General features: G+C 53.0%; 1 protein-coding gene across 1 annotated transcript; it reads left to right on the forward strand.

Annotated features, from left to right (window-relative positions):
- The first annotated feature begins 22,208 nt into the window (after positions 1–22,208).
- Positions 22,209–54,811, forward strand: DISP3 (dispatched RND transporter family member 3). Its single transcript, XM_060079775.1, has 20 exons — positions 22,209–23,304; positions 24,245–24,464; positions 33,079–33,215; positions 34,146–34,280; positions 34,710–34,870; positions 36,341–36,480; positions 38,116–38,264; positions 38,493–38,654; positions 39,567–39,728; positions 41,667–41,780; positions 44,029–44,165; positions 45,275–45,459; positions 47,509–47,639; positions 47,717–47,889; positions 48,880–49,006; positions 49,527–49,672; positions 51,868–52,027; positions 52,829–52,942; positions 53,377–53,543; positions 54,449–54,811. Exons 1-20 carry the CDS (start codon positions 22,209–22,211, stop codon positions 54,809–54,811), a joined length of 4,179 nt encoding a protein of 1,392 aa, XP_059935758.1.
- The last annotated feature ends 15,718 nt before the right edge of the window (positions 54,812–70,529 follow it).

Raw genomic sequence — 70,529 nt, forward strand, 5'->3', positions numbered from 1 at the left:
AGGAGGGGGATTCTTATGACTTTCCACACCGGCGCCAGCTTCCACTGCCACCACCAGTTCCACTTTATGGCAGGCATATTTCAAAGGCCCAGTTCCATTTGCATTTTTAAAACCCTGCTGATGGCCTGAGAAAATTGCATGCTTCCAGTGTTCCTGGGAACCACACTCCCACCTCCTCCTTTACTCCACTGGGCCTCTGCCTCTGAACCTTCTGTTCCCAGAAGATCCCACATCAAGGGCGGGCCAAACCCAGCCCCCACTGGAGATCATCTGGAGGTCCCAGGAGGCCAGGGAGGACTCCAAGGAGGGTGTGGCTGAGGGGGCCACAGCTATGACCAGCTAGACAGCATGAAGCTAGGACCCAGATCCACTAAAAATAGTTCCCAGGGAAGTGAGGGCTGTGTCCCCAGGCATGGGCTGAGGGTGGCACATGGAGCACATCAGTATCGCTCCCTGTGGATTTGTCTGACTGCAAGGAACAGTGAATGAGCCTTGGAGAGCTTTGAGGAGGCTCCTGGAAGCAGCCTTCAAACCAATGGAAAAGTGTAAGCCATTCGCCCGCAGAGAAAACCCTTTGCTTTCAGCTGGACTTGGAAACACACTTTGTGTCTCCCTTATAAACAAACCTTCCCCTGGTTCTCCTTCCTCCCACCCTCTCCCATGGTGCCACATTCTCTGCCCTCCCCCTGGGATGTGGCAAGAGAGACTAGACGTTTTCAAGGCCATGCTGAGTCTGTTCCTCCGTGCGCATGTGTCAGATTTGGCCTCTGATCTGGGGGCAGTCACACACGCACTCTCCACTTCTCGGGAAAGGTCTCCTGTCTCTCTCTCCGCTCACAGCTCAGGGAGGCACCCTTCACACAGGAGCTGTCCTAAACCCTAATGTCTTCGAGGCCAGATGGGACCACTGGGAGTTCCCTGATAGATTTGGCCAGCCTGGCAGTGGTTCCCACGACGATCTTGAGTACATAGGGAGTGAGTGCCAGGGTAGGGACACCGGCTCGGGCCATTCGCTTCAGCATAGATGAGCTCTCAGGGCGTCCAGAATCATAAACATCCATGTGTCCGGTTGGCAGCCAGCCACTGGGAACAGCTCCCAGGGGCTGCAAACCAGAGAGACGGAGCAGGGATGGAAGGTGAGAAACAAACAGAAGCTCCACTCAGCCCTTCCATGTTAGAGGTGCTCCCAACTCAGTTTTCCTCTTTTAAAAAGAAGGACTGGGCTTCCCTGGCGGCGCAGTGGTTGAGAGTCCGCCTGCCGATGCAGGGGACACGGGTACGTGCCCCAGTCCGGGAGGATCCCACATGCTGCGGAGCGGCTGGGCTCGTGAGCCATGGCCGCTGAGCCTGCGTGTCCGGAGCCTGTTCTCCGCAACGGGAGAGGCCACAACAGTAAGAGGCCCGCGTACCGCAAAAAAAAAAAAAAAAAAAAAAAAAGAAGGGCTGCGGCATGGATTGAGCATCCGTGTGTGGGTATGGGGCCTGGTGTTTCATTTTAGAATTCACTCGTGTTTCTATCTGCCCTGTAAGCTGGGAACTTCCTAGAGACAGGGCTTGCATTTCGACCCCCTCTCTATTTCCTCTATCTGCTCTCAGCACACACTGAGGAGGTATCGTGAACTCCTGGCTCACCCCTAACACAACAGTAGCAATGGCCTCCCTTCGTTCTGGCTTCTATATGTAAAACCCCTCCATCCGGCTGCTGGGGGCTGGCAACCGGTCCTCTTTCAAGGCATCCCCCTTGGCTCTCCCTGGGTGACACCAATGCCAATGTCCTCTGAGTCTTTCTCTCCTGATGGAGAGAAATGAGCCAGGCAATAGCCTTGGCTCCCTGGCCCCTTCTCCTTGTGGCCCGCGAACCAGGGATATAGGCAGACCGTGTACTAAGGCTGGAGGGATGCCCGGTCCCAGGAGCTGGCATGGCTCTGGGCTCTGGTGCCAGAGAGATGAATGGAAATGGGAGGAAGGGACGGCGCCAGGAGCCTGGGCTTGGCAGCTCCCTCCGGAGGAGACCTGAGGATGCCCTCCAGTGTCCAGGAGGCTGGTGGCCTGCCAAGGCCGGGCGGACGGGGAGAGGAGAGCGGGCTAGGAGACAGGTGGGAATCTAGGAAAGGGGGGGCGGGGCAGGGGACCCTGTCAGGGCCGTTTGCAGAGGCGGGGACTGACCCACAGGGGTCGCTGCGCCCCTCTCAGTCCCCGCCCGCAGGCTTTGAGAGCCCGGCTATACCACAGCGCGGCTCTCGCAGGGGGTGCGGCGGCCACCGTGGCGCCTGGCGGCGGGCTTTGGAGACAGCAGGGAGCGGCGGAGCGCCAGCCTTCGCCGGCTACTGACTCAAAGCCCGGCGGCGGGGAGGCCGGCGGCACCAGGGTCTGGGGGACGGTGTGGCCCCAGAGCCTGCCCTGCACACCCCCACGCCCCGTGGTAGGAGCCCCGACCCAAACAAAGGCGGGCGACGAATAAAAGGCGGCGGCGGCGCAGCGAGCTCCCGGTGCGCGCTGGGGAGCGAGACACGCAGCCCGGCGAGCACGGTCTGTGCGCTCTGGAGCGGAGCGGGGAAAGCCGGCCTCCTGCAGCTCCGAAGAGCTTCTGCCTGCGACTCCCGCGAGGGGACAAGTCCGCACGGCAGGGTGGCCGCAGCCCTCGGCCCCCTACGGCGCGCCTCCCTCCCGCGCCCGCGGCTCAGCCAGCTCAGCTTGGCCAGCCGAGGTGAGTGCGACGGCCGCTGGGCGCCATCCGGGTCGGGGCATGGGGATGCATTGCTCGGAGGAGGGGGGCAAGCCCTCCGCGCCGCCCCCACCCCGGCCTGCGCGGCTCTGTACGTGAAGTTCTCCCGCTGTCCAGCCAGCCCGGGATGCGGGCCTCGGACCCTCCGGGAAAGCCGGCTGGCGGCGGGCAGAGCCCAGAGCTAGCCCCCCGCGGCCGAGCTCCAGCTCCTTACCAACTCCCCGCGGGGCCCGAGCAGCCTGGGTCTGCACCAGCCTGTTTGATGCCCACAAACGGCGAGGCTTCCGACCTCTCGTCCCCTGCTAGTCCCTGCGGATGGATGACTGATTCCGGAAAAGTTGAGCATCAGTCTGAAGTCGCCCGGCATCAGTCTCTCACCCCAGCTGGAGCTCAGGGAGGGGACTGGAAAAGATTAATGACCTCCTCTCCATCCACTTTCTACCTTAGCGCACTCATGCTCTCGACGGGACCTTCCCGGAGTGCTGGGGCCCAGTTAACCTGGCAACCGGTCCAACCGGGCGCGCGGGAGCTCCGGGGCAGACCGGGTAGGCTCTGGAAGCTGAGCACGAGAGGGTCTTCGGGCCCTGCTGAGAACGCTAGTGAGTGTGGAGATGGGGTGGGCAGCCAGCAGTGGTGGCGCTGAGGGTGTGGGGCAGGTTCTCGGCGCGAGGGGCGCCGACTCCTGGGAGCAACCCCGCCACTGGGAGAACTTTTCCAAACTCCCTGGGGGGCCCGCAGCTGGGCTAGGAAGGCGCCTCCTAGGAGGCGTCCTTTCCTCGGCCCCTCTTTGCTCCACGGTTGGCCCCAGGTTCCTCTTGAGATTGGGCGCAGGTGCCCGCCCGTCCACGCCCGGGGTCAGTTCCGCGGACAGCACCTGGAGGCGGCCTCGGAGACTCACACCCCCCGCGCACGTGCCCACGGGCCCAAGAGCACACAGACCCACAGTCCATGCCCACACTGACACAGGTCTACCCGCAAACAATCCAAAGATCCACACGCACGTGAACAAACACAGATCTTCCCACAAGCACCAGCAAGCCGAGCAGTATCTTCACTCAGGTCCTGGTGTCTCTGGACATCTGACTGAGCCTCAGACTTCAGAGCTCACCTCTGGGTGCCCACAGGGATGCCCAGTGACTCACAGAGCTGCTCAGGCTCCCTCCCTCAGCCTCAGCCCTCCTCCCCGCCCCCCATGCACACACACCCTTTGAGGGAAGCAGCGGGTCACAAAGAAAACCCTCCCCCCACCCCAGTGCAGACTTGGTCAGGAACCAGGATATCTGCCAAATGGAAGGAGTAGCCTGGCCCAGTGGAAGCGGCAAACAGAAACCCAGCCTTACAGGATCTTGGTATTGGGCTCAGAGCCCATTTTTCTCAGCTCACCACCCTCATGCCTGCTCCCCTTTCTTACTTCAGACAAAGCTCCTACAACCAAGGTCCACATCCGTCTCTCTGCATATTCTTTGCTTGCACTTTCTGTCTCTTTGTTTCCCTGCTCGGTTCCCCTCCCCCATGTTTATCTTACACACACACACACACACACACACACACACACACACACACACACACACACACACACCTTTTGTCTTTCCCAATTCCTCTTTCCCAGCTGCCTGCACTCTCTCCCCAACTTTCCTGCAGCCTGGGTCTGGTCCAGTCTGTCTTTGCTCCGATGCGGCCACAGCTGACCCTGAGGGGCAGCTGACTTCATGCTCCCTGCAGAATCCACACCCCCATACCTCTCTCTTTGGAAGTCTGACCTTCCTCCCCATGGGGAGCTTCTGCCCCCTTCCCCGGAAAATCTCCACGGCCAGATGACACAGATCCTTCACAGTCTCCCCGAGGGGCCAGGATTCCTCAGTTCTGGAATCGCAGCAAGCCCCTTAAAATCCAGAAACTGAGCTGAGAGAGGAAGAGTCACAGAGTGGTGTAGTGGAAGGAACACTGGCGTGGAAGTGGGGAGGCAGGTCCTAGATTCAGCGTGGCCACAGGCTCCCAGTGTGTCCGTGGGCAAATTCCCTTCTCTGAGCCTTAGGCTTCCCCATCTGTACAAGGACAGGGCTGGTTGAGGTGACCTTCAAGGGTCCCAGTTTGGCCCTAATAATGTGGGACACTGGCTTTCTCCTGAGTCTCTTGAGTGTGGATGGGATTGAAAATTGTGATTCTAACCCCAGAGTTTATGGTACCTTTCCCCTTCCTCAGAGCACCCACCACCGGTGAAGGCATCCTGTCCCCTGAGCAACGGATGTTCAGATGATTTCCTTTATAGGACCAGAGATGTCAAGTAATTTTCTTGAGGTCACACCACTGAAGTGCCATCTCCACTGGGGCAGGCATTGATTCTACTGTCAGTATATCCTCTGCATGAACCACTGGTTGTGCTGGTGGAAGCTTGGTGAATGAATGAATGAGTGGAAGGGTCAGGACTAAAACCTGGATCCCCTGACCCTCGGAATCTTGGAATTATGGTTTAAGCCCTTTTCTCTGATAGTTTTAGACATGTTTCCCTTGTCTCCTCATTTCCCCTTCCACTCACCTGGTCATTCAAAGGCGGATGGAATTGTCTGAGTTCCTTCCCCCCTTAAGACAGACTCTGGGCTGGTTGCAAATGACCACAGAGAAGGGACTAGCTGAGAGCAGCTTTAGAGGCCGTGCCTGGTGGGTAGAGGCTTGGCAGTCAACTCCAAGTCCCGAAGACTCTACCAAGTAGGCTGTCCACGGGCAGCTGGCCAGGATCTGCAGCCGGGTGGGAAGACAGTCATCGCTACCATTTGGCTAAGCAACCACTTCTCACAGCCCCATGAGCTGGGTACTGCGAAAATCACCTCTACAGATGAGCGAAGGGAGATGCTGAAAGATGAGGTGCTTTCCCTGAGGGTAATCAGTCAGCCCGCTCTCAGTCATAAAAATAGGTGCCCCAGGGCTTCCCTGGTGGCACAGTGGTTGAGAGTCCGCCTGCCGATGCAGGGGACACGGGTTCGTGCCCCAGTCCGGGAAGATCCCACATGCCGCGGAGCGGCTGGGCCCGTGAGCCATGGCCGCTGAGCCTGCGCGTCCGGAGCCTGTGCTCCGCAACGGGAGAGGCCACAACAGTGAGAGGCCCGCGTACCGAAAAAAAAAAAAAAAAAAAGGTGCCCCAAAAGGGTGGTGGTGGCGGTATCAGTGGTTGCTAACGAGATTATTGGTGTTGATAATGATGTGAGCGTTGTGATGCCTGGAAACTCAGTGATTTGCCTCTTTGGTTCCCTTCCCCCTCTTTGAAATTGCTCCCCACCCGAACCTCTTATATTCTTCCCCCACCTATACTTGGAGAAACCGAGAGCTTGGACAATGAGGCAGAGGCGTCTGATCATCTGTCACTCTTAGCCAAGGAAGAGGGCTTGTCATCTGAAAGCTTCCTTCTCTTGCCCACCCTTCCCACACCTGAGCATGTCTCCGGCCAGAGAAGCCTGGAGCAGCGTCAAAGTCTGTCAAAAAACCCTTGCAAGCTGGGTTCCAAATGCAAAGCCCAGGGAAAATAAGTAAAGAGGGCAGTGTTGGCCCGAAATAGAAACATGCACCAACTCACAAATATGCATGTTTTCCAAAAGTTGCATTTCACGGGCAAAACAGCGTAGCTCACGCTCCAGCTGCTCGACTGCGGCCAGAAGCAAGTATGCTGCCAGGACTGGTCCAGGGAAGGTGGAGCCTCCCCCGCGAGCTCACTCCCTGCCTGGCCCTGGGAGACCAGACGGTGCTCCACTCTTCACCAGCTGGAAGGCACACAGGCGGGAGGACTGAGATGATGTGTCTCTGGTAGTCAGAGCTCTTTGGAAATGGGCACCAAACAAGGCCGATGGCCTTGGTTCCTCTGCCTTACAATGGGAGCAGCAGGCTTGTAATGACAATCCTGATAATAATAGCTGCCATTTGTTGAGTACCTACTGTGTGCCAGGTACCAAGCATTTACACGTGTAAATGGAAAGGGTCACTTAACCTCGCAACCATCTCATGGCATATGGATTGTTATTCCCATTTAATATGAGGGGAAACCAAGGTTCGGAGAAGTCAAGAGGTCTGCCCAAGGCCACACAGCTAGAAGGGGCTGAGTTGGGGTCAGATTTTCATCTGAATGAAGCAAGAGCCCCTATTTTGCCCAGTACTCTGCATTGTTTCTGCCATTCATTCATTCATTCATTTATTCAGTACATTTTTTTTTTTTGTCAAGAAACCCACTTATGTGATGGTTTTCAAAAGAATGTAAATTCATCTGTCGCTGGGCCAGGGGGAAAGGGCAGACTTTAGCTCTGGCCATCGCAGGATCAGTACTCCAGGCTTCCGGGCTGGGGCTGGAACTGGGTGTCTTACCTCTGCATCTTGGGCTGTGTCCCCAACCGTGAGAGCCCAGACCTGTCTGCCTGGGGTGGGTGGGCTCAGGCGGGAGTCCCGCTGTGAAGCCTGGACTATGAAAAACAATTTAACTCCATAAGAGGTTAGGGCTGCGAGAGGCCTCTGCAGATGGGGAAGTTACTTCAGAGAGGGCAAGTTAGTTGCCCAGCATCACACAGCATGTTGGTGGCAGAGCCTGAATCTCAGAATCCCAGGCTGGCGTGCCATGTGGCCAGGCTGGCCTCCTGGAGTATGTGGGAAGCGTCCACGTGGCCCCACTGAAGGGGATTGAACGGGTGCAGGCAGTAAACCTAACACTTCCCTTCCAAGCACAGAGGTGAGATGCAGCTGGTTTTCACTGCCAAGCCCTCTCTTCCGCATCCCCCCCGATATCAAGACTGACCCTGCTGACCTGCCCAGGTCACCCCATTCGTCACTGTGAGCAACAGCACTAACAGATACAGAACATTTGCCATGTGCCAGGCACGGTGCTAAAAGCTTGACGTGGGCTAATTGATGTAATCCCCACAACGACCCTGGAAGGTAAGTGTGTACTTATTCCACTTTGCAATTGAAGGACCCAGGCTGGAGAGGTTGACTCACTTGCCCAAGGCCACACAGCTAGGAAAGAGGCATGTGGAGCCCTGCAGAGCCCCTGCTAGCAGGTTTACTCTGGGGGTGAGAGGGAGAAGGTTTGGAACCAAAGCCAAGGGGACGGAGGAGCCCATGGGCAGCAGCAGGCTATTTATATGACACCTCTAGGCCTCGTCACGCTTGCTGGCATTGGTACCAGCAGAGGCTGACCCTCTGCCAAAACCTGGAAGGAAGAAGCCCAGTGCAGGGTCCTGGGACCAGCCCCTGGGGGACATTAGCGAAGCGTAGGGTCTGGGTATGTTTCTCCCTAAACTCAAGGGAAAGAACCCGCTAGGCATGTGGGACTCCCAGTGATGCCCTTAGTCCTGGCATCCTGCTTTCTCTCTTTGCTCCTCCCTCTGAGGGAACTAGACTGGGAATCTGGGCAGTTTGGAAAGGGCCGTTGGGTGGAAGGTTAGGGTCTTGCTGTATCAGTGAACTTGACCACTGGGAATGAGGAAGTAGTGGTGACAGTGGGAAGGACTGGCTTGGATTTAGATACCAGCAGATGCCATCCGGATCTCTTATAGGGGGCACTCCCTGGAACTAGGGAATGCTGTCCTGGGATACAGTGTCCAGAGGCTTAAATCTCCTCTACCAGAAAAAGCCTTCTCCTTAATCCCCCACCCCACGAGTGTCTGCCTGAGCAGCCCCACTGTGTGCCAGGCATGCTGAAGTGGAAAAGCCTCAGCCTCTGTCCTTGTAGAGCTCACCAGAGTCTCCCATCCCTGCCCCAGCACTGCCTACCTGGACCAGAAGTGATGGATGATAAGTAATAGCTCACCCAGGTCCCCCACCTGAAGTAGAAGAGGGACCCAGGTGCCCTCTGGGGCAGGAGAACATGATCCAGGCCAGTGGTCATTTCACAGTGAGAAGGAAATTTCCTGTGGGTGGTGCCTGCAGTACACTTGGGTGCCCTCCCCAGCTTGATGTCTTGGTGGGAGAGGGGGTACAGTAGGGAAGGCTCATCCCCGCCGAGCCATCTGCTTGAGGCATCCAACACACATACCAGCACCTAGACGATGCGTCCTTTGCCAAACCTTGTTAATAGAGGAGACATGACTGCCAGCTGGAAGCCACTCCTGTCATGAAGGAGAATGTGGCGATCTTGTCTCGGAAGAAGGCAGCTTAAATGGGGTCGGAGTTGGAACAGTTGTGGCAAACTGGAGTTCCTGGGGTGTTTGGGGAGAAGTATGTGTTTCACCCCCGCTGTTCCCACTGTATTGGCCTTTGCACTGTCCTGGAGGATTTCTCGTGCTCTTAGGAGGGTTCTGCCGGGTGATCACCCCAATGATAACGATGATTATCATAGTGGCCAACGTATTTTGACTGTTTACTCCCTGCTAGGCACTGGGCTTAGGGCTTTATAGGTATTATCTTATTGCATCTTCATACCTGCTCTATGAGAGAGTTACCATTGTTCCATTTTAAAGATGAGAAATGTGAAACACAGACTGAACAGCTTGCCAGTAAGCCACGGAAACAGGACTCAAACCCAGGCAAGCTGGCCTCAGTGCACGATCGTGACCACCATATGATGATCGTGGCTCGTGCTTGGGCCTTTATATCAACTTGATTTGGGTCCTTACAGATGAGTAGGATTGAAATCGAACGACCTTTTGGATCCTTCAGTAATCTGGGTGATTTGTACATATGGGCTCGGTCTGCGTCCTGGTTGACAGGGTGACGTGGATTGACCATTTGCTCCTTGACTACCAAGCCACCGAACAGATCACTTTTCGGACATCCAGATGTGGGCAACATCTGGCAGACTGGCAGGGCTTTTCTGGCTTTCATCCAGAAGTTTCCCCTTTTCATCCCATGTAGATACAGCTGGGACTTGGCATACCTCTGGACATAATCATATGTGAGAACTTTCTGTTTGAAATATTATTTGCTGGTTTTGTAATATCATCTTGTGACTTCACAGAGGCAGGATGCTGGGTTTGGTTCCTCTCTGCAATCCAGGCCTGGGAGACATTCAGCTAAGCTAGAGAGAAATCAGGCTTTGATCTCTCCGCAGCCAGAAGAAAAATAACCCCCTTCCCTTCTCCAACCAGAGAAGCTGGGAGGAGGCTGGCTGGTGAAGAGCATTGTAGGTTAGTAGCTGCTGCATGTTCCCTGCAAGGGTTCCTGACTTGGTGACCTGGGCTTCCAGAGGCTTTGAGTGGATGATCCCAGAGTAACAGAGCCAGAAATTTGTGATAAACAGGGACGAGTCAGCCAAGAGGCACTCTTGGGCATTAATGCTCATGAGAATAGATCTGGGATGTGAAGGTTCATGGAGCCTTACAGAGGAAAGGAGTTCAAGACACCACAAAGTTAAGATACTGATGATTTAACAGAAAGTCCTTATTTTATATAGCAAGCACCAACAAGTGAAGGAATGAAGACGATGAATGAATGAGTGAATGGACGCATAAACGTAGAATTGGTGAATGGGGCCGAGAGACTTTGACAGCCAGGGCCTGGGTTTGGCCACACCTGACCCCAAGTACTGACAAGGCCAAGGATTCTGTTCTTGTCCGCTGGAACACCCTTCAGCTCAGAGTCAGGGAGACAGAGTCTGAATCCTTGAACCTTGCCCTCTCACTGCATATCCCATCCCCACCCCGTTGTGCAGGACCCTCTGGCCACCGGGCTCCTCTGGCTCCTGGCCGTGGAGGGATTGGAACCCAGGAGACTGCAAAGCTGATGGAGGCTGCAGCCCCGGCACCCTGAAAAATCTGCAAAAAATCTTCACCTTCCCAGCTGCTTCCCTAGCCCCAAGCCACCCCGTCTTCTCTGTTATCACACTTCTGTGTCCTGGCTTTTTGAGGACTCCAAATGACAGAACTAGGACATACCTGAAATCTCATTGAGTCTAGCCCTCCCATTTTACAGAAGGGCAAACTGAGGCCCAGGAAGGAAGAACGACTAGCCCAAGGTCATGAGCAGATAGGAGACTGAGCCCTGTCATTGTGGGAGGATTTGAGGGAAGTTCCTATGAGGCCTTGGATAACACTGCATCACAGAGCAGGGTGGGGGTAGGACAGAAGGGGCCCGACATTCTGGAGCCCAGGTGGCTTCATTGGGTCTTTCCTGGCGTCTGAAGCAGGGCCAGGAGCAACAGTTCTGAGTTCCTGGGGCCTTGAATCTCCCAAGCATTTCATGGGAAAGGCAGCAGGGTTGGGGAGGGGTGCTACTTGGGGTCTGTTCTTCCTCTTGGACCCTCTGCTCTAGCAGCTGAGCTCCAGCCCTCTGTTCTGTCTCTGTAGGCAGCTACACTATCATGGAGGGTGGGCTGAGGGCCAGGGTCAGACTCCCCACCCTGCCAGGGGCCTCTGCTGGCCCCAGCTGTGGAAGGGCTCTGAGTGCACCTCCTGGACTGACCCCACCCTCCCTCCCTCCCCACTATACGCACCTGCACTGCCAATCAGCAGGGTAGCCAGGAAGCACTTCCCCCTGCAGGCGCAGAAGGTGTGTTTCCACCCGGCCAACCAAGATGATGAAGTTGGATGTCACCCCCTGGTGCTTTTTCTCTCCTCCCTTCCCAGGAGCCAGGGTTGTGCCTGTGGCCAGAATGACTCCTGGGGGCAGAGGCTGGGCGGGGGGATGGGGGGCAACATGTGCGCACACCAGTGGGGATTGGGAAGGCAGACTCTAGCACTGTGAGAGTTTTCCAACACGTGAGAGTCAAATAAAACCTAGTATAATGAGACGAGTACTGAGCTTATCAGAAGTCAGGTTCAAATAAATCCCTTTACTTCTTTTAGCCTCAGTTTTCTTGCTTGCAAATTGGAAATACTTCCTAAGACTAGAAAACCTATATGAAAATCACCTACAAGCTGTAAGTTGCTGCAGAGATGAAGCATCATTCAGTCCCTCAGGATGAGAGGCTCAAGGACAGGATCAAGGCTATGGCTTAGGGACATGAGAGCCCCAGCAGTCGCCAACATTTCCTTGCTGTGCTGCTTCCATCTGGGGCTGGCCTCCTTGGCCTTCCACGAGCCCAGGCAGCAGGTGCTGGGGGAGCCCCAGGTTCTCAGAAGGGGAGATTTGTCCTAAGGCTTCTCACTTTCTTTCTGGGCAGTGAGGCTGGGGATACAGCCCCTTTCTACAGCTCTATCCCAAACCAGTCATGGTGGCCCGTCGGTGTGTCTGAGCACTTTGCGTGTCTGCTTTCTATCTTTCAGCTTCCAATTAGCCCTCAAGCTTTGCTTTTGTGGTATGGGGCCAAGAAGAGTCTTGGAACGTCCCCAGACCCACAGATGTGGTCTGGGTATGTGGGGGGAGAGGAGGGGTAGTGAGTGGTCTCCAAAGCTTTACTCAGAGCTAAGGACTGGCAGGTTACCACCTGCTATGTCCCAGCGAAGCCGATGGCACCCAGCCAGCACACTTTATTTGGCTGTTCCTGCTTCTTGGCTTGATGATACATCAGGACCCAGCCTGGGTGTCCCTACCCCCATCCAGTTATATGTTGGCTTCTGAATAGGGATGAAGGGTAACCCCTCCCTTTCCCCTGCCCCCCGCTCTTGGGCAGCAGCTAACAATCAGAGGTGGACAGTTTAGAGGGCATCTCTCCCAACCCACCGTCTGACAGATGGGGAACCACCCATCCAGAGAGGTTAAGTGACTTGTTCTAGGTAACACAGCAGGCTGGTGGCAGGGCAGGTCCCTACTCCCAGCCTCCAGGGCCACTGCTGCTGCCCCAGGACCCCTCCCCTACTGACGCCTCCTTTCTTGCCCCTGAGCTTGAGCTCGCAGGAAGAGCCTGCTGGGGCTGGAGAGGAGACGCAAGGGGAATTGTTTTACATATTTGTTAATTGGGTCTCAGAGAGAGAGAAGGGCTCTGAGCTCATCAGCCAGGAAGGAATCCAATTTGGCTTTTATGGCCATTGTTATTGGTTGTATTTTGTGGGGATCTTTTTATTTTTTATTAATCCAGCGGTCTGGGGGCTGGGGAGCTGACCAGCTGCTGGGCCCCGTGGGCCCTCCTGCTCCCACGAATTCCAGGCTGCAGCCAGGACTTGGGACTGGGGGTGGGGGAGAGGTGGTGGGAAGGGGCGGCCTGGACAGGTTGACCAAGGTATGCAGTGAGGGTTTTCAGGAACCTTCTGATCCTTCGGGTGAGGGGTGTCTGGGGCTGTATTTCACAGGCTCTGTAAGTATCGCTGGGTTTATTAAGCTTTTTTTTTAAAATTAATTAATTTATTTTTGGCTGCATTGGGTCTTCGTTGCTGCGCGTGGGCTTTCTCTAGTTGCAGCGCGCGGGGGCCACTCTTCGTTGCGGTGTGTGGGCTTCTCATTGCGGTGGCTTCTCTTGTTGTGGAGCACGGGCTCTAGGCACGCGGGCTTAGTAGTTGTGGCTTGTGCTCTAGAGCGCAGGCTCAGTAGTTGTGGTGCACGGGCTTAGTTGCTCCGCAGCATGTGGGATCTTCCCGGACCAGGGCTCGAACCCGTGTCCCCTGCATTGGCAGGAGGATTCTTAACCACTGCACCACCAGGGAAGTCCCCTGTTAAGCTTTTATTGGCTTTTTCTCAGAAATGCAAGACTGCTTGGCAGGCAGGCCTGATGGGTCTGGGCTGTGAGGCCTGAGTTGTGCAGGCGGAACAGGGTGGGGAGGGAGGGACAAGAGTGGGTCAGTGAGTGGAATTCCCTTGGGCAGTGAGGCACAGTGGCTAAAAGGATGGGCTCTGATTCAGGCCTGCAGAGGCTCAGATTCCAGCCCCACTCCTGCTGCCTTGTAGAGCTGAGGCCGGATCAGACAAGGCGTAAACAAGTAAAGCACCAGTGACGGCACACAGCACTGCTCGGTGGATGGGAAGCCCCTCGCGTAGGGCCTTCTGTTTTCTTTCGCTGCCTGCCCCACCAGAAAGAGCTGGATGGCAGATCTGGATGGCTTGTGTGTGTCCTTTCTCTGTACATAAAGTACTATTCCTGGCCCAGATGACATCATTTCTCCCCTCCCCATGGCTGAAGGAAGGGGTGCTTGGAGGAGTGAGCCCTGGCCAGAAATCCAGGAGCCTGAGTCCATCCCTAGAGCCGGGGGTAGGACAAGCTTGAGGAGAGGCTAGTGTGAGCCTCAGCAAGGGGAAGGCCAAAGGCAAGGTCACCTGCTGGAGAAAGCCACTGGGAATAGGGGAGGGTGGCCAGGGCATCAGGGTCTTTCACAGAATAGTCCTGGAGTACCTGCAAAAGAATCACCTGGGGAGGTGGTGTAAATACAGATTCCTGGGCCCCATCCCCTGAGCATCTGATTGATGGGATCTAGTGTCTGGCCCAGGAGTTTGCCTTTTAACAAGTGCACCTGGTGACTGATCCATATTAAAGTGTGAGGGGGCTTCCCTGGTGGCGCAGTGGTTAAAAGTCTGCCTGCCGATGAAGGGGACACGGGTTCGTGCCCCAGTCCGGGAAGATCCCACGTGCCACGGAGCGGCTGGGCCCGTGAGCCATGGCCGCTGAGCCTGCGCGTCCGGAGCCTGTGCTCTGCAGCGGGAGAGGCCACAACAGTGAGAGGCCCGCGTACCGCAAAAAAAAAAAAAAAAAAAAAGTGTGAGGGCCGATGTAGCAGAGAATAGAAAAGTCAGCTCCAGCCGACTTGTAGACCTGGCCACGAGCAGGGGCCAGGTTTGGGGCTCTTCCCATCTTTGAAGCTCATCATGACTGTACTAGCTGCTGTGACTCAGCCAGCAGGGTTTCACCACCCCATTTTTCAGATCAGGAAACTGAGACTTGCCCAAGGCACCCAGTTAGTGGCAGAGCCAGGGTTTGAACCCAGGGCTGTCTCTCCCCCTTCCCCCCAAAATCAGGCCCTGGTGCTCTTAACACCTGACACCCCTCTTAGTGTTGGGGGACCAGTTCTGTTCCACTGAGCCCACCAGAGAGAGAACACACAGACTGGGGGAAGCTTAGGCCGTCCTGACCATGAATGTTGGGTTCCTCTGGTGCTGGCTGGGATGTTTCCCCGCGTGATATATTGATGAGATCAAAGCTGGTTTGCCTGATATATATCGAGCTGTTGGGCTTCCGAGTCAGTGCCCACAGTTTCCTCACCGGCTGTCCACCTGTGGAGGCCAACCGTCCTTCATGTGCTCCATCTCCACAGCCTGTCCTTCTCTGAGAAGTGAGGCTCCTGGACGGGCTCACCACAGAGCCCCTCTCCCAGATCCCTTCCCTCTCCCACCCGCCCTGGGCTCCCAATAAATAAGCCCAGACTTTCTTTGGGGGGAGAAGTGGTCATGTACATCCCTCTTCCTGCCCCCTGTTGGCAGACTTAGCCGATAGAATGGTATTTCTTCGGGGGCGGGGGTCTAATGGGGAGTAGGTGCACGACATGTTTGCTTCAGCTGCAGCTGTGAAGCCAGATTTCTTCAGGGCTGGGGCAGGGAGGATGGGGGTGACAGGTTTAGGGTCTTCTTGTTGGGGAAAAGGCTCAGAAAGCCACCCAGCCACACTCCTTCCTCTGTGGATTTGAAGGGCATTCCCTGTCTCTGTTGCCATTTTCATCTGAGATTCTGGATAGGACTTAGGGCTTCTTGAGAGAAGAGTCCAGGAGGATCCTAGGATCCAGCTGCTGGGATGGGGCTCCCTGCTTCACCCCCACTTTCCCTCTGGGGGAATTATATTAGTGGGGGTCCTCCAGAGAAACAGAACCAATAGGATGTTGATTAGGTAGAGAGAGAGATTGAGAAGAGTTGAGGCATCCCGACATCTGCAGTTGGCAAGCTGGGACCCAGGAGAGCTAATGGTGTAGCTCCAGTCTGTGTCCAAAGGCCTGAGATTCAGGAGAGCTGATTATGTAAGTTCCCGTCTGAAAGCCAGCAGACTCGAGACCCAGGACGAGCCAATGTTTCAGTCCGAGTCTGAAGACTGGAAAAGACCAGTGTTCCAGCTCAGGCAGTCAGCAGAAAGCGTTCCCTCTTACTCAGCCTTTTTGTTCCATTCAGGTCTTCAGCTGATTGGATGAGGCTCACCCACACTAGGGGAGGCCATCTGCTTTACTCAGTCTGCACATCCAGAATCATGTTTGGTCAAATGTCTGGCATCCCATGGGCCAGTCAAGCTGACACATACTATTAACCGTCACATCCATGCTTTCCTTGAAGGGAAGGCCAAGCATCCAAGGCTGGTGGAGACTTCCTTTGCATCATGCCCTGAGCTGCCTGTCACCTACGAAAAGCAGAATTGCTGAGACCTGCGTGCTTTCAGGTCTTACGGGGATGCTACAGGCTTGCTAAAGGGCAGTGGGTTTCCTCAGTGAGTATTTACATCTCAGCTCGCAAGGAACTCAAAGGCTGCTTGGAATGGTGAAAAGAACATGGGCTTCGGGATTAGTAGACCTGAGGTTCAAATGCTAGTTCCATGCCTTATTAGCTGTGTGACCACAAGAGAGTCCCTTAACCTCTCTGATGGTTTATTACTCTGTAAGATGGGGATGCTTATAAAGCCTCCCTTGCAGGGCTGATATATGAGAGAAGGTGCTTGCACATGGTAGGTGCACAGCTAATTATTATGTTATGATTCTCTTCCTGGGTGTCAGTTTCTGCATTGAGCTAGTTGGGTTTCCGGCTTCATCCCATCTGTGTGATTTTGACCCGGTTTTATCACCATGTCTCCAATGTATCTGCAGCCTCCTGGCCTGAGATGGAGTACTCAGGTATCCAAGAAGAACTTGGAATTCTGGATAGCAGGCACATAGCTGGGGCATATGGAGGCTGGCAGACTCTTAGAAGATGGGGTATTAGGATTTAGGGCAGTGACGCCTAGTAGGAACCAAGCCCTCGTCTTTCCTTTCCTCTCTTCTCCACTTCTGATGAGCTAAATTCACCAAAGTGGTAGATCCATAACCAGAGAGTAGAGAAGGGCACAATGTCCCCACTGCAGCACATCAGGAGGAAATGGAGCTGTTTGACTCAAAATATCTCATTTTGAATTTCTGCCCAAATCTCTCATCCCAAGAGTAGGAAAATCAAAGACCCCAAGATGTTTCCAAGAACTAGAGCTGAACCAGGGAGGCAAAACACCCCTAGACGGGAAGAAAAAGCTGATTAGCTCCTAATTACCATTAAATTATACATACATATACGTGCTTTAAGCCGAATCTGCAAGGCTAATGTGATTTTTTTATTACATTTTAATAGTCTGGCTGGGATGGGGAAATGAAGAAGGAAGGGTTCTGTTACCCTTCGTCAGAAGGAGGGAAGTTGTAAACAGGGATACAGGCAGCTCAGGCATGGGGCCACATCCCTTGGAGCCTTGCTGGAGAAGAGCAGGGCCCAGTGAGGGGCTGAGGGTGTCTGAGACAATACCGCCTCCCACCAAAGCCCCGTTCTGTCTGGATGGGGAAGTCTGTCTGGCTTGTGACTTGAAGAATGCCTCTTTCCTCGACCTTAAAAATAGCTTCCCTATGTTGGCTCTTTGGGTACCCATGTTATCTCTGTCAAAGAGTTGAAGGCTGTTAACAAAATCCCTTCTACACACATACACACATGTTCTATTTTTAAATAACAGCATTATCCCAACCCTAGGGCTGCCAAAAACTGCCTCCAGAATCTGGTGATGGAGCAGATGGAGCACCTCCTTTGAGCCAAGTGTCCCGGCTCTGCCACTGAAATATGACCTTGGGTAAGACCCTTTGCTGGGCTTAGTTTCTAAGCTGTGAAATGAAGGAGTGGGATCAGGTGTGCTCTGATGTCCCTTCTGAGTCTGATAAGACAGGATCTACTTCCTGGTCATTTTAAAGACTCCTCTGTCCAACTCAGGGGAATAGAAGATTCCACACTCACTCACTCATTGGGCATTTGCCACCTCCGGCTCTCCCCAGGTCCTTCTGCTTTCTAACCAGGATCTCTCTTGCTGCAACTCTCCATGTTGCCTCTCCTTGGAGGACAGAACCCTCCCCCCTCCCATGCCTATTATAGTAACTCCTCAAAGAGTTGAAGGCTGTTAACAAAATCCCTTCTACACACATACACACATGTTCTATTTTAAAATAACGTTTATTTCTGATTCTAAAAGTCCAGCTGTACCCGATCATTGTAGAAAAATTGGAAATAGACAAGTATAAAGAAGAAAATAAAAGTCACCCATAATCCTCCCAGAGAGATAACCACTATTAATGTGTGGTTTTTTTGTTTTTGTTTTTGTTTTTTTTGCGGTATGCGGGCTTCTCACTGTTGTGGCCTCTCCCCTTGCGGAGCACAGGCTCTGGACGCACAGGCGCTGAGTGGCCATAGCTCATGGGCCCAGCCACTCCGTGGCATGTGGGATCTTCCCGGACCGGGGCATGAACCCGTGTCCCCTGCATCGGCAGGCGGACTCTCAACCACTGCGCCACCAGGGAAGCCCCATTAATAGGGTTTTTAAATGCATATAGATGTAGATTTTGTTTTTCTGTTATAAAATCGGGATAATGCTGCAAATGTGGCCGTGGGTTGCCCCAAGCCTGGCCCTTGAAATTGGGGCAGGCTCTTCTGAGGCTCCTCAGGGCCTGCTGTTCCCTTGTAGGCTGTTGTCTCGTTTGCTTTTCTCAAGAGGAGGGAAACCACGGGAAACCACGTTCCGTGAACCTTGGTTCATGGGCACGCGGGAGGCCCAGAGTTTCGACTGTCTCTGAATGTGTGTGTGTGTGTGTGTGTGTGTGTGTGTGTGTCAGAGACAGATGGGGAGGGAGGGAGAGAGCAAACATGTCGGTCACTGAGCAGGGGCGCCCTAGGGGAGATCACAAAGGCAGATGAGAGTCCCCCGTGACCACAGCCCTGCTTTGGGCTCTTTGTCTGAGCCAATGAGAGGTATTGAAGGAACCATCCTTATCTCCTTTCCATGGTGCAGCTGGAGCTCTTCACTAAGCTAATCAGTTCCCATAATTTGAGAAAGGAAAACACATATGCCATTTGCTGCCCATCCTGGGAGGGGCCGCTGAGGACAGGGTTGCCAGCTGAGGCATTGGTGTCAGACCCCAGCTGCCAGCCGGGCCTCCCTTGGTTTGATGGACTCTCTCGGACTGCACCCACCCTCCCCTTGGCCTGCAGACGAGGGCTTCTCAGAGAGTCTGGAGGTGTCACAGCTGGAGGGACCTGGGCTTTTACCATCCCACTGCCAGATGGGAGAGACAGGGTACCAAGAAGGGATGGGACATGCCCAGGGCATGAAACTTTCCAACACAGAAAGTTGGAGGCTGAGCTGGGTCTGGAGCCATGTGTAATTCCCCACCTGGCAACTTTCCTTTTCAGGGGTAGACTGAGAAGGCGGGCATGGTGGTGGAGGCGGGGAGGGCAGTGCTAGACAACTCATCAGGTCCACTTCCACCTCATCCATCTCATCCTCTCCCAGATCCTTCCCACCCCAGGCAGAAGAAACCATACTCTCTGCCCTATGCTTACACTGTTTGGTGTCTGACTGTCCTCTGTCCAGGGGAAAGTTCTACCTAATATCAAACCCAGCTTCTTCAGAGATTCCCTTTCCTTCCTTCATTTAACAAATATCTGCTAGGCACTAACCTCCCTCCCCAGAGTATTTTAGGCCACAGGAACACAGCAGGGAACATGACAGCGAAGTCCCTGCTCCCTTGGAGTTCATGTCCACCGAGCTGTGGGGCTCTCACTGGGAGGCAGAATGGGTCACTTAAATCTAGCAAGTATAGTCTGCAGGGCACAGAGTCATACATATGCAACAGGGCTCCACTGCAATTGTTCAGTTACTGTTGCTATGGGACAAACTATCCCAACACTTAGTGATGTATGACAGCTGATATATTATGTTCATGGATTCTGTGGGTCAGGATAGGGCAGGCACAGGAGAGGGTGGCTTAGCTCGACTCCACAGTACCTGGTCCTCAGCTGGGAAGACTAGAAGGCTGGGGGTAACTTGATGGCAGGGGGCCCAGAATCACTGGAGGCATTTTCATTCATATGTCTGGTGGTTGATGCTGGCTGTCAGCCAGGTTGTCAGCAGGAGCTCCTACACCTGGTCTCTCTGCATGGGCTAATTTGGGCTTCCTCACAGCATGGTGGCGGGGTTCAAGGATGAGTGTCCCAAGACAGCCAGGTGGAAGCTGCATCTCCCTTTTTACCTAGCCTCAGAAGTCACAGAGCATCACTCTGCTGTGGCCACAGCCCACCCAGATTCAAGGCAAGGAATGCAGACATTACTTCTTGATGGGAGAAGTCTTAAAGTCACATCATGAGAAGAACATGTGAGGTGGGAGATATTGTTGTGGCCATCTTTGGCAAATACAATAGGCCCCATGGGTGTTTTAGGAGTTCACAGCCTTTGGGGAGAAGCAGAGTGTAAAAGAATAGTAGCTGTCATTTCCTAAGCACTTATACCTACCAGGCACTGTGGTCAGCCTGCTCTGTATATCATCTAGCAACCTCGATGATGAGTACTGTTAGCCCCTTTTTGCAGATGGAAACCCCGAGGCTCAGAAATGCTACACTGTCTGCCCTAAGTCATGCAGCTGGGATTTGCACCCAAATCTGTCTGCCTCCAAAACCATGGCTCTTAACAATCTGCTACACTGCCTCTCCTTCCCTGTCCCTAAGTAGTTTTTACCCCCAAAGTGTGGTGAGAAGCTTAGACAAGTAGCTTGGGGGTGGGGGGTGCGGGGTGTTCAGATCTGGGAAGGCTTCTTGGCAGAGGTGACACTTGAGCAAGGCCTTGAAAGATGTTTTAAACTTGGACATCTGGGGAAGGGAGTAGCATTCCTGATGGAGTAGCAATGGGATAGAGGGATCACCCAGGGAGTGCTGACATGACTCGGAATCCTGGTCTTAGACCCGCTCACACACCAACACATTGTAAACTGTACCCTGGGCAAGGCAGGCTGAGGCTGGCGGCCAGTGGATGAACTTAGTCCCCAGGAAAAAAATGCAGAATTGGCCCCTGTCCCTTTCTACCATATTACCATCAACTTCCTCCTTCAGCGGCTGGGAATGGGGTGGAGGTTCCCCCATTCCCCCACCTCCACATGCAGACCTGGGTTTGCCCTTTGGAGATGGGGTGAGTCTGAGCTGCCTCTGGTTCACTTCCACAAGTTTCTGCTAAAGCAAATTGGGCCTCAGTGCAGGTAGCATCCCCTTGGCAGGCTTGTGTTAGGGCCTCAGAAATGGGAAGTTAAATGTTTGCATCCATAGGAATCTCGAATATTACAGAAGCAGTTCCTGCCCCTTCCAGGCCTCTCTCCCTTTCAAGTCTTCCTCTCCCACCCACCCTCGGCACCCCCTTCCTCCTCTTCTGTCCCCTAACCCCACTCTCCTGTCCCTCTCCAGTTTTCATCTTTCTCTGTCTCGCATCTCTCCCGTGTCCTGTCTCTCACTCTCTGTTTCCCTCCTTCTCCTTGCCCTCTCTTCTTCACTTTCTTTGGGCTGAGGGCAGCCCCCTCTCTTCCTGGACAGACAGTCTAATTGAAATGGAGCATTCTAGAGAATGTTAATAGGAAAGACAGCATTAATTAGCCAGCGCTGGCATAATTAGCTTCCCCTTCTCACTGCCTGGCCTCTAACTGGATAATGAGTCTCTCTGCGTCCAGAGGGCAGGCAGGACAAGGGGACAGGCCATGCCCGGGGATGCCGGAAGGCATCTTGCCTTTGGACCACCCTGCTGGAGTCCTCAGGCTGCCCTCTCCTGCCAGGCCCTCCTGCTGCTTGGGCCCACGTCTTGGGGAGACAGATGCCCGGCCCCTGTCTGTGCCTAAAGGTTTGACATCCCTGGAGCTGCATATTAAGTGGTCCGAGCCTGACAAACAGTGGCCACAGCTGCAGTGTCCCAAAGAGGGGGTGGGGAGCTATTGAGAGTTCTTGAGCAGAACTATGACAGGCATCTAGCCCTGGCAGAGCCGCATGGGCAATGGCTGAGCACATTACAGTCCCCAGAGAGAAGCAAAGAAATCTGTTCAAGTGACAGATAATATACTACGCCGACTGAAAGTGCTTTCACCCTTGACACTCCCCACAGCCACGTGAGGCAGGAATGGCCACCTCTGTTTTATAGATGAAGACTCTGAGGTTCACGATGCAAACTAGGGTCTGACTCCGAACAGCATGCTCTTTCCCTTCTACCCTGATACTTTTGGATGCCTTTACAGTTGCTCGTTAAATAAAAGTGATTGCAGCAAAGTCACACCTCACACTGGCTTTGAGTTCTAAAATCAGAGGATGCAGCAAAAATTGGGAAATCATACATCGTCAAAATTCCCCTCGAATATCCCTTACACGGGGAGGAATATCTCTTCTGTTTGCAACTGGGCTATGAGTCTTCTTTTTCTGTGACCTTGAAAGCCCTGATCTAGTTGGGAGATGTGATGGGCAAATAATAGGATTTTTCTTTCTGTTTTGTACACATGTGGTTGAATTCAGTTAAGTGCCTGCTTGATGCAATTCCATTGTAGTATTTGTCTTGGTTATGAGTGGGCAGGGTTAACGCAGGGTGGACGACTGCAGCTACAGGGCACCATCCTCTCCTTCTCTGCAGCCTGCTGACCCTCTCCCTCTCCTGTAGGCTATGGACTCGGAGGATGACCCCTTGCTGCAGGATGTGTGGCTAGAGGAGGCGCAGGAAGAGGAGGAGGAAGCAGCGGGCGAGGCCTTTAGGAGGGCCCAGAAGCCAGGGCCCCAAGCTGGGGCAGGGGGGCAGTGTTGCTGGCGGCACTGGACCTTGCCCTCCCGACCCCCAGCGTCAGGCTTCTGGAATACACTGGGCTGGGCCTTCACCAATCCGTGCTGTGCGGGGCTGGTGCTCTTCCTCGGCTGCAGCATCCCCATGGCTCTTTCAGCCTTCATGTTCCTCTACTACCCGCCGCTGGACATTGACATCTCCTACAATGCCTTTGAGATCCGCAACCATGAGGCCTCCCAGCGTTTCGACGCCCTCGCGCTGGCGCTCAAATCCCAGTTTGGGTCCTGGGGGCGCAACCGGCGCGACCTGGCCGACTTCACTTCTGAGACGCTCCAACGCCTCATCACAGAGCAGTTGCAGCAGCTACATCTAGGCAATCGCTCGCGGCCGGCCGCCCGGGTCCCGTACCAAGTCCCTGCCGCGCTAGAGCTTGGCCCAGGACTGTGGGACACCTCCACCGCTCAGAAGCCAGCAGCCAATCGGAGCGGGCGTCTTCGGCGAGAGACTCCACTCCTGGGGAGCCTGGCAGCCAACCAGAGTGAAGCCCAGGTGAACCAGGGGCTGGACAAGAATGGGCAGCGCCAACCCAGCGCCCCTCCCCCCGTGGCGGCTGCGGCCAATCAGAGCCGTGCCCGCCGAGGCACCTCGCGTTGGGACTACTCACACTCCTATGTGAGCGCCAACACCCAGACGCACGCGCACTGGCGCATCGAGCTCATTTTCCTGGCGCGTGGCGATGCAGAGCGCAACATTTTCACGAGTGAGCGGCTGGTCACAATCCACGAGATTGAGCGCAAGATCATGGACCACCCGGGCTTCCGGGAGTTCTGCTGGAAGCCCCATGAAGTGCTGAAAGACCTGCCGCTCGGCTCCTACTCTTACTGCTCTCCGCCCAGCTCGCTCATGACCTACTTCTTCCCCACTGAGAGGGGTGGCAAGATTTACTATGATGGCATGGGCCAGGACCTGGCCGACATCCGGGGTGAGCAGCCCTGGGTGTGGGTGGGGCGGGGCCTGTAGGGACAAGGTCTGAAGGAGGCTGGAGGCGGGGCTTGTAAGGGGTGGAGGCTGAGGGTAGGTGGGGCTTGTAAGGGAAGGGGGTGGTTAATGAGGCTGGGAGCGGGGCTTGGAGGTTAAGGGAAGGCTTGATTCTTGACTCAGTACTTCACAGACTGGTCGGAGGATGGGGTCGGAATTGGCTGTGAGGTGGAGTCAGGCTGGAGCTGAGTGCTGGGCAGGCCTGGGGGCCATTATTGAGGAAGGGCAGGGAGCTGGGGTTGGGTGCAAGATGGGATCTGAGGGAGGCAAGGAAGGAGGTTTGTGTGCACACCTGGATTGAGGGAGACTGGGAGTTGTGCTGTGGCCAGAGTTAGGCTTGGGGTGGGGCTTGGGCGTGAGGTTGGTTAGAGGGAAGGTGGGGTGTGGTTACAGAGAACTGGGCATCTGGAGAGAGGCTGGGCTTGAAGGAAGATCAAGGTGCATTAGTTTGAAGTATGTTTGGGATGGGACTTGAGAAAGGATGGGGAGGGGCCAGAGGCTGACTGTGGAGGCGGGGCTTGGGTTTGCCTTTTAAGGGGCACATGGGCGGGGTTCTAAGCAGATGGAGGCGGGACTGGGATGGGAAGGAGTTACAGGACTGCAGAGACGGAGCCTTGGAATTAGGTGAGGTTCAAACTGAAATGAAGGTGTAAACTTAGTGGGAGCCGCCTGAGCATATCTGGGGGGCTGCTCCCCTCGGACAGCTGTGATTTCTCTAAACTATCCGTTCTGTTAGAGACAGTTGGAGGTAGCCCAAGCTGGGACAGTTTTGCATTTCCTTAGAAAGGGGGTGAGGTGCTGAGGAGGGCAGGATGACCCTGATGGAGGGTTGTTGGGAGCTGACCCACTGAGCTCCTTGGACCCCTTGACCTCTGCCCCTGCAGGCTCCCTAGAGCTGGCCATGACTCACCCGGAGTTCTACTGGTATGTGGACGAGGGCCTCTCTGCAGAAAACCTCAAGAGCTCCCTCCTGCGCAGCGAGATCCTCTTTGGAGCACCCCTGCCCAACTACTACTCGGTGGACGATCGCTGGGAGGAGCAGCGGGCTAAGTTTCAGAGCTTTGTGGTCACCTATGTGGCCATGCTGGCCAAGCAGTCCACTAGGTAGGCAGTCCAGCTGCACCCGGTGTGTGCCTGGCCTGTCCTTGTTTGTACCAGGAAAGGGCTGTATTAGCGTAGAGAATTGGTTTCCAGGTGGTTCTTTTCTCATAAACCCCAGATCCCCTTACCTGCAACCTTTTCCCTAAGAGATCTTTCTTCTTAGATCAAGGGCAGAGCCAGATACATCCTCATCGTCACCCTGACAGATGAAAGGACGCTTTTCCTGATCAGTGCTGATGGTTTAGTGAACATGACAGCTTTGGAGGAACTTCTGCCCTGGAGGTCTTTGGTATTGATTTTCTCCTGAGGTGGTGCTAGAAGGCTTTCTGGAAGGAGTATTGACCAGGGCATAAGGAGTTCCTCTCTGCTTCTACTATCCAGGGAGATAGTGGGCAAGTCACTTCACTTCTCTGGGCCTCTGATACTGGTAAAACGGGGATGATGACTTCTGCTACCCTTCTGCAGTCATTAGGAGGAGACGAACTAAGAGATGTGAAAGAGCTTTTGGGCAGTGGGTGCTTTGATCGTCCTCCAGCCCTTGGGATGTGTGTCTGAGAATACAACTGGGCCTCTCCCCATCAGGAAAGAGCATTGGATAGCTCATCTTCTGTCAGTCCTGCAGGGCAGTAACTCCAGTGCCTCTTGGTCCTCTGCCCTGACAAGTCAGCCCCCGGCACAGGAGGAATGAATCTGACTGAAATACCCTCGTTTCTTTATTGAGCAACTACTGTAATAATCAGAGCTAATATTTATTGAGTGCTTACCCTGTGCCACACACTGTTTGGAGCCCCTTATACACATCATAAGCATCTTAAGCATATCAAGTTATTAGGTTATTATGGATAACTTGTGGATTTGTTTCTGTGGTCTGTTCTTTCACTTGGTTTTTGGTCATGGGGTCCTGCCTGTGAGTATGCCTGGTAGTTTTTACTGAGTGATGAACATTGTATATAAAAACATAGAGGTCCAGGGCCTCCCTGGTGGCGCAAGTGGTTGAGAGTCCGCCTGCCGATGCAGGGGATGCGGGTTCGTGCCCCGGTCTGGGAGGATCCCATGTGCCGCGGAGCGGCTGGGCCCGTGAGCCATGGCCGCTGAGCCTGCGCGTCCGGAGCCTGCGCGTCCGGAGCCTGTGCTCCGCAGCGGGGGAGGCCACAACAGTGAGAGGCCCGCATACCGCAAAAAAAAAAAAAAAAACATAGAGGTCCAGATGATGTTATTTCTTCCAGAGAAAGTTTATCTTTCCCTCCACTAGGCAGATGGAGTTGTGACTGATCACCTTAAATAGTCAGCAGTTACACGAAGTCGAGGCAGGTTTGCAATACTGAAAATTCTCAGCCTACCTCTAGTTTGCCCTTGGTTCTCTAAGATGTTCAACTGAGAGCCTGGAGTATTCTGCAGAGCCCCTTCCCCTGACAGGTTTCAGACCCTAATCTTTGTCTCTCAAAACTGCTAAAAATATCTCTACTCTGGTTTTTCAGAGCCTTTCTGCTTAGCTTTGTAGCCTCATACTCCACACGGCCCCAGTATTTGGCAGAAGTGCTGAGGAAGAAACTGGCTTTATGCTATGCTGGTCTGCACGCCTCTGCCCAAAGCTCTGCTAGTTTTTCTGACCCCCCGCCTAGATTTTTAGCCTCATGCCTGTGTTCAGAATCAGCAAATACCTCTAGGGTAAACACAGCTGTAGAAGGGGAGCTTACCTTTTGTAGGTTCTTTGCTTTCTGGAGTCTTAGCCCTCTAGTTCTCATTGCTTCAGGAAGTCTCTAATGTCATTAAACAGATGATTTCTCAGTTTTATCTGACTTCTTAGTAGTTCTAGGCAAGAATATTGTTCTTGCATGAGCTATTCCTTTCTACTTGAGAGTAAAAGTCTGGGCCCATGACTTTTTATAGCCAGTAACTAAGACAGGACCTGGAACCTAGAAGGCATTCTATCAAAGCTATACAAATGAATGAATGAATAAACAATTGATTGAACTTTCAGTTTTCTACTCTAATGAAAGATCAATTAATCCATTTAGTTCAACAAAGTAGATAATCCAAAGATCTCTTCTACTTGGTTTTTAAATGTCCTGTTTGGTTTTTTAAACAGCTTTATTGAGGTATAATTGATATACAACCAGTTGCATATACTTAAAGTTTACAGTTTGATTAGTTTTGACCCATGTATACATACACCATGAAACCTTCACCACAATCAAGATAATGAAGAGACCCGTCACCCCCAGAAGTTTATTCATGTCCCCTTGATAATCACTCCATCCTGCCTCACCTTGCCTTCCCACTGCCACCCCAGGACCACTTTCTTGTTTTTGTTTTTTTGTTTTGTGGTATGCGGGCCTCTCACTGCTGTGGCCTCTCCCGTTGCGGAGCACAGGCTCCGGACGTGCAGGCTCAGCGGCCATGGCTCATGGGCCCAGCCGCTCTGCGGCATGTGGGATCCTCCCGGACCGGGGCACGAACCCGTGTCTCCTGCATCTGCAGGCGGACTCTCAACCACTGTGCCACCAGGGAAGCCCCACTTTCTGTTTTTTATCACTGTATATTCATTTTCATTTTCTAGAGTTTTATATACATGGCATCATATAGTATGCACAATTTTGATTGCTCTCTTTCACTCAGCCTAATTATTTTGAATTGTATCCATGTTGTTGCATGTGTAGATGGTTTATTCTTTTTAAATGCTGTGTAGTATCCATCGTGTAGAGATGCCACCTTTTGTTCATCCACTCACCTGTTTATGGGTATTTGGGTTGTTTCCAGATTTGGCTATTGCAGATAGAGCTGCTGTGAACAAGCCTTTGTGTGAACAAGTGCTTTCATATGTCTTAGATAAATACCTAGGAGTGAAATGACTAGATCATATGGTAGGTGTGTGTTTAACTTTTTAAGAAACTGCCAAATTGTTTTCCAGATTGGTTGTACCATTTTGCATTCCCACCCAGTGTATAAGAATTCCAGTTCCTCCACAACCTCTCTAACACTTGGTACGGTCAGTGTAAAAAATTTTAGCCGTTCTACTAGGTGTGTGGTGATATCTCATTGCAATTTGAATTTGAATTTCCCTAATTACCAGTGATGTTCCCGTGCTTATTTGACATCCATTTATCTTCATTGGTGACTATTTAGATCTTTTGATCACTTTAAAACTGGTTTTACATTTAGATCTGTGATATTCCATTTTTAATTAATCTTTGTATATGGTGCAAGGCATACACTATGAACACTTTGTATATATTGTAATGTGCCGATGTTTATTTATTATTTTTATATGACTATCCAGCTGTTCCAGCATCATTTGTTGAAAAGATCATTCTTTCTTCACTGAATTGCCTTTGCATCTTGGACAAAAATCTTTGTCCGTATATATGTGAGTCTGTTTCTGGATGCTCTGTTCTGTTCCATTGATCTATTTTTTATTTGCACACCAGTATTACACTGTCTTGATTATGGTAGCTTTATACCATGTCTTGTGCAAGTGTTAGTCTTCCAGCTTTGTTGTTCTTTTTCAAAGTTGTTTTAGTTATTCTAAGTCCTTTGCATTTCCCTATGAATTTTAGAATCAGCTTGTCCATTTCTCCAAATAAAAGTCTGCTGGGATCTTGATTATGATTGTGTCAAATACACAGATCAATTTGAGGGGAACTGACATCTTAACAACATTAGTCTTATGACTAATGAATGTGGTGTATATGATGTCTTTTGTCAGATTTATCCCTATTTCATATTCTTATGCTATTGTAAATGGTATTTTTTTAAAAATTTCATTTGGCAATTGTTAGTTGCTAGTATATAGAAATAGAATTGACATTGGGTCGTGCAACCTTGCTAAGCTCCCTTATAAGTTCTAGAAGATTTTTGGTAGATTACATTTGATTTTCTACATAGTTAATTATGTCTTTTGCTAATAAAGACAGTTTTACTTCTTGCTTTCCAATTTGGATGCCTTTTATTTCTTTCTCTTGCCTGAATGCACTGGCTAGAACATCCAGTACAATGTTGAATAAGTGATGAGAATGGACAACGCTGTATTATCCCTGACCAAAGTATGTAGATTTTTTGTAGATGTCCTTTATCAGGTTAAGGAAGTTCCCTTCTATTCCTAATTTGCTGGTGTCTTTTTTTTTTAATCAGTAAGGAATATTCAGTTTTCTAAAATGTTTTTTCTGCATCTAGAGAGAGATCATACAGTATTTCTTTTTTAGTTTAATATGGTGAATTACATTGATTGAGTTTTTAATTTAATTTTATTTATTTATTTTATTTTTTTTATTTTTTTCTTTTTGCGGTATGTGGGCCTCTCACTGTTGTGGCCTCTCCCGTTGCGGAGCACAGGCTCCGGATGTGCAGGCCCAGCGGCCATGGCTCACGGGCCCAGCCGCTCCGCGGCATATGGGATCCTCCCAGACCGGGGCACGAACCCGTATCCCCTGCATCGGCAGGCGGACTCTTAACCACTGCGCCACCAGGGAGGCCCGAGTTTTTAATTTTAAACCATCCTTGCATTCTTAGGGTAAATCCCCCTTGGTCATGATATATCATCCTTTTTATATAGTGTTAGATTCTATTTGTATTCTTTGTTCATTGGTATATGTTCATGATGGATACTAGGCTGTAGTTTTCTTGTAATATCTCTGTTTGATTTTGGTATCAAAAATTTTTTTCTTAATTTATTTATTTATTTTAGTTTTGGCTGTGTTGGGTCTTCGTTTCTGTGCGAGGGCTTTCTCTAGTTGGGGCAAGCGGGGGCCCCTCTTCATCGCGGTGCATTGGCCTCTCACTGTCGCGGCCTCTCTTTTTGCGGAGCACAGGCTCCAGACGCGCAGGCTCAGTAGTTGTGGCTCACAGGCCCCGTTGCTCCGCGGCATGTGGGATCTTCCCAGACCAGGTCTCGAACCCATGTCCCCTCTACTGGCAGTCCCCTCCACTGTGCCACCAGGGAAGCCCTATCAAAATGTTTTACAGGATGAGGTAGAAAGTATTGTCCTCTCTTCAGTTGTCTGGAGAGTTTGTATAGAACTGGTATTATTCTTCCTTAAATGTTTGATAGAATTCAGCAATGAAACTGTCTGGATCTGGAGTTTTCTTTATGGGAAGGTTTTAACTACAAATTCAATTCTTAAATATATATATAGGGCTATTAAAGTTATTTCTGTATTCTTGCACAAGCTTTGGTAGTATATTTCATGAAATTTGTCCATTTCATTTAAATTGTCAAATGAAATTGTCAAACTGTCAAATGACATTTCGTTAAAATGTCAAAGTGATTCATAATATTCCCTTATTATTTTTGAATATTTATAAAAACTGTAGTGATGTCCCTTCTTTCATGTGTGTTTTATCTCCTTTTTTCATGATCAGTCTGGCTAGAAGTTTATCAATCTTACTGATCTTCTCAAAGGACTAGCTTTTGGTTTCATTGATTTTTCTTTGGTATCTTTCTGTTTGTTTATTTATATATTTATATATTTATGCTCTGATCTTCATTATTTCCTTTCTTATACCTACTTTATATATATTTTTCTCTTGTTCTTCTTTCTTGCAGTAGAAGCTGAGGTCATTGATTTGAAAGCTTTCTCCTTTTCTAATATAAGTGTTTATTGCTATAAAATTACCTTTGAGCATTGTTTTAGCTCATCTCACACATTTTGACATATGCTTTCATTTTCATTCAATTCAGAATACTTTCAATTTTCCCTTTTGATCTCTTCTTTGACCCTTGTATTATTTAAAAATGTGTTAGTCTCCAAATATTTATGAATTTCCCAGATAGTGTGTTGTTGTTAATTTTGAATTTAATTCTATCATGGTCAGAGAACATGCTTTGCATGACTTAAATTATTCTAAATTTATTGAGTTTTGTTTTACGGTCCAGAGTATGGTCTGTCTTGCTAAATGTTCCCTGTGCACTTGAAAAGAATGTATATTTTGCTGTTGTTTGGTGGGGTATTCTATAAATGTCAATTAAGTCAAGTTGGTTGATTATGTTGTTCAAGTCTTCTATATCCTTACTGATCTTCTGTCTAATTGTTCTAGCAATCATTGAGAAAAAGGGTTTTGAAATGTTCAACTATAATTGCAGGTTTGTCTATTTCTTTTTTCATTTCTATCAGCTTTTGCTTCATGTATTTAAAGCTCTGTTGTTAGGTCCAAAGCATGAAGTATTGTTGTATTCTTTTAATGAACCGAGCCCTTTATCATTTTTAAATTACTTTCTTTATCCCTAGTAATATTCTTTGCTCTGAAATTGATTTCATTTGTTATTAATGTAACCACTCCAGCTTTCTTTTGATGCATGTCAGCGCGGTATATTTTTTTCTCCACTTTTGTTTTTAACCATTTGTGTCTATATTTAAAGTGAGTTTCTTGTAGGCAGCTGGGTCTTGATTTTTTAAAATCTAATCTGACTGTCTCTGCCTTTTAATTGGGGTATCTAGACCATTTACAGTTAATGCATTGTTAATATGGTTAGACTGAAGACTATTTTATTTTATTATTTGTCCCATATGTTCTTAGTTCCCTTTTTCCTCTCTTCTGCCTTCTTTTAGACTGAGAATTTTTTATTATTCCATTTTATTTCCTTTGTTGTTTTTTGAGTTATATATATTTAGTTCAGTGGTTGCTTCAAGGTTTATAGTATACATCCTTAAATTATCAGCGTATCTTCAAATGATGTTAAACCACTTCATGTATAGTGTATACTATATGTGAATAGTATACCACCATTTCCTTCTTCCTGGCCTTTATGCTATCGTTGTCATATATTTTATTTTCATATATGTTATAAACCCCCTACCACATTATCATTATTTCTGTTTAAACGGTCAGTTATCTTTTTAAAAGATTTACATAAAAATAAGAAAATTTTGTACATTTATTCATGTTGTTACCATTTCCAGTCCTTTTTATTCCTTTGTGTAGATGTATATTTCCATCTGTAATCATTTTCCTTCTGCCTGAAGGATTTTCTTTAACATCTCTTGTAGTGCAGGTGTACTGGAGATGAATTCTTTCAGCTTTTTACAAAATGTATTTATTTTTGGCTGCGTTGGGTCTTCGTTGCTGTGGGGGGGCTTTCTCTAGTTGTGGCGAGTGAGGGCTATTCTTCATTGTGGTGCGCAGGCTTCTCATTGCGGTGGCTTCTCTTGTTGCAGAGCACAGGCTCTAGGTGTGCAGGCTTCAGTAGTTGTGGCATGCAGGCTCGGTAGTTGTGGCTCCTGGGCTCTAGAGTGCAGGCTTAGTAGTTGTGGCGCACGGGCTTAGTTGCTCCATGGCATGTGGGATCTTCCAAGACCAGGGCTCGAACCCGTGTCCCCTGCATCGGCAGGCAGATTCTTAACCACTGTGCCACCAGGGAAGCCCCCTTTCAGCTTTTGTATACTGAAAAAGTCTTTATTTTGCCTTTGTTTTTCTTTCTTCTTTTTTTTTTTTTTTTTTTTGCGGTACGCGGGCCTCTCACTGCTGTGGCCTCTACCATTGTGGAGCACAGGCTCCGGACACGCAGGCTCAGTGGCCATGGCTCACGGGCCTAGCCACTCTGTGGCATGTGGGATCTTCCCAGACTGGGGCACGAACCTGTGTCCCCTGCTTCGGCAGGCAGACTCTCAACCACTGTGCCACCAGGGAAGCCCTTGCCTTTGTTTTTGAAATATGTTTTTCAAGATATAGAACTCTGGGTATAGAATTCTGGGTTGACTTTTTCCCCAGTTGGTAAAGGACCTTGCTCCATCGTCTTCTCACTTGCATTGTTTCTGAAGAGAAATCTGCTGTCATCCTTATTTTTGTTCCTCTGTGTGTAATGCATCTTCTTCCTCAGGCTGCTTTTAAGATTTTATCTTGGTCACTGATTTTGAGCAACTTGATTATGATGTGCATTCTTGTTGTTTTATTCATGGTTTGGGGGTGCTTGGGGTCCATTGCTTGAGCCTTTTGAATCAACGGGTTTATAGTTTTCATCAAGTTTGGAAAACTTTCAGCCTCTTTTGAGAAGTCACTAACACATATATTAGGCTGCAGTGAAGCCTGGAAACTCTCTCAAGCAAGTAAGTCAGGGTAAGCATAGGGTCCATTTTGTTTCTCACCTCTCAGAGATCACCATTCTTTGTTATCTCATGTCTCATGTATTTTCTTATGTTTTTCATTAGTTTCACTGGGAAGGTAAGTCTAGATTTCATCTTGTTACTCCATCTTGGCCAGAAGCAGATCTCCCTCCTGTTTGTATTTTAAAACTCAACTTGACTAGCTTGGTGAAGTTTTTCTTATTAAGAATAACGGCTGTTAAATGCACACTAGTGGTATAAAACCGTATCTGGAAGCTGGTTTGAATTTAGAATTTTGCTGTGAATAATTAAGAATTGGAAGATGACATAGAATTTGGCTATAATTGATTATTATTTGTGTAGAGCAGTGGTCCTAACCTCACTGATAATTCAGCCCCACCCCAGACATTCTGATTTCATTTGTCGAGAGTATGGCCTGGACATCAGGATTTTTGGAAGTCCCCCAGGTGATCATAATGTACAGCCAAGGTAAAGAGACACTGGTGAGGTGGATGGCTCCCAGACCTCCTCTATCTCTGATCCACTTTGTCTTTCCTCTCTCTGTGTCCTCCCTTGTTCAGCAAAGTGCAGGTTCTGTATGGGGGGACGGACCTCTTTGACTATGAGGTTCGCAGAACCTTCAACAATGACATGCTCCTGGCCTTCGTCAGCAGCAGCTGCATTGCCGCCCTTGTCTACATTCTCACCTCCTGTTCAGGTAGGGTTCCTTCAAAAGCCCCGCGTGGAGCCAGCCCCTTCTCTTCTTCCAGTGTGCTTCTCTCTGGACAAAGCCTTCCTGCTCAGGGATGCCATAAATGGTCTTGAATCCACTATGTCAGAACTGGTGGGGGGAGGGGTGCTCAGACATCACCTTCTAACCCCAGGCAGGTAGACTGAGGTTCAGAGGCAGGTTGGGCCATGCCTAGGGGCCCCCATTCCCATGACCTCCCACAGTTGAACCTTTTTCCCTTTGATCATCTTTTTCTTGCCGATAAACTTGCTGATAAGTTTTGGGGAGTCTGGAGTATTGGACACCTTATGAATTATTCTGTAGCCTGTTCTATAGTCCCAGTCAGCTGCCCTTAGTCCCCCAGTTTACTTTTCTACCACCATCTCCCCATATACCCTAGCTGCTTCTTTCTGCATATACAGTAGGTGCTCTCTGTTGCTCAAGTGAATGAGAGATTGGTCATACCTTCAAAAATGGAAAAGACCATCATTCATCCATGTAACAGATATTACTTGGGCACCAACTATGTGCCAGATGCTCTAAGGTGCCAGGGATACAGACACATAGTGAGCATCACAGACACACTTCCTACCTCCATGGAACCTCTAGTCTACTGGGGTGACAGATGTAAATATATAATAATCCCCCACTAGCACTTGAGACAAGTTCTGCAAAGATGAGGGCCCATAAACAACTTGACTTACTCAAAAATGGCTTCATTTGCCACTCAGCCCTCCTGCCCAGCCCCTTCTCTGGGTGCAGAGAACTGTGCTGGGCTCAGATGGGGTGGTAGAGGTACTCCCTGGGGTTGGGGTGGGTGTGTGAGGCAGGACCCAGCAGGGGCCAGGGACACTGAAGAGGTGTGTTCCTCTGGGTCCACCCACTCTCTCCGTCCCCTGTGCCTCTTGCCCTGCCCAGTGTTCCTGTCCTTCTTCGGAATCGCCAGCATTGGCCTCAGCTGCCTGGTGGCACTCTTCCTGTACCATGTGGTCTTTGGTATCCAGTACTTGGGCATCCTCAATGGGGTGGCTGCCTTTGTGATAGTGGGCATTGGTGAGTTGCCTCTGTTGCCATGGTAATGGGCCCTGGGAACTTGGGAACTCTGTCCCCAAAAGGGCCTTCTTCCAAGAGGCAAAGCCTGGCTCCCATGGGGGCTCCAAAAAGTCCCCTTTCAGACCTCGGAGCCTTGGAATTGGGGTGGTGGGTGGGTAGAATATGAGTGGTGGGTGATCCTTGGCATATGATGGGTGGAGCCCCCAAGGGGTGGAAGGAATGGGTAGCTATTCTGGGTGGAGGTTAAGAATGGTGGGAAAGGTGGGAAGGGAGCTAAGATTTGGAGGAAAGGGCCTGGTTCTGGTGGGGGCGGGGGTGAGGAGCGAGGAGCATGGAGGGTGGGGCTTGGGTTCCTGGCCCAGGTTGGGTCTGACCGTGGACACGGCAGAGTGATCCTGAGCCCTGCTGGCCCGGGGCTCCCTCCCGTAGGCGTGGACGATGTCTTTGTATTCATCAACACCTACCGCCAGGCCACCCACCTGGAAGACCCGCAGCTGCGGATGATCCATACCATCCAGACGGCGGGCAAGGCAACCTTCTTCACCTCCCTGACCACGGCTGCCGCCTATGCAGCTAACGTCTTCTCCCAGGTGGGAGCCCGCCCTCCCCCCCACCCCGACCTGACCTCCCCGTCCCTCCCGTGCACACCTGGCCCCTGGTCTCTGCTCTTCCTACCCGTCCCTTCTCTTGGGGCCATGCAGCCTCTGCCTCAAGGTTCCTGCCACGTCCCTAGAGTCCATTCTTTTCTCATTTAAAAAAAAATTTTAATGGAGTATAGTTGATTTACAGTGTTGTGTTAGTTGCTGGTGTACAGCAAAGTGAATCAGTTATACATTTACATATATCCACTCTTTTTTAGATTCTTTTCCCATATAAGCCATTACGGAGTATTCAGTAGAGTTCCTTGTGCTGTACAGTAGGTCCTTATTAGTTATCTATTTTATATATAGTTGTGTGTATGTGTCCATTCCAATCTCCTAGTTTACCCCTCCCCCACTTAGAGTCCATTTTTGCTACTAGTCATCATTACCAGAACTTAACAAATGGGAGAATTATAATAATACAAATAGTGTTTCTTACTGATGCTCGTTAGTGATAATCCAACCTCTGTCCTGAAGGGCATTTGGCAGTTTCCAAGGGTCCCCCAGCTGGTAAGTGGTGAGCCTGCCCATGTCTCCTGACCGGGGTCCAGGGCCCTCTCCACCCACTGGCTTCACACCACATGGTCATGCCTCACGTTCACTTTTCTCTCGCTGACCCCACGCTCCTTCACATCTGAGTTGGGCTCAGGAGAAGGATCTTAGGCCAGATCCTTGGTGCCAACAGAGCCTGTAGGACAGTGAGCCTGCCTGAGTCTGAGAGGTTTTATGACCTGGGCTGAGGATCCCGTCTAGAAACCACTAGGTGCTTTGGGATTCTCCAGGCCTTCCTAGAGAACCACATCCAGAAAACAGGCAGAGCTGGGTTCACATCCCACCTCTGCCATTTTCTGGCTGTGTGACCGTCAGCAGGTTGTTTAACCTCTCTGAGCCTCGCTTTCCTCATGTGTGGATCATCAGGCACTGACATGAGATGATTGTGAAAGTGTTTCACAAACAGTGAAGGCCTGTCTGCTTGTTGGCTACAGTTTCCTTCTGACTGCCACACCCTGTGCAGGTCCCTGTGACCCTGTGCAGGGCGCACACCCAGCCTCCCTATTCCCATCACAGCAGCTTTCCCTCCCTTCCCCCTCGCCGACACGTGGCCTGCTCCAACAGGGCATGTCTTCCTCTGTCCTTCATGTAATGAGAGTTATGGAGTGCTTGCTCTGTGCTGAGCACTATTCCGGGCAGAGGGCTGCAGTGTGGACCAGAGGTGGGACTCTTCCTCCCCTGCCCCAACCCTGGCACCAGCCCAGCCCTCTGACGACCTCCTAGGCCAGTGCCTCTGTTCCAGCAGCCCCGGCCTCCTCATCCTGCCTCAGTGGTCGGGGGTCCTGAGTGCCTCGCTGCAGAGTCCCCAGGCTCCCTGGGCTCCAGGCCTGATAGTCCCACATCCCCCCTCTACTTCCCCATTGCCAGATCCCGGCCGTCCACGACTTCGGCCTGTTCATGTCTCTCATCGTGTCCTGCTGCTGGCTGGCTGTGCTCTTCACCATGCCTGCTGCCCTGGGCATCTGGAGCCTTTATATGGCGCCGCTGGAGAGTGCCTGCCAGACCAGGTGAGCTAGGCAGGGGGTCGTGTCCTCCTCTCACAGAATATCCACAGCAGGCCCTTGGGGGGCCATTCAGCACACCCTCCTGTCTCCCAAGAGCCTCGTGATTCACCATTGAGCACCTTCTGTTTGCCCAGTCCTATGCTGGGCACTCCTGGGGGAGCAGAAGAAGAAGAGAATCCTGTCCAGTAGTTACATCTGATCACCTACTATGTGCCAGGAAGTGGGCAATGAGCTTTTGTACGAGATCTTACTGCCACCCTCCCCAAGGACCCTGGCAGCTGGGTCCTCTTATTTCACCCATTTTATAGACCAGGAAACAGAGGCTTGGAGCAGTTGGGCAACTTTCTCAAGGTTACCCATTTAATAGGCAGTGGAGCTGAGATTTAGACCACATAATCCGACTCCAGATCCCATGCTCTTAGCCGCCACGTTGAATGTCCTCAAGGTTCTCATCTTGGGGGAGGAACCATATTTAGGTGCAGTGAGTGGTGTGCAGAGTTGAATGGATCAGCCCAGAGACGCTGCTGAAGGTCTAGGGGTTGGGGTCTCATGGGCCAGGTGGTCAGTGGCGGGGGGTGGGGACAGTGACCAAATGGAATCCAGCCTGGGTGGCTGCCTGGGGTGGGAGTCCTGAGGAATGATGGGGGGTCTGGGCTTGGGGCAGGGCGTGCAAGGGCAGGACTGCCAGGGGTCCATGACAGTGTCCACCTGACCATGGTGGGCCAAGGAGGGGCAGCGAGGAGCTCAGACTCGGGCCCGGGACGCACTCAGCTCTCCCACACACACACCCTGCTTCAGGACCACCATGTATGGTGGTACGGGTCGGGCACTGGACAGGGGCACTCTGGCTGAGGCACAGCGGTCTGCACTGTAGACGTTCAGATGTGACTATTTCTATGACAGTTTTGTGACATAGAAGCAAAATGTCTTGGGTAAAGGGCTCCTTGTTTCTAATCTCTACAGAGACACCAACTAAGCCTACCCTGTCCCGCCCCCCGGTCTGGGGCAGTGGACGCAGCAGTCTTCCCAGTCCTGGGCTCCAGCCTCAGCCTCTTTGCCTGGCGGCTGTGTAACCTTGGACATGTTACCTAACCTCTCTGCATCTCAGCTTCCTGTTCTATAAAATGGGTACATGGAACCCCGTGAGGATTAATGAGAGAATCTTACTGCCTGGCATGTAGTATTCCTGGCACATTCACCGTGTGCACTGTTCTTGTCCCCAGTCCCTAGGGTGAGCCTTGTGTCCCTCACATTCACTCCAGCCGAGGCCTCAGCTACGTCCTCAGCCCAGCCCCACTTCCCCGTCCTCCTGGTGTCAGGACCCTGGGCACACGATGGGGGAGACATGATTCCCCTGCTTTGGTCACCCTGATGCTTGGGCAGCTGCGAGTCATCATCCCCTCTCCCTGGGTAATGGCTGCTGTCACCATTTGTGTCCCCAGAGGAAGAGTGGCACCCAAGGGCCCCAGGGGAGATGGCGCTAGCGAGAACTCAGGTGCAGGCCCCTGGAAACCTGTGATGCGTGTCCTGTGTGAGCTGTCGGCAGTGGTGTGATACCTGGGTTCACATGTAGCCGGGACCTTCCCCCGCCTTCCCTGGACACCCAGGACTCACCCCCTCCTCCCACTGTCTCCACAGCTGCCACCAGAAGTGTGGCTGCAGGAGCTCCCTGCACTTCCCCGGGGATGTGTTTGCTGCTGCTGAGCGGGCTGGGGGCAGCCCTGCTCAGGGCCCCATGCCCTACCTGGATGATGACATCCCCTTGCTCAATGTGGAGGAGGAGCCAGGTGAGAGCTGGTGCGGGCCTCCCCCTGAGCCTGCCGGGACCCAGGGGCTGCCTCGGCCAGGGGAAGTAGCCCTTGGCGAGCTGGTATGAGGACAGGCTGGTCCTGAGGGGTGGGCAAGACGAGATCCCCATCGAGCGTTTGGGCTTCCCTGGAGAGGGCAGGGACCAGGGTGGGCTCTGACCCGCTTCTGGGCCGGCCCTCTGACAGGCCGCTGCTCTGCCCCGGCAGTGTCGCTGGAGCTGGGAGACGCGTCCCTGGTGTCTGTGCCCCCCAAGGGCCTGCAGCCAGCCCCCGATGGGGGCAGCCGGGGGCAACTCATCGCCCAGCTGCAGGAGCTGCTGCACCACTGGGTCCTGTGGTCGGCCGTCAAGAGCCGTTGGGTGATTGTGGGTAAGTGGGCTCTCCACTCTCCTTTCCCCCATCTTGCAGCTTCTCCCAGTGCCTAAGGCGTGGGGGACAGACCCCACCCCATGCAAAGAACGTGCAGGCATTGGGAGCCCGCCCCTGTTCCCCAAATGAGCTGGAGGTCAGAAACGGGCTGGTGTCCCTCACTCTCGGAGCTTTACCCCCTTGCTGTGTAGAATAAAGCTGGTTCCACGATAGCTGTTGCTTATTGAGCACCTACTATGTGCCAGTCAGGAAGCTGGGCAGCAGAGCAGAGCGCCCAGTGCTCGGGCTCTGGAGTTAGTCCACCTTTTGGCTAAGTTGGGATCCTAAGTCTGCCGTGTACTAGCGGTGTCACCTTGACTGCGCCACTTAGTCTGAGCCTCCGTTTCCTGTCCTATAAGTGAGGATAAGAATAGTATCTATCTACTAAGGCAGTTGTGAGGAAAGCCACAGTGTATGTAAAGAACTTAGCCCAGTGCAAGGCATGTAGTAAGTGCTCAGTGAAAGTTAAGTGCTACTATTATTAATTATCATTATTATCATCACTGACTGTATTTAGGTCTGTGTAAGATCAAGTGGAGATGCTGGCTGTTTATAAACTCTTAAGGGCCCTGAGATGGTGGCTGGTTCTTGTCCAGGAACATGAGCTTATAGCTTACAGTCTGACCACCAATGACACATGTAACAACCGGCCCCTACCTCCAAGGGACGGACCCCTAGCAGCCTCACCCACAGGCTGGCATGCTGGGCCTTTGCCTGCTCCCTTGGGATACCTGCCCCCGCTTCCCCCTCCCGTCCCCATAGAGGGAGCAGCTCTTTCCCAGGGCTCTGGAAGCCCCGGCTGTGAATGCCCCCACCCCACCCCACCCCACCCCCGGCCCCAGCCCTGCCTAGCGCAGCGTCCTTTCCTCGCAGGGCTCTTCGTCTCCATCCTCATCCTGTCCCTGGTGTTCGCCAGCCGGCTCCGCCCCGCCAGCCGGGCCCCGCTGCTCTTCCGGCCGGATACCAACATCCAGGTGCTGCTGGATCTCAAGTACAACTTGAGCGCCGAGGGCATCTCCTGCATCACCTGTTCAGGTGAGGGTTTCCTGCCAGGATGTCCCCTGTGGGCCCCTGCCCCTTTTGGAGTCCACGTCTCCAAGACGAGAGATGTGAGATCCAGGCTCCCCATCACAGTATGACCTCAGGCCAATCACTCCACCTCTAAGCCTCCGTGTTTTCATGTTTAAACGAATACTTACTGGGTGCCAGCTGTGCTGGTGCTGGGGGCAGGCCGCAGTGGGCAGGACAGGCTTCTCGAGCTCAGGGAGTTCATTCCACTGCTGGGGCAGGCCATATAATAGTAGATCTGAGCTGTGGTGGACTAAAAGGAGGGTGTCTGGGGAGCTCAGTATCATGGAAGACTTCTTCCTGGAGGAGGGAATGTCTAAGGCAAGACTTAGCCTGCCTGGGTTGGGGGGAGGGAGGGAAGGAGTTGACCAAGCTGGGAGAGGAGAGGAGAGAAGCGGTCTAGGCAGAGGGGAGCACCAGAGTGGGAAAGACCAGGGCCACGTTTGATGGAGATAGTTGCAGGAGCTAAGGCTAGCCAGGTGGGCTGGGCCAGGGCCTGCTGGGGTACAGTGAGGAGTCTGGATTGTATTGTAATTGGCACTGGAAGCTAGTGGAGGGCTTTAAGCAGAGAAGGGCCAGCTGCTGTGTGGTCGGAGGGCCAGCGTGAGCGTGGCTGGGAGCCCAGGTGGGAGTCTCATGCAGTCATCTAGACGAGACAGTGGGGGCTGGAGCCGGTGTGGCCGATGGTGACAGTGAAGACAAGAGGTTTTCAGGAGGTGAAACCCACAGGACTTGGTGATGGAGTGCTTGCCGGGGATGAGCTAAGAGGTGAGATAAAGATGTCTGCTTGCCTTAGAGTTAGTCTGATCCAGGCTCTCGTCTTACAGAGGGGAGCCTGAGGTTGGAGTTGGGGCGGGGGAAGTCGACCCAAGGTCATACAGCTTTGCCGGGTGGTTAGAAACCAAATGAGGAGATGCTTGGGTGAGTGATTCCAGCTCCTGGGGGAAGACCCGCTGACTGCTGTAATTGCCTTCATGTAATTAGGGTGGTGTTCAGATTAACCTGGCCTTCCCCTCGGTAAATGGCATTAGCCAAATGCATGATAATTGGCTGCAGCTCAGAGAGGTGCCCGAGGAGCCCCTCCTAAACTGGCCACGTCCCTGCTCCTCTCCCACCTGCCTGGGCAGTGAATTTCGCTCCAATGTCACTGCCGCTGCAAGGCCTCCCACCATCCCCCAGGGCCTGTCTGCTCCCACTTCACAGGTGGACAAACCCTGGGATGATCCCGAAGTTCCTGGAAACATCTGGAGAAGGGCCAGGACCCCAGCCAGAGTCCAGCCCCAGCCCCTTGTATCTCTTAGCCTCTGAAGTGCCTCTTAAAGGGGCCCTTCAGGCTGTAGCAAAAAGATGCTCGGCTTTAGGGGCAGACAAGCCCTATCCTGGCGGGGCTCTGCCCCTCGCTTCCCCGAAGGTCATGTACCCTCCCTGAACCTCTGCTTGCTTGGGCCAAAACAGGAGGTCTCGCCTACCTCTGCTGGTTGATAACCTGCCATTTCTAATTATTCCTATTTATCAAGCATTCATCGCAAGCCAGACACGTTGCTAAGCGCATGAGATGCAGCATTCCCTTTTGTCCCTCAGCCACCCTCTGGAGGTACCCTCTGGGTGTCATCCCATTTGACAGAGGAGGGAAGGGAGACGTGGTGAGGATGAGTGGGGTAAGCTGCGAGTGTCTTCCTCCGGATGGCGCTGGCAGGTTCCTTTCCTTCGCCTTAAGATTCTTGTAAATTAAGCATTTGGCCTTTCTTCAGTTCCATCTAGTTTCTTTTAGACCCCTGATACCACCCCCTTCCCAAGCTGAGGGCCCTGGGGCCCATGTCCTTCAGGTCATCTCTGTCCCAGCCTTGGCCGGGCCCAGCCAGGAAGGCCCTGCTGTCTGACACGGTGCGGGGGGTGGGGGGGTAGGTCTGTTCCAGGAGAAGCCCCACAGCCTGCAGAACAACATCCGGACGTCCCTGGAGAAGAAGAAGCGGGGTTCAGGGGTGTCCTGGGCCAGCCGGCCTGAGGCCGCCCTACAGGGTCAGTGGGGAGTGTGCACAGGCTGGTGGGGCAGTGGGAGGTCCTGGTACAAGGGTGCAGGGGCCCTGTGGGGAGAGCACATTAAATCCATGGTTTGATTCTCCTTCGGGAACAAAAGTCTGTGTCCTTGGGTCACCGTGGAAGGGTCGGTGCAGGGGTGAACCTGAGGCCCTCGTCCGTCGTCCCACCAGCTCTCTTCAGCCGACAGGGCGGTCCCTTCTTGCCACCACGCCAGCCTGGCTTGTGGTGCTCTGTGAACCTGCCTTGTGTGCCAAATCCATCCTGAGTGTCTGGGGTGGGGGGGCAGGGGCGTCCTGAACACTGGAGGCTGGCTTATCCCTGCTGGGGTCTCCATCAGATGTGGGATGCCAGGATGCGTGTGGGAATAAACCCCCCACATGGGGCACTTCTGCATGTCCTTGTTGTCACATGGCCATCGTCACCCCTCTGTGCCCACCACCCTCACCAGCAACACGCCCCCACCGTTCACGCCATGCCTGGGGCATCGTTGTTGGCGTCACTTCCACTACCCGCGTTCCTACTGGTACATCACACCATGGCTCCCATCATCACTGTCATTCCCGGTACCCATGCTGCCACCCCATCCAGTGTCCACCACCACCTCCCCTCCGTCTATACCTCCACCCCATCCAGTGTCCACCACCACCTCCCCTCCATCTATACCTCCACCCCATCCAGTGTCCACCACCACCTCCCCTCCATCTATACCTCCACCCCATCCAGTGTCCTCCACCACCTCCCCTCCATCTATACCTCCACCCCATCCAGTGTCCACCACCACCTCCCCTCCATCTATACCTCCGCCCCATCCAGTGTCCACCACCACCTCCCCTCCATCTATACCTCCACCCCATCCAGTGTCCACCACCACCTCCCCTCCATCTATACCTCCACCCCATCCAGTGTCCACCACCACCTCCCCTCCATCTATACCTCCACCCCATCCAGTGTCCACCACCACCTCCCCTCCATCTATACCTCCACCCCATCCAGTGTCCACCACCACCTCCCCTCCATCTATACCTCCACCCCATCCAGTGTCCTCCACCACCTCCCCTCCATCTATACCTCCACCCCATCCAGTGTCCGCCACCACCTCCCCTCCATCTATACCTCCAGCCCATCCAGTGTCCACCACCACCTCCCCTCCATCTACACCTCCACCCCATCCAGTGTCCACCACCACCTCCCCCTCCATCTATACCTCCAGCCCATCCAGTGTCCACCACCACCTCCCCCTCCATCTATACCTCCACCCCATCCAGTGTCCACCACCACCTCCCCTCCATCTATACCTCCACCCCATCCAGTGTCCACCACCACCTCCCCTCCATCTATACCTCCACCCCATCCAGTGTCCACCACCACCTCCCCTCCATCTATACCTCCACCCCATCCAGTGTCCACCACCACCTCCCCTCCATCTATACCTCCACCCCATCCAGTGTCCACCACCACCTCCCCTCCATCTATACCTCCACCCCATCCAGTGTCCACCACCACCTCCCCTCCATCTATACCTCCACCCCATCCAGTGTCCACCACCACCTCCCCTCCATCTATACCTCCACCCCATCCAGTGTCCACCACCACCTCCCCTCCATCTATACCTCCACCCCATCCAGTGTCCACCACCACCTCCCCTCCATCTATACCTCCACCCCATCCAGTGTCCACCACCACCTCCCCTCCATCTATACCTCCACCCCATCCAGTGTCCACCACCACCTCCCCTCCATCTATACCTCCACCCCATCCAGTGTCCACCACCACCTCCCCTCCATCTATACCTCCACCCCATCCAGTGTCCACCACCACCTCCCCTCCATCTATACCTCCACCCCATCCAGTGTCCTCCACCACCTCCCCTCCATCTATACCTCCACCCCATCCAGTGTCCGCCACCACCTCCCCTCCATCTATACCTCCACCCCATCCAGTGTCCGCCACCACCTCCCCTCCATCTATACCTCCACCCCATCCAGTGTCCACCACCACCTCCCCCTCCATCTATACCTCCACCCCATCCAGTGTCCACCACCAACAAGCGGTCCCCATCATTGCCATGGGCTCGGTCCAGTAGAGAGGAACAGAGCCACCATTCAGAGATGACCCCAAGGTCAGGCTCAGCTCCTCAGTCAACAGAGCTGAGGCTGGGCTGTTGCAGGGTTAGGGGAAGCCAGTCGAGGTGATTGTCCCTCCTCCTCCACCCCTCATTTGTCCCTAGACTCCCTGGGCACTGTGTACATCTCCAAGGTGAAGAGCAAAGGCCACCCGGCTGTCTACAGGTTCTCCCTCAACGCCAGCCTGCCCGGCCCTTGGCAGACCGTGTCCTCTGGGGACGGGGAGGTGCCCTCCTTCCAGGTGAGCCTGGCTGTCGTTAAGTGAGCTGCCACTACCAGGGGAGGGGGCCCTCAATGCCACACTGGTGGGCGCTGGCCACAGGGGGGTGGGGGCAGGGCCTGCGAGGATGGAGCTGCTGCAGGCAGGTGAGGACCCTCTCCCACCGTCAGCCAGGCCTGCGGCAGGGACCTGCAGAGTGGTGAGAGCACGGGCTGCCGAGTCAGCCAGGCCTGGGTTCGAGTCCTGGCTCTGCCATTTATAACCTGTATGTCTTTGGGAAGATTATGTAATCTCTCTGAGCCTCAGTTTCCTCATCTGTGATACGGGGACATGAGAGGTACCAGCCAGGGATGTTGGAGGTACATGAGGCAAGGCCTGTGCATTCTGTAACATCTGGAACATAGTAAGTGCCCAGTAAAATGGGAGCTGTTAGTTAGATTGTTGTTCTCAGCCGTCTGTTCTAGCGCCCCAGAAAAGGGGCTCCCAGGGCCAACCCAGGCCTCTGGTTTTTCCCTCTCAGGAATCATTTGTATTTCTTTAACATGTTTCACCTGCAGGGTGACAGTTACACATGTCAGCTCATTTGTTCGGGGTTTATATTTCCATTCAAAAGATGGGGTGTGAGAGGCGTTCCCTGGCTCTGACTTTGCACTGCAGTTCTCACTGCCTTGTCACCTCCTCCTAGGACCCTGTCCTGGCCATCCTTATCAGTTTGGCCTCCTCTTCCACTGCCCCATTCATCCTGTGCCTTATCGTCCTAATATTTAATTCAAGGCCCTTAAAAGAATCTGAAGCCATCGTAATTGGCAGCTCCAGGAGGGCAGGGACCAAGCCCGTCTGGCTCACAGCCGTATCCTCAGAGCCCAGCTCAGGGCCTGGCTTGGAGTAGATCCTCAGTTGAAGGAAGGACTGAGGCTCAGAGAGGTAGGGAAGGATTTGCTCCATCTTTAAACTTGAACCCAGGCCTCCTGCGCCTCTGCCCAAGGCTCTACCCCCTGACTCTGGGGGCTGGAATGGGGGCAGGGGGCAGGGAGCACTCCAAGGAGGGAGGGGACCGAGCCTGAGGCTGGGCCCAGGCCAAGGCAGCCTCCCAGAGTCACCTGTCTTGTCTCTGTCAATCCACTGCTTAGGTGTATAGAGCGCCTTTTGGTAACTTCACCAAGAAGCTGACCGCTTGTATGTCTACAGTAGGGCTGCTCCAGGCGGCGAGCCCCTCCGGCAAATGGATGGTGACGACCTTGGCCTGCGACACCAAGCGGGGCTGGAAGTTTGACTTCAGCTTCTACGTGGCCGCCAAGGAGCAGCAGCACAGCCGGTAACAGAGCCTCGCAGATAAGTCGGTTTCCACCGGCCCGGCCCACTTGTTTGCCCCTCTCACGACACCTTTAAGAAACCCCAGTCCGGGCTTCCCTGGTGGCGCAGTGGTTGGGAGTCCGCCTGCCAATGCAGGGGACACGGGTTCGTGCCCTGGCCCAGGAGGATCCCACATGCCGCGGAGCGGCTGGGCCCGTGAGCCATGGCCGCTGAGCCTGCGTGTCCGGAGCCTGTGCTCTGCAACAGGAGAGGCCACGGCAGTGAGAGGCCTGCATGCTGAAAAAAAAAAAAGAAACCCCAGTCCATTTCTACCCATCTGTTCAGATGTTTCTCGCCCAGGACTGGGGGTTGGGGGACACCAAGACGCCAGGCCCGCAGTTCGTTCCCCCATCTGCTGCCTTCCCTCTGGATGGCTCCCACGGGAGGCGCAGCGGCTGTCTGGCCCCTCAGCACGCCAGGCAGTTCCCAACTCAGAGCTTTTGCATTTGCTGTTCCCTGGGCCTAGGATGCTTTTCCCTAGCTCCTCCTGGGATTGACTTGTTCTCAAGATTCAGGTCCTTACCCAGATGCCTACCCACCCCCAACACGGTTTCCCTGACCAGACCGCCCTCCCCAGCGAAAATAGCCACACCCGCCTCTCCCCATACGTCACCCCGCTGCTCTCTTTCTGGCTTCTACCACCACCTGGAATCATACTGACCTACTGGTTTATTACCTGTCCTTGCTCAGGAGCACGCAGGCATCCTGCGTGAGCAGCTTACTGTTCTGTGCTGTATCCCCTCACCTAGTGCTATGTAGCAGGTGCTCAGGAAACACTTGCTGAGTGAATGAATGGATGAGTACACTCTGCATTCCTCTCCAAGGCACTATCCACACTCTCAATACCTACAGTTAATTCAGAAAAAAAATATTTAATGTTCCCCCTCCCTCAGACTGTAAGGTGATGGGAGAGAGCCCGTGTCTGTTGTCTTTACCTACTGTATACGCACGCCCTACCTAGTGCCTGGCCTGAAGTAAGTGCCCATGAACACCTAATGATCAACTGCACTCTGTGCCTCGGGGGTCTCTGAGCCAGCTGGGGCCATCTTTTCCCAGGTTCCACCTGCCATGTTCTGACCATTGAGGCTGTGTCAGCCGAGGGCCTGTCTCTCATCCACTCATTCCTTTAACACTGAGCACCGACTGTGAACGGGCACGGCGCTAGTGCTGGGGATGGGAAACAAGACAGATGTGACTCCTGCCCTCGGGAGATAGCAGCTAACAACTCAAGCACAGTGTCACTGCAAATTACAATACGTGCTCTGAAAGGAAGAGCCCACGGCTGCTGTGGTCCAGAGAACAGCAGCGCGGGGCCTGCACTGGTGACACCAGGGACCCATGGTCTCTGACAGGGCCTGGCCTCAGGACATAGAACACCCACACGAGGCTGATGCTTGGGGCAGGGGGATGACCAAGATGGGCTCACTGGGCCCTTCTGACCTGGCACACCTCGGCTCGGGGGATGAGGGGGTCCCTCTGCCTCCCCTCCAGGGTCGGGCTCACACTGCGCATATACAGTAGCCACTGGGGTCAGGCTGCCTGGCTGAGCTTAGAACATTCTAGAAAGAGCCTTGAGCTACATCAAGTCCAGTGGTGAATAAGCTAACCGTGAAATCCTTTCTTCAAATAGAATCTTGAGGCTCTGTCACTGTTCAGATTAAAGTGGGGCAGGGGGCTTTGAACACTGACCCCCAAGGCTAGCCCTGGGGCCCCTTGAGGACCGTTTGGAAGCTGCTGGTCTCTTCCACCCCTCCTGCCGCAGGCGAGGAGACACATGCAGAGAGGGGAAGTGCTTTGAGCAGGACCACAGGGTGGGCCTTGGCAGGGGCGGGACTAGAACAGGTGTCCAAACCCCAGGCCTGAACCTAAGATTAAATCCCTGTGCTGGGGGAGCCCGAGCCCGTCCCCTGCACTCTTCCAGCCCCTGCGCACGGCCGCCTGTGCCTCTCCTCCCCCACTGCTCCTGGCCTTCCTGGCCTCAGTCCTGGCCTCGCCTCCTTTGCCTCCACAGGAAGCTGTACTTTGCCCAGTCCCACAAGCCCCCTTTCCACGGGCGTGTGTGTGCAGCCCCTCCTGGCTGCCTGCTCGGCTCCAGCCCCGATGGGCCGACCAAAGGCTTCTTCTACGTGCCCAGTGAGAAAGGTACACGCGGGGCGGCCGCGGCGGGGCCTTGGGAGGCTGGGCCCCGCCTTCCCATACAGCTGTGACTCCCTCCGCAGCGCCCAAGGCCCGCCCCTCTGCCACCTTCGGCTTCAACCCCTGCGTGAACACGGGCTGCGGGAAGCCGGCGGTGCGGCCGCTCGTGGACACGGGGGCCATGGTCTTCGTGGTCTTTGGCATCGTTGGCATCAACCGCACGCAGCAGGTGGACAACCATGTCATCGGAGACCCGGTACGCGTGCCCACGTTGGGCAGATGCCAGAGGGCCCGGCCACACCAGGCTTGCAAGCTAGCGCCAGCCCAGGGCCCGCCGGCCCGGCTCCGCACACCCCCTCTCGGCTTCTCGGCTGCTCACCTGGCCCACAGGCTCCGCTACGTGGCACCATTTCTCTTGAGGACTGAGCAGCGTTGAGCTCTTAGAATCGCCCAGGGATCTGGGTACAGTGGGGCCTGAGCCAGCGGCCCCGCATCATTAGGGGTGGAACAGAGATGAGGGCAGTACAGGTGTGCAAAGCCTCCCTGCCCTCCTCCTCCTGCACGGGGCCCTACCTGTGCCCACAGCCCTTGCTGCGTGCCTCGGCCATGGTGCCCTCGCTCGGGGTGGTCTCCCCCCCTTGTACGTGTTTGTGCCAGGGCTGGGCTCTTGGGCGTTGGAGGGGAGAGGAGCTGACACGGAGGTGTGACTAGGTCTGTGCCTGGCCCTTGGTGGGTGCTGAGACATGGTGGGAAGGACCATGGACGTCGGTACCCTTGGTCGTGACCCCTGCCTTGGGAAGTCAGCCTGGCTGGGTGTACAGGGTTTCAGACAGAAAGTAATTCGGGAGCCAGGTGGGGTCAGAGGACATCTGTCCAGTCTGGACCGGGAGTCCGCAGGTGTTCAGAGGAGGGGTGGGGAGGCAGGGAGGAGAGGAGGCCCACGCTGGAGGACAGGTGGGACTCGGCTGTGCCGAGGGATAGGGGAAGGCAGGGAGCCCAGGTGAGCGCGTTGTAAGATCAAGGAGGGGAGGCTGAGGGGGCCCGTGCGGGTGGGCAGCAGTGGCAGCAGAGGTGCTGCCGGGGGCAGCGCAGGCTCGGGCAGGACCGCGGGTGACCAGGCAGAGGGCTCCAAGTGCCGGCGGCGACGGTAGCAGGAGCTGCCGGAGGTTCCTCCCCGGGGGTGGGGCCCAGGATTGAGTTCCCGACTCACTGAGCAGTCGCACTGGCTTGTGTCTCCTTGGGAAAGGGCAGCGTCATCTACGACAGCAGCTTTGACCTCTTCAAAGAAATCGGGCACCTGTGTCGCCTCTGCAAGGCCATCGCGGGGAACTCGGAGCTGGTGAAGCCAGGCGGGGCCCAGTGCCTGCCCTCAGGTGCGTGCGGGGGACCTGAGGGTGGACAACCCCGAGGGCGCGTGTGCCTGGCGTGAGGGTGTCTGCAGACATGTGTCCAGGCTTATGTGTGTCCACGCTAGGGTGGGGGGCGTGCGAATCTTCCAGATGAGAGCGGGCTCGTGCCTAGAGGTGAATGGCACAGAGCCGCACGGGCGTGGGGAGGTGTGCGGTGTGCAGGGCGCACCTGCAGGAGAAGCTTTTCCAGAACTGGGAGCAAGGCCAGGGGCCGGCCCAGATAATAACCCGGGTCAGGCCAGGACTCTTCCTGAGAAGGCACAAGATGTCAGTTTCTGCCCTGAGGGCTAATGGGTGTTGTAGGTTTCCCGATGGCATTGCCAGTGGTTCCAGACACTTTTTAAACTAGGAGGTTGGGGGAAGGGTGCGTGCCCCTGTGCATACACACCCAGATGGGTAAGTACACATGCGCAGGCAGGATGGGGGGAAGACGTGCTCCCTTCCCGGGTCCCCACCCCGACCCACCTCTCCCGTCTCCCCACAGGCTACAGCATCTCCTCCTTCCTGCAGATGTTGCACCCCGAGTGCAAGGAGCTGCCTGAGCCCCACCTGCTCCCAGGGCAGCTGTCACACGGGGCCGTGGGCGTCAAGGATGGCCGAGTGCAGTGGATCTCCATGGCCTTCGAGTCGGTGAGCCCAGGGTGGGCCGCCAGGTGCAGGGCAGTGTGCTGACCTCACAAAGTGCAGTGTCACCACGGATCCCCGGACCTCATCCCAGAGCAGAGCAGAGTGGTTGTTCTTCAGAGGGGAGGCTGAGGCCAAGAGGGGTGAAACTGCTTGCCCAAGGTCACGGGGTTAGTGAGCGTCAGCGTCAAGTGCTAAACCAGGCCGTCTGACCGCCAAGCTCGGCCTTTCTGCCACATGGGATGCCACCCACCTCCCACCACCCTCCCTCCCCGGCAGCCCGAGGTCCACATCGTTTTCCGGGAGCAGGTGACGGTCCAGGACACTCCCCTCTTCCACTGTGAGGGGACATGTTTGGGACCACAGAGCCCCCGTGCTGAGCCCCCCCAGGAGAGCTCGGAAGACGGGGGACCAGCCATTCGACACTCCACTGCTTCCTCGCTCACCCCCTAGGCTCTGCCAAGGAGACACCCGTGCACACACACCCATGCACACACATGTGCACACACATGTGCACGCACGCACATCCCCGACCTGGGCATCGCGGGCCTGGCACTAGCACTTGGCACCGTGAGACTTGCCAGGTCTGCCCCCGCTGCCTCTGTGCTGAGCCCCGGGGTCCAGTCCTGGCTCTGATCCTGCTGTGCTCTGTGTCCTTGAGCAAGACACTCGTCCCCTCTAGCCTCCAGTTCCTCCTCTAAAGATTAGGGTTACGGCTCCCTGCCCGCCCTCTGGCGTCATCCAGAAGCTAGGGTAGGTCAGTCACGTGAAGGTGCTGGGGAACGAGAATTCATATGACAAGGGCGATTCTTTTTTTTTTTTTTTTTTTTTTTTTTGCGGTACACGGGCCTCTCACTGTTGTGGCCTCTCCCGTCGCGGAGCACAGGCTCCGGACGCACAGGCCCAGCGGCCATGGCTCACGGGCCCAGCCGCTCCGTGGCAAGTGGGATCCTCCCGGACCGGGGCACAAACCCGCGCCCCCCCGCATCGGCAGGCGGACTCCCAACCACTGCGCCACCAGGGAAGCCCAAGGGCGATTCTTGTTCTTCGGCCCCGGCCCTACTTTCTGTCCCACCACCTGTGCCACTCACTGCACGAGCAGCCAAAACCCTGGCCACCGCGAGGAGGACCCACACCCCCTCCAAGCCCTCAGTGAGCCCCAGGCTAACGCAGACACCACTTCAAAGCCCCACGTAGTTTTTTAAAATTGTGGTAAAATATACATAATAAAATTGGCCATTTAAACCATTTTTAAGTGTATAGTTCAGTAATACTAAGCATAGTCACAATGTTGTGCAACCATCACCGCCATCCATCTATAAAACTTCTCATCTTGCAACACTGACACTGTCCCCATTAAACACCGACTCCCCAGGCACCCCCTCCAGCCACCACTCTGCTTTCTGCCCCCATGGATTTGACTACAGGGGCGGAAGCCCACAGCACTGTTCTTTTTGTGATTGGTTCGTTTCACTTAGCACAGCGTTCTTCACATCCATCCATGTTGTAGCCGGCATCTGAATTTCCCTCCTTTTTAAAAAAGGCCGAAGCCGCAGACAGTTGGAGGAGAGAATCCCTGCTCAGGCTCCCCCACCAGCACGCAGACACACATGTGCACACAGACACGCTGTAAACTGCTTTGTGCTCAGGGAGAGCAGGACTGGACCAGTGAGGTAACATACATGAAAGTTCCAGAGCTGGCGGCCGTGAACCAGACAGGTCACCTGCCCTCCCGGACTCACAGTCCAGCCAGGAGAGGAGGGACAGGTTGCCGGGCAGTGACGGGAACTGTGATGGGGAAGCACCGAGGACTTGCAGAGCCCAGAAGATGACCGTCTTGGGGCATCAAGGAGGGCTTCCTAGAGGAGACGGAAACCTCATGAGGCTTGAAGGAGGGGTGGGAGCAAGCTGTGCAGAGGGCAGAGGGACAGCGTGGGTCGAGGGTGGGACGCGGAGCTGGGGGGCTCTGGAAGTTGGAGGTGGTTCTGTTGGAAAGGGACGGGGACCTGCCGCCGCTGTGAGAGTCACACGTGCACCCAGAGGCTGGTGGGAAGTGATCTCGGGCTCACGCTTCACACAGCGCACTCTCTTTGCAAGTGGCCAGAGGCCAGCTGCAGCTGTCACAGAGCAGACCAGCTATCACCAGGGCAGCAGCACGGGCCACAGCTGCCTGCCTGTCTCACTGGCTCATGTCCCCGCAGACCACGTACAAGGGCAAGTCCTCCTTCCAGACCTACTCGGACTACCTGCGCTGGGAGAGCTTCCTGCAGCAGCAGCTGAAGACGCTCCCCGAGGGCTCAGCCCTGCACCGCGGCTTCCAGACCTGTGAGCACTGGAAGCAGATTTTCATGGAGATCATAGGCAAGTAGCAGCCCAGCCCGCCCCCTGACAGGGTCCCGGTGGGGTGGGCGGTGGCAGCAGGGACACGGGGAGGTGACCTAGAGCAGGAAGGGCACGACCTGGCCTGTCTGAGCCACACTTGTCTTCTCAATTCTGGCCGAGAGCCCTGGAGAAGCTGGGATGACACAGTGGCCGGGAACACTGATGAGAGACCAGAGTTTGGGTCCTCTCCTGCTTGGAGGCGTCTGGCCACATTCTCTGATCCTGAATTTGGCCACCTAAAAAGTAATGGTAACGACCCTCATGGCAGTGGTCTCTCATTAGGAGCCCTTCTTTTTTTTTTTTTTTTTTTTTTTGCGGTACACAGCCTCTCACTGTTGTGGCCTCTCCCGTTGCGGAGCACAGGCTCCAGACGCGCAGGCTCAGCGGCCATGGCTCACGGGCCCAGCCGCTCCACGGCATGTGGGATCTTCCCGGACCGGGGCACGAACCTGTGTCCCCTGCATCGGCAGGCGGACTCTCAACCACTGCGCCACCAGGGAAGCCCTAGGAGCCCTTCTTGATGCCAAGCCCTGGCTGAGGCCTGACCTATGTTATCTCTTTAAACTCCAAACGAGGCCTAGGGAGTAGGTACTATCATTACCCCATTTTACAGATGAAGAGATGGGGGCTCAGAGAAGTCAAGTGGCTCACCCAGAGTGACACAGCTAGCTGTGACGGTGCCATTCTGCATAACCCCAGTACCTCTGGTCCATGAGGGTGAGGGGGCTGCGGGTGCCCCGCGGCGCAGCCCAGCTGAGGGCCCTCTCCTCTCTCGTCCAGGGGTGCAAAGCGCCCTGTACGGCCTGGCGCTCTCCTTGCTCATCTGCGTGGCCGCGGTGGCCGTGTTCACCACCCACGTGCTGCTCCTGCTGCCCGTGCTGCTGAGCATCTTGGGTAAGTGGCCCGGGGGCCAGCAGCGGGCAGGGGGCTCGCTGGTGGCTTCCAGTCAGCAGGTTTCTCTCCACCCTTAACTGTCCCGTCTTTTCAGGGAAGGTTTCCCAACTCCCCACCCCAAGCAAAAAGAGCCTCTGTGACAGTCCTTCATAGGACCATGTGCTCCCCGAGGGGAGCCAGGTGTCACCAGGTGGTAGCTCTCGTCCCGGGGACATGTTGCTGCACTTGTCCCCTCTATCAGCAGCCCCACCCCCCCCAACCCAGCTCTCTCTGGCCCTGTCCCTACTCATCGCTCCTGTCCTCAGAGCCGGGGGCTCCACCGTAGACTTTACCACCTTCCCCGGGGGTCCTTAGAATTTGTCCAGCGACCCTCCGGGACTGTATGGGTGGGAGCAGGTCCCAGCCACCTCCCTGCCGCCTCCCGCGCCCCGCAGGCAGCGTCTGCCTCGTGGTGACCATCATGTACTGGAGCGGCTGGGAGATGGGCGCCGTGGAAGCCATCTCACTGTCCATCCTTGTCGGCTCCTCGGTGGATTACTGCGTGCATCTGGTTGAGGGCTATCTGCTGGCCGGAGAGAACCTGCCCCCGCAGCAGGCCGAGGTGAGCACCCTGCCTGCCCCACCGCTCCCCAGCAAATCTTCTCCCGCCTCGGTGCCAGTGAGGACCCCCAAGGGTAGCTGGACACCCCTGGTGCCCAATGCCCAGCCAGGATGTGTTCCAGGAGGCTCAGTTTCTAGGGCCATTCTCCACACCCAGGGGACTCAAGTTCTAAGGCAGCTCCACGCAAGCATCGCTGTGGGTGGTGGGTGGTGGGTGGTGGGTGGTGGGCGGGCCCACTCCCCCCAGCCTCTGTCTCCCTAAGTGAGCACGAGGAGTTGAACCAGGCGATGTCCAGGGGCCCTTCCTGCTTCTCGGTTCCCTGAGTGTAAGTCTCATTCTGTAGCCCGGGGAGCAAGTCTGAGCCCTTCTAGTCGTGACCTTGAGGCCACCAACCCCTGCCCCCGCTGGACCTCGTGGCATAGGGAGGACATGCCCGTGTACCAGTGCCAAAACTAGCTCTGGGTCTCGTCAAGTTTTTGGCTTTTCTTAGTTTGGAATTGTGTTGGTGTGAAACGTTCATAAATATGTAAATTAAATCGGTTACACATTTAGCTGCTCTTGGTCAAAAGAAGGAAATCAGTTCCCATCACGGCTCACATGTTAGAGGACCTACTGTGCAGATCATCAGTGCTCTGGTTGTCATAGCCACATTTAACATGCCCCTACTCTGTGCTGTGCACCGTGAGCTGCTGCAGGGGAACCGCTTCAGCTTCACGCCAACCCCAGGGAGCAGGTGCTGTTATCACCCCCTTTCACGGAGGTGGAATGCGGAGCCCGTGAGAGGAAGGCTGGCCTTGGACAGCGATGTGTGCTTATCCCGGGTCCAAGCCCCCATTCTAAAGCCCCAGGCAGGGAGGCACCCCCTCCTGCGTCTGGGGCCCCAGCTTTCTCTCACCCACACCCAGGATGCCCACTCGCAGCGCCAGTGGCGGACGCTGGAGGCTGTGCGGCATGTGGGCGTGGCCATCGTCTCCAGCGCCCTCACCACAGTCATCGCCACGGTGCCCCTCTTCTTCTGCATCATCGCCCCGTTTGCCAAGTTTGGCAAGATCGTCGCACTCAACACTGGAGTCTCCATCCTGTACACGCTCACGGTCAGCACAGCCCTGCTCGGCATCATGGCACCCGGCTCCTTCACCCGGACAAGGACTTCCTTCCTCAAAGCCCTGGGTGCCGTGCTCCTGGCAGGGGCCCTGGGGCTGGGCGCCTGCCTGCTGCTCCTCCAGAGCGGCTATAAGATCCCCCTGCCCGATGGGTCCTCCCTATAGCCCTGGCACTACGTCCGGCCTTGCACACCTTTGGTCCAGTGGGTGGGGGACGAGATGCTCATTCTCTGACCCCAGAGGCACTTTGTTCCCAGCTTGGCTACAACTAGTTATGTTCCCAGGCCTGGGCCAGACGTCACTCACCTGTGTGACCCACACTGCCTTCATCACGGTGCCAGCCACCACTGGGTGGTCAAGCTGGCGGCCGCCCTGGACTATGCCTGGTGGTGGAAGAGACCAGCCTTCCTCCTGTGCCTGGTCACCATGAGGGTCCGGTGATTTTTGCAGGGCGCTTCCCTCTCACACTGCCTCGGTGCTCACAAGAACTTTCTGATGTGGGTGTTACAGTTCCCCCATTCTACAGATGTGAAAACTGAGGCATCAGGAGGCAAAGTGACTGACCTGTGGCGGCACAGCCAGAGCTGCCTCCCTCGGGGACTTTGCAGGAAGAGCACAGTGGGCTCAAGGGCGGGGCCTCGCACTCCCTGCCCCCTCCTCCCCGTCAGTTTTACAGCGGCCGATGCTGGGTGGTCCTGTGATCTTCCCCAGGGCTTTTAGTCCTGGCCGGGGAGCACAGAGGAACCGGCCTGGGGTACTGCATGTCCCACCCCTGGCCCCAGCCTCAAGAGGCTCCTGCTCTTTGGAAGCCATGGGGCCCCAGCACAGCCTTCCTTACAGATCTGAGCCCCTACCTCCCCCACCTGACTCTGGGGGTGGAATTTGGGGGAGGGGGGCAGCCCCTGGGAGGGGGAGCTGGCCGTGCCTGCCGCCTGCTCACAGCAGATGGTTCTTATTAAAGTGAAATGAAACTGCAGACCGCTGCCATTAACACGAGCATTTTAAGCATCGCTGGCTCCATCGTATTCTTAAAATTGAAATAACAGTGTTCGCATGCCGCCCGGCCAGAAACCTGGCACGAGGGGTGGGGCCGGGCCTGGAAGGAGATGGAGGTGGGGTGGAAGGTGCCAGACCCCCTGGGGAGCAGGGTCACAGAGTGCTGTGCAGGCTCAGGAGGCTGGGTACTGCTGGGGGAGCACCGTGGGAGGGGGCGCATCTGGCTCCCCACAAGGACGTTCGTCAGTACCTTTAGCGCGTCTGGTATTGTGCTGTGACCTTCTTCCTCGGGACAGACGTTGGCTCCTGGGCTTTAGGAAGCTGGACACAGACTGAGCTGGGACTAAACCCTTAGGGTGGGGAAGACATCCCTGAGGGTTGTCTCCAGGTCAGCTCACCTGGTTACCTGTGAATATTGACCAGGGTCAAGGGGTGCTGGGCATGCACGACAGACACGCAGCACCGTGTCCCCGCCCGGTGCATGCCTGGCGCCCAGCAGGTGCTCAGTATTTGCTGAGGGAGCATCAGACAGACACCGAACACGCGATTAATGGTACAAGTTGACACATAGCACTTACTATGCCAGACGCCCTTCTCAGGGTTTGTATTTGTCTGCTTGGCTGCCGTAACAGAGTGCCCTAAACTGGGTGGCTTATAACAGGAATTTATTCTCTCACAGTTCTGGAGGCTGGAATTCCAAAGCAAGGTGTTGGCAGCATGGGTCCTTCTGGAGGTTTCCTTTCTTTCTTTTTTTCTTTCTTCTTTCCTTCCTTCCTTCCTTCCTTCATTTATTTATGGCTGGGTTGGATCTTCGTTGCTGCAAATGGGCTTTCTCTAGTTGTGGTGAGCGGGGGCTTATTGCGGTGGCTTCTCATGTTGCAGAGCACAGGCTCTAGGCGCGTGGGCTTCAGTAGTTGTGGCTTGTGGGCTCAGTAGTTGTGGCTCGCGGGCTCTAGAGCACAGGCTCAGTAGTTGTGGCACACGGGCTTAGTTGCCCCATGGCATGTGGGCTCTTCCCGGACCAGGGCTCGAACCCATGTCCCCTGTAGTGGCAGGTGGATTCTTAACCACTGCACCACCAGGGAAGTCCACAGCTCATGGTCTTAATGAGCTTTTGCCAAGCGTTAATGAGGTGCCCTTCATTAGCTCAGGCACAGCAGTTAGCTTGGGGTCTGTGAGGATGTGCAGGCATTTGGTGGGCTAAGGCGGGGCAGAGGACAATGAGGGGAGCCCATGGAGAGGGACCCCTGTCACCTACAAAGGTTCCCTGAGCCCTTGCTTTTTTCTCCTACACTTGGAAGCCAGGAAATCAATGAGAGCCGGGTGCTTTGAAGTGCTGCCCGTGTCCCAGGCCCCATCCATGCATTCTTGGGAATTCTCGCAGGGAGTTTTTTTTTTGTCCCATTTCACTGCTAACAAAACTGAAGCCCAGAGACGTGAAGTAACTGGCCTGAGGTCACACAGCTTGTGCGAGATAGAGCTGGAATTCCCACCCAAGGCTGATGGCTCCTGAGTATATGCTCACTCTCCGATACAGCCTCTCCTGCAAGCAGACTTGACTCACAGAAGCAGCCAGCCCCAGGCCAGCTGGGCAACCAGGGTCCTCCCTCCTTCACAGCCACCCACCTGTGTGCTACTTGGAGAGGAAGGAGCACCAGGCCTAGAGGGGAGAGTGCAGCGTCCAAGTCTGGGTTCCCGCCCTGCCTGGGTGACCTAGAGCAAACCACTGCACACTGATTCAATGCCCTGGAAAGTGGGGCAGGGGACAGCGTGGTGTCCAGGGCTCTGCCTCCTTCCAGTGCTATGCTGCCAGGGTTTGAGTCTCCTTAAATCAAGCTGCCCCAGTGCCCACCATCGGTGGCCGTCTTCTCCTGTGAGTCTCTCCTGTTCCCGTCATGTTCACATCCAATAAGCAGGAGGATGCCCACTGGAGCTGTCGTCTGCTCAATAACAATTTCTTGAACACCTACTATGTGCCCGGCACTGTTCCAGGCCTCAGCCATCCAAGAAAACGCAAAAACAGACCCAGACCTGACCACATGGACCTTACAGTCGAGGTGGGGAAAATCTTTAATAAAAGAACCCCTCAGATATTTAACCACAAACCAGAGAGCTGTGAGGGAGAAGAGTGAGGGGTAGGGGCACAAAGCCCTGTGTCTGGGGCTGGCAGAGGGGTCCCTGCCCTGGGGTTGAAAGGATGAGGACCACGTATACGTATAGCTGATTCACTTTGTTGTACAGCAGAAACTAACACAACATTGTAAAGCAATTATACTCCAATAAAGATGTATAAAAAAAATAAACAGAAGGTTAATGCTTTAAAATAAATAAATAAAATAAAAGATGAGGACCAGTTCCCTTGCCTCTGGGGGGTTGGTCCTATCAGACACAGGCCTTCTTGAGCCACAGGACAGCCTACCGCAGGCTGATGCTAAGGCATAAAAGGAGGGATTCCATTGTATCTTAGGGGACAAGGCTGGAGCTTCTGGGGGCAGCGGACAGGGAAAGTGGCAACACACTGGGTCAGGAGAGAACATCTGGCTGTTCTAGAAGCTCAGAGTCACACACACCCCCCACCCAGTGACCCGAGAGAGAGGCATGGAATGGCCTGTGCACAGTTCTCAGTCCTGCCTCGGTCACCGCAGAGAAAGTTGCCCAGATAGAACCGAGTCTCCTTTCCCTCCTGGGGCCTCCAGAGGAGTTCAGAGTGGCATTCATGTCCTCTCGAGCAGGCTAAATACCATTGCCTTTGGCATTCAAGGCTCAGTGGAGTCATGTGAAAACCCAGTCACTCCAAACGGACTTAAAATAGGAGCCCAGCAGCTGGAGGCCGTGGGTCCACACACCACCGTGCCTGGAGGTCTCGGGCTGGCATAGGGCCTGATGTCTTTGCCCAGCCCTGCACGCCAAGGCTGCCTGGATTTGCCTGAGACTAGCTCTGCAGTTTTCACCTCGGGACCCGGTTGCAGCAGCGGGTGGGGTGCACCTCCCGGCCACAAGGAGGCGCTCAGGCCCCCGCACCACACCTCCAAGGGAGGAGCTCAAAGGAAGCCTCTTCTAGTTCCTCATCCTCTTCCTGAGCTTTACAGCCTCTGCTTGGGTTTCCCCACCTTTAATTGTCTCCGATATAAGCCCATCCTTCCCTTTTCTGGACACTGCACCTTGATTTTTCTTTGGGGATCCTCCCCCAATCCAGACCTTGTGATGCAGGTGAAGCTGAGGCACCCTCGCCATACACACTCCTCCCATTACCCCCTTACGTTATTCCTACCCACCTCCTCCACCAGGTGGGTAGGTAGGTGACCCAGATCCAGCCAATCAGTGCATTCCATCCTCCTGGCCATAGTGATTGGTTGAGGAATTGACACCTGACCCAAATCAGTCCCATGAGCCTCTTCTTGGGAAAGATACACTCTCTTTTGACCTATATTTCTAGGCTGTGGAAGGAAAGACTGGAGCCTGCCTGGGAACGAGGCAACACAGAGGAAAGCAGAGCCAAGGGTGAAAGACAGATTTCTGATGACATCACTTAAGCCCCTAGATCCAGCCATGCCTGAAGCTAATGTATCCCTAGATTATTTTCATACATAAGCCAATAAATTCCCCTTCTCCTTAAGCCACTTTGAGTAAGATTCGCTCTGACTTTAAGTCAAAAGTCCTAACTAAACAGTCCCTCCACCCACCCACTTCACACACCCTCTCAAAAGCCTTCATTGTGCTCCTATCGCTTGCAGGTTAAATCCCCAACTCTCTCTCACGTGACATTGAAGGTCCATCGTGACCTGGCCCCGCCCCCTCTCCAGGCTCCTCTCCTTCTAGGTCCTCCAGCCATCCTGGGCTCTTCATCCCAGACATTCCCCATCTCCCTTGTGGTCTACACCCGCACATCCCCCTCTCTGTTCCCCCACTGACACCTGTCAAACTCTGACCTGTCCCTGAAGGCTCAGCTTAGATGCTACCTCCTCCCTGAAGCCTCCCTCTTCTTTCTCACTGCTCTTTGCTGGAACACTGAGTCCCATGCTCTGGTTGAGCTGTGTCTACATCCATCTCCCTGGCTGGGAAAGAGCCCTTGAGAAAGGACAGGGCTGTGCTCACCCCTACACTGTCCAAGGAAGCTGGACTCTATGCAAGGGGGATGGGGATACAGTGAAGGGTTTTTAAAGCAGAAGACCATCTTATGCCTGTTCAGTGGTAAAAATCTAAACGTTTGGTAACACACTCTGTTGACAAGGCTACATATGCAAACAGGCTCTCGTATGCATTGCTGGTGGGAGTTTAAACTGGTTCAACCATCGTGGAGGGGAATTTGGCAGTAACTATCACAATGGCACGATCCTTTTGATTCAGCAGTGCCACTGCTGAGAATTTATCCTGCGGATAAACTTCCACTGGGCAAGTTATTCACTGAAGCCTTGTCTAGTATATCAAAGGATTGGGAGCTCCTAAACGTCCATCAGTGCAGTGACTGATGAAATAAGTTACAATCAGTCCATTCAGACAATAGGATACTCTGTGGCTATAAACGAAGAATAAGGAAGCTCTCTAAGTGCTGATATGCGAAAAACCACCAAACTATATTAAAAGACAGGGAAGTTGCAAAACTGTGTGTAAAATATGTTGAAAAAATGGGTGGGAGAGAGAATGTATGCTCATTTTGCTTGTATATGCATAAAAATAGCTGAAGGAAATGCAAGAAAAACGAAGGCAGTAGTTACCTGTGGGAATTGGGGGCGGGGGGCAGGGACTAGGCAGATGGCAGACAGCCACGGGAGGAAGATTTTTATTACAAATCTTTTCACACTCTTGGATTTTTTGACAGTAGGAATATATTATATGGATGGCTTTTTTTTTAAAGCAGAAACGAGACATGGTTTTTGTTTACTCCTTAGAAAGCTCACTCTGGCTGTGGGGCAGAGGATGCACTCAGGAGGGTGGAGTGGGGCAGGGAGAGCAGTGAGGAAGGAAGGAGGGAAGGAAGGGGTGCCCCCACCCCGAGAAGGCATCAACAAACATCATCTGAAGTGCTCTAAACCCAGGTGCTGCCAGCATCCTGTGGGGCTAGCAACAGCCTCCCTGCCACCGTGTCTGAGTAGAGATGTGGACCATCACCCGCTCTGGAGCCAAGGAGACCAAGAGCCTTTGGAGTGATCAGGAGTGTGGCATTGCTCGATGCCGCTCCCTCGCCTCTTTGTAGTTGAGCAGGCAGAGGGCACGCTTGGAAGAGGGCAGCACAGGGTAATAGAAAGAGGCTGCCGTTGGGCTCTGTGACCCTCCTGCAGTGTGGAGTGTGGAGTTCCAGAAACTGGGGGTTAGCATCCTTACTCTGCCTCCATAAACTGTGAATTAGGGCAAGTCATTTCCTCTATTTTAACCTGTTTTCTCATCTGTTAAATAGAATAACAATATCTATCATGAATGGTTGTTGTGGATTTTTGTTTGTTTTCTTTTTTGTTTTGTTTTTTCGGCTGCACCACACAGCATGCGGGATCTTAGTTCTCTGACCAGGAATTGAATCCGCACCCCCTACAGTGGAAGCGCGGCGTCTTAACCACTGGACCGCCAGGGAAGTCCCTGGTGGTTGTGTTTTATTAATAAATGAGGTAATATATGCCAAGGGCTTGGCCATAGCGAGAGCTGCTAAACCATCATAATTTCTCTTATCATCGTTATTAAAACAGAGTTCTCCTAACTCAGGATAGCATTTAGGTGCTTGAAGCAAAGCGCTTCAATAAATAGGAACTACTCCCTCTCGGACTAGTTTCTCTCTGACCATGGGTGGCATATGTCTTCGTGTCCCATCGATGTCGGGTCTGGCCATATGACTTGCATTGTCCATTGAGATGTCAGCAGGAGTGGAGCAAACAAAGGCTTGAAATGTGCCTGTCCAAGGGGACTTGCCCTCTGAGCTTCTTCCTCTCCATGGAAAGAGCATGCCTCAGGGAGCCCACTGGTTCCAGGAGGTTGAGAGACAGACACATGGAGCAGACTTGACCCACACGGTAGCCTGGAGTCAAGCCCAGGTGGTCTTGGCCCAGCCCACTGAACTCTCTCAGCTGACATCAGTTAATGATTATTTTAAGCCACTGAGTTTGGGGAGATTTGTTATGCAGCATTACTGCAGCAATAGCTGATGGAAGCATTGTTCATTACATCCTGTGCCCTGTATGTTTAATGACCTCCTACTTGTCTCTCTCCCCACGAGGGCACACCCCGTGAAGGCAAAGCCCGGGTATCCCCAGTTCCTGGCGTAGAGTGTGTCCATTGTAAATGCTTATTGACTGAATGGACTTCCTACCCCTTCAAGCCTCCATCTGCCCACCTGTTAAATGGGAATAATCACATCAGAACGGGGCCAGAGCAATGCCTGTGCCTTGTTTCACTGCAGGGAAGGAGTTAGCAGGTACCTCATACTCTCCAGCCACCTGCATCCCCTCCTTGCTTTCAGGCTCTTCCCCTGCCTCTTCTCAAAGGGACTCGAGGTGAAAGACATGTTTTGTCAGCGGAAGATCAATGGAGCCTTTGTTCCGCACAAGTCTATCTACCTGCAGAGATGCTGCTTGCACTCACTTGGCTTGCTCAGGAAGAGGAGACGGGTTTCTGCCTGGGCTGTGCCCACTCACTCCCCTCTGCCTGCTTGAGCGCCTTCAGGACTGACCTGCCTTGTCCTGGTGAGGACAGGCAGAAACAGGGCAGGGGAGGGAAGGATGGGGGGAAGGAAGCTGCGATGTAACTGGGTCTCTTCCACATGCTTTCTCTCCACCCATGAGCTCACTTCAACCCCACCACCCACCTTGGAAGGAAGGTGTATCCCCATTTCTCAGAAGAGAAAGTGACTCGCCCACCTTCACCCGGCATTGGGAGTCTGACCCAGGCTGGCTGACTCCCAAGGTCAATTTCTACTACCTGTAACTGCCTCCACAGGGAGCAATGATCCCGAGCACGGGTGTTGCAGGTAGCATCAGAGGGGACAGAGAGCATCCATGACATTATTACAGTAAAAACAGAGACCCCCTAAAATGTGTACAACCCTATGCAATTCACAGAATCTCATGGGTTCCTTGCAACTTTGCAAGGCAGGCTTATGACCACCACATTTTACAGAGTAGAAAACTGAGGCTCAGCAGGGTGCAGTGACTTCTCCCAGGGTCTCAAAGCAAATGGGGTAGCTGATGTAAGACTCCTCCCACCTTGTCTCCTGGGTCACTGAATTCCAGAGGTCCCACCTAGTGGGGCCCTTGTCCCAGGGAGACTTTGAGGAATCTGACACCTTGGGACACATCCTTTCCCCATGATGTGGTAATCAGACCATCAGCCTGCCTGGTGCCACCTACAGCTGCTGCATAACCTTGTGCAAGCCATACGATCTCTCTGAGCCTCAATATACCAGTTATCTTTTGCCATCTAATAAACCACTTCAAAATCTAGTGGCTTAAAACAACAACAATTTATTTAGCTCATGATTCTGTGAGTAATTAAATTAAGCTGGGCTCAGCTGGGTGGTTCTTCTGATCCTAGAGGGCTACGACATGTGTGTGCAGTCAGCTGTGGCTTAGCTGAGTGGCTTTGCTTTGGGGGCTGGGCTGGCTGGCAGGCTGAGGGAACAAGGGTCACAGGGCCATGTGTCACTCACCAGGCTTGTTTACAAGGCAATGTCAGCTTCCTGGAGGATGAGTGGCCATGCACAAGGCCTCCTGTTATGACCTGAATTGTGTTCAACCCTCCTGTTATGGGTCGAATCCCAGAAGACAGTATGATTAAGCTTTGTTTTAGAAAAAGAGAGAAAGCGGGGGGGAGGGGGGGGCGGCGGGAGGAGGAAGGATACACACATTTGTCAACCCCAAAATGCAATTTATAAAATGAAAATCTAGTGTGACATTCAACTAAATTAACAAGTTATAGATAATTCACAATGCTCATACCATTAAGCAAATGCACTTTAAATTGGTTTCAAATTAGTACGCTAATGACTTCCCCCAGGTCCAGTCTCTGCCAGCCCCCAGTGCAGTGTTTTTAATAAGAGGTAGGTGTGCAGTAACAGCCTCTTTATTCCATAACTGAAGCCATAATTGAACTTGAGGTCATATTCAAGGGCCCTATTGATCTACATAAAGAAGGAAAGTGCTGACAGTGACCATCTTCAGGCCAGAGGGGTGGAGTTGGCCATGGCAAAATCCTGCAGCTGTGGCAGATTTGGAGCTCACTTCCTGTACGACTTGCAGGTAGCTTAGATGGCTGATGGGAATGTTAAATAAACTTGAGACAGACAGAGCTCTCCATCCCAGTCCTGCAGGGACTCCCTAAAGTCATGTCAAGGATCTGTGTGACCCTCCAAGAGTCCTAGAGCCCCAAGGTGAACACTGCACCCTCTCTTGTCCCACGATGCCTAGCTGACTCCCAGCTCTCCAGGCCAAGGGAATTCAAGTCAAGGTACAACCACACGTGTGTCCTACTTTCCCTCTTCATTCCAAGTGTCAAGTCCTTTAACCCTCAGCCCAACCAAGAGCTCCCCAACCCCAACTCAGAAAGGCAGGGTGGAGGGTCTTCCATTCTTGTTGGCAGAGCCCTGACTGCTGTCATTTCATGAGGCACAAACCGTTACCCATCTCTATTGCTGTCTCTAAAGGGGCCAAGAGAAGCTTTGACTCCATCTCCAAAGAACACTGTCCTGAATCCAGAGACCTTTTCTCCAAAGAGTATGCCAAACAAGTGGAGGGTGGAGGAGAAAGAGACAGAGAGAGAGAGAGAGAAATTGATTTTACAGGGGAGTAAGTGTGGATTGGGAAATCTCATGACCCCAGAGTCAGAGGGAACAGTTAGGAGGGTGAACAGACTGTGGGCACTTAGTCTACTAATGGATGGATCAATGTTTAGAACAATCTGTAAAGTGCTCCATGTGGGCCCTTGAGGTCATTGAGCTGTCTATAATACAGTCCAAATTTGAACCCTAAATTATCTAAACACTATATATTAGCAGCAGATATAATGCTCCAAAATCTCATAAAAACTCATAAAATTGGGAAAAGTGAAGAGGGGAGAAGAACAAAGGATGAGGAGCTTGCTCTTTTCCCTGCTACCCGTCCCCCTCCTATTCTTGGAGCACAAAGCTCCCTGCAGATTTTCAACTGGGCTTTGAATGTGTGGAGCTCCCAGGATTCCTCCACTGGCACTGGGGGTAAATACCATGCTCCTAGCTCTCCTTGGCCAGATTCTTCTCTCAGACATGTTGCAGCCTGGGGTGTGGAGGAAGGGAAGATTATTCATTCCAAACCCTGCATCATCTCATTCAGATTCCATTACGGGAATCAGTCATGGTGATAACCAAAAAGAAGAAAGGTCTGAGGGAAGAATGTCTCTCGTTTCTAGAAAGGGCTTAGTTGGGAATAATCATCTCATCAATATTGATCAATAAAGCATCCCAGAAAAATCTAAAGCCACATTACTTCAACAGACCCTCCCCAGAACATCTCTGTTGATCCAGAGAATGCAGAAAAGGCAACAACAGGAAGGAGGGATTAATTTTTTTTTTAAAAATGACTGTAAAGTGAAACAACCACTTTGGAAACATGTGCATCCATTATGGCCAGCAGTTCCACTGCTGGGTACATACCCAACATACTGAGTGCTTTGTCCTCAAAGGGCGTGCACAAGAAAATTCATGGCTTTATTCATAACAGCCACAAACTGGAAACAATCCAGATGTCCATCAGCAGTAGAATGGATCAATAAGTGGTGTTTTATTCACACAAAAGATTACTATAAGCAATAAAGAAGAATGAACTACTGACACACAACAACATGGATGAATCCCAAGACACAAGGCTGAATGAAAGAAGCCAGACACAGTAGAGTGCCTACTGAATGATCCAATTTATACGAAGTTCAAGAAAAAGAAAAACTGATCTATGCTGACAGCTGCCAGAAAAGGGGTTACCCTTGGTGGGAGGTGGCACAGGAGGTGGTGCTGGAAATGTTATGTATTTTCACCTGGATGGTGGTTACACACACACACACACACGCACACATGCACACACACACTTTTAAGTTGTATACTTCAGAGTTGTGTACTTTATATAACTCAAAATTTTTAACAAATATGTTTAATCTGTCACTCCAAAATTTAAATCATCATGTGTCATTCACTTTTTGAGGGCCATGATAGGCACAGAGTTTGTGCTTTACTTTCTGTCTTGAGGAAAATGGAAACATATCTGCCCATAGCACAAATGAGAATACTGAGGCATGGAATGTCCAGGTCGAGGCACCATTACAGACCATGCTGTCTAAGGTTGGACGGACAGGTGTCATGGTGGGTGCAGACTGTTATCCGTGATCTGTGGCGCCCCTATCATTTCTCGTGGTATTATTGATGTGGTTCGCAATGCCTGAGGCTGGACACGCCCCTCCAAGTTACCAAAAGTGCTCATCATCCCATAGCCCTGCCACTCTCCCTAGAGCAGAATAGGATGGTTATTGCAGCAGCTCCAGGATGAACTTCAAGAGATGCTAAATGAAAATTGAATTAGAGACCAGCCTTGTGGTTTCCAGCAGCTGTTATTGCAGTGTGACCCAACTATGGCAGGACATGGTGACCACATGCTGCAGAGGCTGTTTCAACACCTCGGACAGAGATGCCCCTGCGTGAAGCTCAGGCTCCAGGCTGATTCTATCATTTCAGCACCAGGGACAGCGGTTCATGCATTAAATGGGCATAGAAATAGACTGGGAGAGCAAAACGTATTTGTGGAAAGCAATCTTCCCACGGTTTGCTATTTACACACAACATTATTGCTTCCAGCTTTGTATAACAAATTAAATTCTGACAGCATTAAAAACGTATGTGTGATGAGAAGATTGTTTTGGAAAACACACATCATTTACCTCCTCTCCACCTCCACCTCCTTCCTCCGATCCAGGCGTTCCCCAGCGGACCTGCACTTCAGGGAATGCCCAGGTAAATGGGGTTTCTCATATTTAGAATTGTCAGTGGAGTACCTGAGTAGAACAGAACCCCTGGGACCCAGCTTATTTTCCTCTGAAACCTAGATGCAAGAATACCATCCACTCTGAGAGAGTGAAAAGGGATGTTATTTAGAAATCTTTTCTTCAAAATACGGGCACCATGAGCTCATTCTGGTGGAAATGCTAATACTTGTGGAAAGCCTACTGTGTGCCAGGCCTTGTGCTAAGCACTGGAAATGCAATGATGAACCAAATAAATTCCCTGCCCTGTGGAGTCTACATTCTAGTGGGAGGGAACAACAATAGACACATAAACATATCAATAACTAGGATAATTTCAGTTCGTTGTAAGTTCTGTGAAGAAAGCAAGTAGAGTAACAGACTGTATAGTGAGTGGGTGAGAACTGCTTTAGCGAGGATGGCCAGGAAAGGCCGCTTTGAAGTGACGGTGTTTGAGCTGAAACTTGAACAATGAGAAGGAGCCAGACTTGTGCAGATCTAACAGAAATGTATTCCAGGGAAACGGTGTGGCATCTGCAAAGTGCTGAGGTGGAAACAAATGGGACATGTTCAAAAGATGGAAAGGAGACCAGCATGGCCAGGGTATAGAGCACGAGGGGAAGACATGGAGGGAATAAGCCTGGGGAAGTAGGAGAGGACCAGATTGCGTGGGCCTTGTAGGTCTAATAAGGAGTTTGGGTTTCAAGCAAAGGAGCGATATGATATGATTTATGTTTAAAACAACTTGCTTTTTTAGCTGCCATGTGGAGAATGGACTAGCGAGGGATTTGGGAGGAGAAGCTGGAAGACCAAGTTAAGCTGCTACAACGGTCCCCTGAGAGATGGTGATGGTAGCCTCTCCTTACCTCCCTCCACATGTAATTTTATCTCCCAACTTAAGGATGCATTTCCCCGAGTCATCCAGGCTCCCTTCCTCCAGTCCCTCCTCTAACCGATGACATACATTTGTGAGATATTATGAGAGAATATGCACAGGGTCACATGTTATGTCCTATTTACTGCTGAAAGAATGGATGAAATGATGACTTCAGAGCCACTTGGCTCATCTAGAAATGGCTCATCTAGAAATGGAATCTATGGCCTCTTTTATGTCAATTCTTCTCAAACTCTTTCAATTAACGGGCTACCACCTGGGGAGGAATGGCACGCAGAGCACTGAATCCACTCCTCATGGCTCATCATCCAGAAACAAGCCTCACCTGATGGGATGCCAGTGGGGGAGGCTATACTCTATGAATTATGCAGTGAACAAAAGCATCAACGTATATGATATTTAAAGCATTACTACAACAGGGACACCCCTTCCCAGACTAGCCAGAAGACCCAAAGAGACCACAAATGCATAGTGGGTAAGACCATTTGCCACCCAATTAGTCTCACTAGCCATAAGTGCCTTGGGAATTTGTACCTATATGACCACCAGGAAGGGAGCAAACTGAAAAATGAGGGGAAAAACAAAGGTCACTTGGCTTAACACCATAGCCCCCGGTACTTGGTCTCATCTCATTCATTAACTCACTCAAGGATGTCAGGCAAATCTCTTCCTCTCCCTGGGTCTCGTTTTTCTCAACTGTAAGATGAGGGGGTTTGTTTGAACTCCATGATCCTCTGGCTCTAGCAGTCCGTAAATCTGTAAGTGGCCTAGGACCTGCATTTCCCACATTTTCTGTATCTCCTTAGGTCCTCCCAAAACCCCAAAAAAGTATAGAAAATACATATCATTGTGCCCACTTTTCAGATGAGATCGGGCACACTCAGGGTGGTATGGACATAGACTGTGCCCACTTTTCAGGATGGGAAAACTGAGACCTTAAGATCACAAGGACTAATCACAAATTTACAAACTGAGCTAGAGGGGGTTAGATTCCATTACAACTCACTCAGGTAAACCCTAACTCTTCCAGAAGCGTATTCTGCAAGGGCTTACTCCCCCATTCTCCAGATACCCCCTTACCCCACACACAGCCCCTTCAAGCCCCTGTTAGGCCCTGGCTCTCCTGCAGTCTCTCCAGTCATCATCAGGAGGTGTGCTGGGGCTACAAAGATGCCTGTGCTCCACACGGCCTCTCTGTATGTATTGCTATTTCAATTTCGAGGCCATCGGCAAATCCCATCATGGCCAAGCCCTTCCACTGGACTCATAATTGTAATCTGTCAGCTCATTAGCATGGGGAAGAGGAGGAAGACACACTCGGCTTTATCCACCAGTCCTGATTTAGCAGGTGTTCCCTTTGCAGCTCCAGAGCCTTGGAGGAATCTCTGTGTGCCTGTGTTTGTTATGGAAATTACCACTCACCCATACATATACATCTGCAAGAGAGCCTCTTGTCATTTCTAATAGTTCCACAAGCTGCACTGAGAGAAGCCTGGGCAGAGCTGAGGCTATTTTGGAGATTTTGAGACCTCCATCCTTATACTAACATCAGAGAAATCTTGACCACCCAAAGAGCTCACGTCACAGTTTTCGGTCATCAAGAGTTTGCAATGTGCCCAGCACTGTGCTCAGGGTTTCCCATGTACCATTTCATTTAATCCTCACAATAACCCCATGATCTCCATATTTTAGTTGAGAATACTGAGGCTAGGAGACATCTAAGTGGCTTGTTTTAAAAATCACAGGAATGAAAAGGAGCTACGCTTAATTACCCAACTTCTAGGTCATCTCCATGATTCTTGGATTCTTTGGGATGAAATCAGGGTGGAAGGAGAGGAAGGAATGGAGGTGATATACTCCATGGAGGGTGGGGACCCCCCAAAGCAGTCTCCCAGTCTCCCACTATTTCTTCCCTGGAAGATGACTGCCCCTCTCTGGAGGAAGTTTCTCCCCCACAGAATGAGACTGGGGGCTCAAAATCTTGGCCCCTATACCTTTGGGGTACAGTCATCCCTCTCCCCATTGCTCTATTATTAAGAATTCTTTTAGTTGTGTCAGAAACGTGAAAATCCTGGACAAGACCTGGTTGGGGGCATGAGTCTACTCATAGCTCAGGCAATGTTGTGAGAACTCTGTCTCTCTCCAGCTCTAAGCTCTGCAGGTGTGTTCTTGGAATCTTTCCACAAGTAGGCTTGCCCCAGCTGGCAGCAGACAAGGTCAGCACAGGCCTAGAATCTCATCCTTCCAGAAAATTCCTCTCCCAAATCCATAGATCAACACCTGGGAGAACTCTAATGGCTCTGCTTGAGTCACATATTAACCCCTGAACATTTCACTGTTGCCAGAGGGATGCGATATCTGATTGACCAGCATAGACATGGTGACCACTCCTGGGGGGACGAAAGGGACACCATAATTGGCACATGAAGACTGAACATATATGTATTGTGTTTTTCTATATATGGCCCTTGCAATGTCTCCCATCCCACATACTCTTTTAGAATGTGATATTGACACTCCTTCTATCTTAGGGTTGGGTTTATGGCCCTTCCCCTTGAATCTGGGCATACTTTGTGGCTGCTTTGACCAGTAGAATATGGCAAAAGTGACACTGTCCTCATTTCCAGGTCCAGCCCTTAGAGACTGGCAGCTTCCACTTCTTGCCTCTTGAGACACTCACCTCTGAAGCCCTAGGCCCCCATTTGAGTAGTTCAAGGCCGCCATGTTATGAGGAAGCCCAGGTCATGTGGAGAGACCAAGAGCAGGTGTTCTGACTGCTCCAGGAGGGGTCTAAGTGGACAACCAACATCAACCATAGATACGTGAGTGGTGAGGCTTGGAGAAGATTCCTGCCCCTAGACTGAGTCCTCCTAGGTGAGACCCCAGACATCACGTAAGCAGAGACAAGCCATCCTCCTGTGCCCTTTCCCAATTTCTGACCCAAAGAATCTGTAATCATAATAAAACAATTGTTTTAAGGTTGCTTATTGCTGATCTTAAATAGGGAGTATATCCTGGATTATCTGGGTGGGC

The sequence above is a fragment of the Mesoplodon densirostris genome, chromosome 2, assembly GCF_025265405.1.
Source record: "Mesoplodon densirostris isolate mMesDen1 chromosome 2, mMesDen1 primary haplotype, whole genome shotgun sequence".
NCBI classification, from domain to species: Eukaryota; Metazoa; Chordata; class Mammalia; order Artiodactyla; family Ziphiidae; genus Mesoplodon; species Mesoplodon densirostris.

Bases quoted from the DNA above. Each gene is read 5' to 3' on its own strand.
- DISP3 (XM_060079775.1), top strand. From the start codon at position 22,209: ATGGACTCGGAGGATGACCCCTTGCTGCAGGATGTGTGGCTAGAGGAG. The intron at 33,216-34,145 runs GTAGGGTTCCTT...TGCCCTGCCCAG, and splicing joins CATTCTCACCTCCTGTTCAG to TGTTCCTGTCCTTCTTCGGA. The intron at 38,655-39,566 runs GTAAGTGGGCTC...CTTTCCTCGCAG, and splicing joins GAGCCGTTGGGTGATTGTGG to GGCTCTTCGTCTCCATCCTC.